We start from the raw sequence: 72,089 nt of genomic DNA, 5'->3' as shown, positions 1-72,089 counted from the left end.
GTCTGGGCTAATGCATGGAATTTTCTCTACTAGATTCTTGCATTGAGAGAGACTCTGGGGCAGCATAACAAAGTTGTTTGAAAATAAAAGCTACCAAGACTTGGCATTTGTAACATTGAAAGACAGTTTACACTTTATGGATAAGTTTCAATATATTAGAAAGGCAAAGGGCAAGTCTCATTAAAGGCCAGACCTTTTTGTGTTTTCCTTTACATTTTTACAGGGCTTTTGAGTGATCTTCAAATTATAAAATAGTAATATTGTAAAACCTGCTTTGCTCTTTCATAAATGAGCTAATTTTAAGAACTGAAACAAGAATACGGCCTTTGAAAAGAAACACAGCATAGCTGTACCTTGCAGATAATGTAATAAAAACCAAACTTACTTTTTTTGGGCAAGGACTACTCCAGAGGGGGCAGATTTTCAAACACACTAAAGGTAGTTAGGTGCCCATTTACTCTAGGAAGTCAGTGGAAACTGGACACCTACCTCCCCTTAACATCATTCACAATCTCCCCCCAGATGTCTAACCGTGTGAGAACACCCAGCTTCCTAGGTTCTTTATATATGTATGTAGCTGGTGCTGTGGCAGGAAGAACCAAAGGTTTCTGGATGCTGGGAAGCGGGACATCTTGGGAGGATTGATACCAACTGTTTGGATCAATGCCCATCTATTAGCAAAATCCTACCCTGGCCTACAGTTCTGATTTAAACCACCTCCTCTGCAATCAGTTTTAACTGCCTCATATTGAGAGCTAAAAAGGAGTCTGCAGAGGCCAGTGAGGGAGAAGAGGCAGCAGTGGAGGAGATCAGAGTCATGCAAGCAGCATGAGGTTATCAGCCTGGATAGAGGAGGGGTAGGTTTCAGAGCTCAGCAGGAGATGCTACAGGAGGGATGGAGAGCTTATGAAGTTTCATTGGGTTGAAAAAAGGAGAAGAAGCTTGAAATCAGTTTATCATCTCCAATTTTGTAAACAGAACGGAGGACAAGCGTTGTTTTCACTGCTCTAAGGCTTAAGCAGTTTGGAGGCAGAGCCCTGGATTATTACTGGCAGACCTATGGGAAAGAATTAGGCCATTAGTCATTTTCTGACTACTGCCGTTTTTCACAGCAGATCTGCACAACTTTATCTAGCACAAGCACTACTGGAATTATATCACAAGGTGGGTGGGGAGGAACCGGTGCTGAATGGCTTTGGACTCACACTTCGGACTGTGTGGTCCTCTGCTATTTCTACTAGGTTCTGATTCAAAACATGTAGGAATAGTGGCTGAAGACTTCCTAAGTGTTTTATTATATTGTGTGGGCATCTAGCTAGCTGGATTTCTACACTAATACGCAACATGCTACAGTTACACAAAGTTAGTCTGACAAAATCTAAAAACAACAGAAGCAGTACACATGAGAAATCCTTAATACCTCTGTCTCAATGCACTGCCAACTTGTCATGGGCATGCACCTGAAACAGGAGGTCAAAATATAATTCTGAGGGGTGTCAGAGGCCGTATCTGAAGGTTGCGTGAAGGGAGGTGCTTATATACCTCATATATCATTTGGCTCCATGGTCCAAACCTGGGATATACAACCATGGCAAATCCATCCCATGCTGAATAGTGTATGTGAAAAACAGTCCAAGCAAAAAAAGAACAATAGTTTCATAGCTTGAAAGGGACCAGGCCAGGCTGGGCCTCCCCTCCCTCATGCAAAGGAGAAGAATTAGTCTTTCAGACTCCTCCAGGAAATCTCATCTCCCACTCTTCTACAGCTAAAGGCCAAGATTTAGTGCTGGGAGTTTCAACAAAATAAACAGATCAGCCCATCTTTTCTCAGGTAGTGCTCTCATGCCATTCTGGTTCTGCTTACATCAGAACGCCAGCACAGCCATTCGGCCTGAGCTCCTCCCTTTTACAGCCCAGCTCCAGGTTTGACAAGCTGCGCAGGTGCAGGGGGCTGAAGCTGATTGTGACCACAGAAGTGACTCTGCGGATCTTGCCCTTGTCCTAAATGTAAGCTTCCCTGATACACTTTAAGCAGCTCGAATGAGGGTTGCTCACTGGCATGGGCTTGTTACAGGCAGCGCACAGCTTGACCGGGGACCAGGACTAAGAGGACAGAGGGCCTGCAGCGCCCCTTACACTGGTGCATAGACGTGTGACCCCAAGAGAGTGCTAGAGCCACCCCCCATGGATACCACTAAGGGAAAAAATCTTTGGCAACCATGCACATGGCGTGCCCACACCTAACATCAGATGGACATGAGCAAGCACTTGAAGAAGAAAACAAAGATAGCTGTAAATGGGAGCCTTTGAAAGGTACTTTTAGACAATATAAAAGCCTTGAGAAAATACTTTTAGAAACTAAAGAAAAGCCTTCAAATTACATTTTTAGAGGCTCAGCTCCATACTACTGATTAAAGTAGAGGGAATACACTGTATAAGAAAATGTGTTTTGAACTTGACAGAAGGCAGAAAGAGTACAATGAGAGAGAGAGAGAGAAAATCAAAGCAGGGGTCCAACTCAAGGTGACAGAAATAACAGGAGAGATCTGGTACAAATAGCTGCATGAGAAATACTGAGGAAATAAAGAAGAAGAATAGAGAAAAGCAGAAAAAAAAGAGAGCACGTCACTGCTGCAATCACATTGAAATGAGTGACTGGGGTGAGAAAAAAAAATGAAAAGGATAATTAAATGTATCCCTGAAGTCTAAGATCTTCATTTCCATGAGCCTAACCAGCACCTAGGTACAAGAGATAGGGCCAAATTCATCCCTGGCGCAAATCCACTGTCTTCAACAGAATTACACTTTCCTTACATTGAGGATGAATTTGTCCTGCAGAATCAAACATCAATTCTTGGATAAGAGGGGTCAGAGTGGGGTTCTCTGTCTCCTGGATCAACAACAAAAAGATTCTGCAGGTCAAATTTTGCTCTCAGGGGCATTTATGCAAACCTTGGAACTGAAGGATACTGCGATTAGGAAGGCATTACAGAAGGCATAATCTAAAGATAGGAGTTTCACAGGGGTAGTGGAGGGCATAATTTGGCATCCAGCCTTTCTAAACCTGCAGATGAATCGAGTTAGATAGATCTCAGGGGGGGGAAAGGAGGGGCAAGTGGAGGAAGGAGCAGGACACATAACACTTGTTACAGTACTTACAAATGGAGCAAGGTTAGCATGAGAATCAGTGAGAGACAATGAATATTAAGCCCTACAATGGCCTTTTAATAGAGGCCCTTCCTAGGCCAGAAAGGCATTTTAGTGATATGTACTAAAGGGAAAAAAAATTAATCCTCTTGTGTGGCTGAAGGTGTTCTGTGCTGCAGTGCTGTGGCATTCTGGCCATAAAACTGACAGATCAACCCAACGTAAGGAGGAGATTCTGGTGGTGCAGAAGTGGCACAGAAGCTTCTACACAGCACTCCTTCACTGTTGCGAGCATAACTGATGTGGATGGAAGAAAGGAGTAGAGGTGGGATAGCGCTACAATGCACCAATTCTTGGCTGCTATTTTAGCTTCTTAAGGACATTACTGGTGGTGCAAATTAGAACTGTCTTCAACTTACTCAATCTTATGCCTGGGGTCTACTCTGCACAGAGCAGCTCCAGGATCATAGGCATGAAAAGATGACCTTTATAAGAACATAAGAATGGCCATATTGCATCAGACCAATAGTCCATCTAGCCCAGTATCCTGTCTTCTGACAGTGGCCAATGCCAGATGCTTCAGGGGGCATGAACAGAACAGGGTAATTTATTGAGTGATCCATCCCCTGTTGTCCACTTCCAGCTTCTGGCAGTCAGAGGTTTAGGGACACCCAGAGTATGGGGTTGCATCCCTGACCATCTTGGCTAGCAACCACTGATGGACCTATCCTCCATGAAGTTACCTAATTCCCTTTTTGAACCCAGTTGTACTTTTAGCCTTCACATCTCCTGGCAACAAGTTCCACAGGTTGACTGTGTGTTGTGTGAAGTACTTTCTTTTGTTTATTGAAAACTTGCTGCATATTCATTTCATCAGGTTTTTGTGCTATGTGAAGGGGCAAATACCACTCCCCTATTCACTTTCTCCACACCACTCATGATTTTATAGACCTCTATCATATCTGCCCTAGTCATCTCGCTTCTAAGCTGAACAGTTCCAGTCTTTTAAATCTCTCCTCATACAGAAGATGTTCCATACCTTTACTCATTTTTGTTGACCTTTTCCAAATCTATTACATCTTTTCTTAGAGGGGATGACCATAACTGCATGCAATATTCAAGTGTGGGCCATAGAATGTGGAGCGGATATTTTCAGTGAACTCTCCATGGTGACTCTGCACAGGGGCATTTTAGCAACCAGCCACTGCCAATTATTGGGATGAATGATCAATTATTCTGTTTGCTGCTTTTAGACATTTTTAGGCCTTTGTAGGAACTCAGCATAACTAGGCAAACAGGGAATGGGGGTAGTAGACAGTAGACATATGAAGTGGGCCTGGTTCTCTCTGAATATGCAGGGTACATGTCTGTGAAAAACAGGAATACTGGTTATATTTTAGAATTGCAGCTATGGGGAAATTATTGCTATAGCTTAAGACTGCTTGTTTAACAATTTTTTTTGAATGACATGTATCTGTAATTCCTGCTTCTGCCCAGCTATTGATTTCTTTCGTCAGCTATGTAACATTGTCTTGATTGACCTGTCTCTATATCTTTTGGGGTATAAGAGTAAGGTAATGAGTTGGAGTCAGGCGGATCACTTTGTGGACACATTTGGAAGGATCTCCAGGCACAGATGGAAGGACTGGCCATCCGGAAATCAGTGATTACCCAAAGACAGCCTCAGACTTGTGGGGATAATTTAAGTTTTGGGGCACTCTTAATACCTATTTTATTTGTATGTGCTTAATAAAACTAATAGACTAATAAGTGGAGACTGTGGTAAAAGCTTCCAATGGAAATTGCTGGAAACTGGAAGTAAAGCTTTACAGTTAAAAGCACTTGGTTTTGATTTGTGTCTGCTCTGGCCAAATAGCAGGCAGATGTACTGCGGTTCCTTTTGTTTATTTCCTGATACCGATTCACATAGATTAAAAGTTACTGGGTTGAGGAACCCTGGGTAACAGATTTGGAGGCCCCCGCGAGGACAGTTGAGAGGCAGGAGACGGTTGACATATGAAGTTTGTTCTTGCAATAGGAATTAGAGGAGGGAAGGGTGGGGAGTTGCTCCCTACTTTTCCTGTGTCGGAGCTCGTGAGTCTGTTGGGGCTCAGGTCATGACCTGCTCGGGTGAAAAGTCATGTTCAAAGAGAATAGAATATCTGGAAAGATGGAGAAGTTAGACATGGTCCTGGGAAACAGCGTAATGGATTTTGTACAGGAATGTGGTGGCAATGGAACCTGGAAGCTTGGTGTCTTCATTGGCTCCAGAGCCTTCCTGAAGCTTCATAAGCCTTGGGAAATTTGGGTCAGTGCAGGGAGATGGGAGGTGCAAATGTTAGGGCTCAGTCAGGATAGCAGAGAGGAATTGTGAATGATTATTATGGTTTTGGATGAAGAAATAGACCAGTTAAAGGATTCCCAGATGCTTTGGCCCCAGAACGCCATTTCTCTTTTAGTTTGTCAGATTTGTTGTTGCTGTCCGTGTACTTTAAATTTGGTTTAGGTTTTCCTTCCTAAGCCCTGGTTTACACTTACCTGGAGATTCGGCAGCAGTCGATTGGAAGTTATGCAAGCTACGCAGAGTAGTTACGCAACTTACTCTGCGTAGCTTGCGTAATTCCCATTGACTGCTGTGCTTCCCTTCTGCGCAGTATCTTCATTGCACAGCACCAATGGGAACCGCGTTCCCATTTACGCAGCGCCACTTGAGGGGGTGGTTTACCAGTGTCGACTTCTGGATCGATTGAGCGGGTCTTCACTGACCGCTCAATCGATCCAGATAGGTCGATCTGATGGTGGCAACTTTGCCGCCGTCAATATAGACATACCCTAAGTCGTTCTGCACAAACCCCCTTCTCTGCCTCCTCTCCACTTCTTCTCCTTTCTATATCCACTTCTTTCCCCCCTTCCCCTTCTGCTTTTCCACACACATACCATCACTGCTGTTTTTTTTTTCTTTTGTGTGCTTTTTGTTTTAAAGGAAGAGAGAAACGGTAAGTTAGCAAAGGAAGGATATTACTGCATAAGGCTCTTTCACTGGGAAAAGGTGTTGCAGACTCATAGTGCCCAGAGCCGATGAAGAGGCAAAGTTGGGTCCCTGTATGCCCTGAGTACTCATGAGGATGGGTAGGGGTGGGAGTCTAAGGTCATTTGGACCAAATTGATAAGATCTACCACAGTAAATAATAGCAAATTACCTGTGCCATCTGCTAGAAAGAATCAGTATGATCACCTCAGAGCAATCAGAAAGGGAACAAAGAAAAGGAACCAGGAGTGACGGGGGCTAGTTAAGGAACCCACCTTTCTTGCTAAATGGGTAGTGTGACAAGGCCTGTGCCCATGGCAAAGAACAATTCTGCAAGAAAAAACAGGATCAGGGTCCAGATAGGCAGTGGCTGTGCAGCCTGCAGGCAACAAATAAAGAGATTGGGAGAAAAAACATGGTGGGAACCCAGAGTAGCAAGAGTAAGTGCAGGTACCAGGGATTCAGATCCCCAGAATAATACTTGGAATGGTAATATCTGAACTGATGTAGGTGTCATTGTGGAAAATAAGTAAATGATTTAAGAAAAAAGGAGCGAGCAGTTAACACCACAGAATATGGAGGGACAGTGTTACGGTAAGACAATTCTTGGATTCTTTGCAGCCAGTCTGAAGGAAAATGGACCCTTTTCCCAAGGTATGGTCTGTAAATAATCAGTTGTAAATAACTGTTGCAGGCAGAAAGACAATCTGATTTAAATAATTTAAATATGGATGATTTAGTTAAAATCATTAACAGAAACTATTTAGAAAGGTGTATTTTCCCATAGAATGTGCAGTGCATGTTGTATGGGGGTAATTTATCTGTTTTGCCTGCAATCAGCAAGGAGATTTGCAAAAAGAAGGGATATTTTAAGAAATAATCTGTTCCCCTCTCCCCACAAAGGGAGCAGAAAAATGTTTAGTTTTTCAGAACTTTAGAAAAAGCTGGTACAACCCAAAATACCATGGATGTACTCTCATGACAAAGATTGTGTTTTGTGTGTTTCATGTTGTTCTTAACATTGTTGTGTATTGTGTTAAAAAAGAAAATACTGTTAGACAGAAAAGAATTAATAGGCATTAATAGGAAAAGATTAGTAGGAAAAAGAAATAAAGGGCAATTGTTAGTTTGACCTTGGCACTATGCAAGTCTGTTGTCACTTTTAAGGACTGGCCACAGAGTGGTGTTATTGAAGCTTGTCTGTTCTGCTGAAACTTCTTGGCTTAAAAACCCATCGTTTTCTTTAGACTAGTTTCTGCCTTTTTGGATATCTAGGCTGTTTCTTGGCATGGGGGATGAGGACCTGTGACTACCACCAGTAGTCAAAGATCAATCAATTGACAAATTAGGCTGTGCCATCATACCATCCATTCCATAAACTTACCAAACTCAGTCTTGAAGCCAGCTAGCTTTTTCGCCTCCAATGCTCCCCTTTGAAGGCTGTTCCAGAACTTCATTCCTCTGATGGTTAGAAACCTTCATCTAATTTCAAGTCTAAACTTCCTGATGGCCAGTTTATATCCATTAGTTCTTATGTCCACATTGATGTTGAACTTAAATAATTCCTCTCTCTGCCTGGTATTTATCCCTCTGATGTATTTAGAGAGAGAACTGGTATCACTCCTCAGCCTTCTTTTGGTTACGCTAAACAAGCCAAGCTCTTTTAGTCTCCTCTCATAAGGCAGGTTTTCCATTCCTCGGAACATTCTAGTAGCCCTTCTCTGTACCTTTTCCAGTTTGAATTACTCTTCCTTAAAAATGGGAGACCACAACTGCACACAGTATTCCACGTGAGGTCTCACTAGTGCCTTGTGTAATGGTACTAACATTTCCCTATCTCTAATGGAAATACCTAGCTTGATGCATCCTAGGACTGCATTAGCTTTTTTCACGGACACATCATATTGGCGGCTCATAGTCATCCTATGATTAACCAACATGCCCAGGTCCTTCTCCTTCTCTGCCACTTCCAACTGATAAGATTGGTCCCAAAACTGATCCGTGACGAACTCCACTATTAACGTCCCTCCTGCCTGACAGTTCACCTTTCAGTATGACCCATTGTAGTCTCTCCTTTAACCAGTTCCTTATCCACCTTTCAATTTTCATATTAATCTCCATCTTTTCACATTTAACTAATAATTCCCCATATGGAACAGTATCAAATGCCTTACTGAAATCTAGGTAAATTAGATCTACTGCATTCTCTTTTGTCTAAGAAATCAGTTATCTTCTCAAAGAAGATCAGATTCCTCTGGCACGATCTACCTTTTGTAAAATCATGTTGTAGTTTGTCCCTTTTACTGTTAGCCTTGATGTCCTTACCTACTTTCTTTTTCAAAATTTTTTCCAAGACCTTGCATAGTACCATGGTCAAACTAACAGGTGTGTAATTACTTGGATTGCTTTTTTCCCCTTTCTTAAAAATAGGAACTATATTAGCAGTTCTCCAGTCATATGGACAACCCCTGAGTTTACAGATTCATTAAAAATCCTTGCTAATGGGCTTGCAATTTCATGTGCTAGTTCCTTTAATATTCTTGGATATTCTTGGATGGAGATTATCCTGCCCCCCCCAATTTAGTCACATTTAACTCTTTGAGTTTGGCGTCTACCTCAGATGTGGTAATTTCTACCTCCATATCCTCATCCCCATTAGCCACCCTACCACTAACCCCAAGCTCATCATTAGCCTCATTAAAAACAGAGGCAAAGTATTTGTTTTGATATTTGGCCTTGCTTAGATTATCCTTAACCTCCACACCATCCTCAGTGTTTAGCAGTCCCACTTCTTCCTTCTTTGTTTTCTTCCTAGTTATATGGTTATAGAACCTTTTATTATTGGTTTTAATTCCCTTTGCATGGTCTAACTCTACTTGGCTTTTGGCCGTTCTCACTTTATCTCTACATGTTGTGACCTCCAAGAGGTAGCTTTCCTTGCTGATCCCTCCTGTCTTCCACTCCTTGTAGGCTTTCCGTTTTCTCTTAATAGCCTGTCTGAGATGCTTGCTCATTTAGCTTGATCTACAACCCTTGCCTATGAATTTTTTCCCCCTTCCTTGGGACGCAGGCTTCAGATAGTGTCTGCAACTTTGAAGTAATTCCAAGCCTCCTCCACCTTTAGATCCCTGAGCTCTTCAATTCAATCAACTTCTCCAACTAATTCCCTTAATTTTTTTAAAGTTAGCCCTTTTGAAATAAAAATTCTAGCCAGATCTATTTTTATTTACCTTTCCATTTAGTTTGAACTGAATTAGCTCATGGTCATTCGAACCAAGGTTGTTCCCGACAACCAATTCTTCTACGAGGTACTCACTACTTACCAATACCAAATCTAAAATAGCATCTCTTCTTGTTATTTCAGCAACTGTTTGGTGAAGGAATCTGTCAGCTGTCACATCCAGGAAAAGTTGGGCCCTACTATTATTAGTAGCACTTGTCCTCCAGTCTATATCTGGGAAGTTTCCCATAATCACACAATTTCCAGTAGTATTTACTTCATTAAAAACATTAGAGTTCTCTATCCTTATCCAAAATAGGATCCCGATGGTCCCCCAGCACTATGCCAGGGGAAACGCTAGTAGCTTTCTTCCCCATCACTTCTAATTTCTTTACAGTCTACCTCACTGATATACAATGCTACTCCACCACTTTTGCCTTTATTTCTGTCTTTCCTGAACAGCACATACCTTTCAATACCTGTACTCTAGTCGTGACTATTATTCCACCATGTTTGTATTATACCTATAATATCTGGTTTCACTTCCTCTACCAGTAGCTCTAGTTCCTCTATTTGGTTACCCAGGCTCCTCGCAACATCTCAGTTTTTGCTGTTTGGATTCACACACATTCCTTACCCAATTTGGCACAGTCATTCTACCGCCAGTATCACCTATTAGACCAGTGTCTATAGTACTCCCTCTTAATGTCCATTCTCCAACCCACTACTGTATCCCTTCTTATCCTTCATTTTCCCCTCTCTTAATGCTAAAATCAGGTGTGGAGATTATCTGTGCATCTCCCAACCATCTCCCCCAAATTCCTAGTTTAAATCTATTAAACCAAGAAGGGGAAATCTTACTTTGGCTCTGAAAACCCCTTCTCTGGTGTTGTGAGTTTGGGACCCTGCCCTTATCTATCACTGGGGTGGAATGAAGGACTGATCCCGGATGACTTAAATTCTATGGGTAAACAAAAATAAATGTGCAACAGGATTCCCAAGGGGAAATAAACCTGGATTAACTGAACACGTTACGGTTTATTTTCATCCTCCAGGATGTTGATACCCTGTGAGGGATAAGGGCACACGTTGTTCTCCACAGAGTTGATGGTCTCGGCCTCTCAGGAACACTGGACAGGACAGCTTTTCCTCTTAAGTCCCTCGTTGTCTCCGGAACAATAAACGGTATACGCTCGCACACGACTGTCACTCAGACAGCCCCAGACTTCGGGGTTGCTGTCCTTATATACAATCTTCCCAGTTAGATCCAACCAATCTGATCACAGGGATTTTCCCGCTCTAGGTGCCTTTGCACACGACCCCAAGCTGTGCACTAGTCCCTACCTCCACAGGTTTCCTGCCTTTCTAGCTGTTACTAGGAAGAACAAAGCTCTTGGCATCCTGCCAGGCATCCTTAGATGTCTGCCCTGAGCTTAAAATGCAAAGTAACTAACCCAAACCATACAATTTTTAAAACTGTTAGCCTACAAATCATTTGTGCCAACCTCCATCCTAGAAGTCTATTTCCTTCCCTACTCAGGTGAAGTCCATCCCAGGAGAACAGTCCTCTGTCCATGAATGCCTCCCAGTGGCCATACATCCCAAAGCCCTCCTTATAGCACCACTGCTTGAGCCATCTATTGATCAAGATAACCCTGTCACATCTTTGTTGCCCTCCTGTAGGACAGGCAGAATCCGATGTAAGATCACTTCAATTTCCTTAATAGTCTTCCCCAGCCTGGCATAGTCGTCATTGATATGTTCTAGTGATAATCTAGCCGTATCATTTGTTCCTACATGAAGGACAATCAATGGATTCTTTCCCACTCCTGTTAGGATCCTCTTCAGCCTCAGGTCCACATCCCAAATCTTAGCACCCGGCACACAGCACATCCTTCTGTTGTCTGGATCAGCTCTGGTTACAAGCCTCTCTGTTCTTCTCAGGAGGGAGTCCCTAATCATGTAGGCCTGCCTTTTCCTGGTGACAGTGCGATTCTCTGGCCTATCCCCTGTTCTTTCTGGCTGCAAGTCCTTTCACTTCTATTCTCTCTTGCAATCTTCTGCAACACATCCTGTATCCTCCTGAGGCTCTTATTTGGTGGTATCTCCATTGGCTCATTCACTTTTTGTATAGGACTAGCTGCTCTTTCCTCCTCTTTTGCCCTCCCACCTTCAGTTACCACCTGCTGTGCCCCTTCTTCATTTTCCAATCCTCCAACTTGTTCCTGATCTCTATTTCTTCTTCACTAGCCCGTCTTTTCCTCTGCCTGGTTCTTGTAGTCATGTTTCCACTAGCCACTTTCCCAACCCAGAAGTCTCCCCTTAGAGTTCTTTAGTCCTGCTTCCATCTGCAAGTACAGGGTTTTCCCTTCAGCCTCTTCATGCCTTTGCTCCATCATCTCCTTGAACCCCCTTCTAAACAATCAGGAGTTTCCACTTGCATCTCCAAGCCTCGAATCTTCTATCAGCTCTATTGGGGGCACTTCATACAAATGAGGCTTTTTTGAGGTACCGCTTCCAGGATCATATACATCTTTCAGCTTCCACATCCAGTCATCTTCATTGTCTCTCCTACAGGTTGAGTCAAAATCACTGCTGACTCTGTATCTCTCATAGCCTTTTCACCTACGTCCTGTCAGTGAGAAAGAACAAAAAAAATCACCAGAACACCTCCCCAAAGAGCACCACAACACTAACAGACCACCACCCACTCCCTTCCCAAACTCCCCATGCAAACTCCCGTTTACAGCTGTTTGCTGGCTCCTGTGCCGCTGCAGCTGTGCCACTGCCTGATTGAGTGGCTGCCTTTATATGTCCCCTAATCAGGTTCAGCTGCTGTCAATACACCACCCAGTACCAGTCCCTGCAAACTGGGGGAGGAAAAAACCAACGAAAACAAAAACACACAACTCCACAAAACTCACTCACTACCCCAAAGGGCCTGAGGCTTGGCTCCTCCCTTCTCCTCCAACAGAACTCCCACTCAAACTCCCCTCTTCACAGCTCTGTTTGCTGGCTCCTGTGCTGCTGCACAGGCCTTGAAGTTCTGAGTCTTGAAGTCCCTAAATGCGCTCTGCACCCCAATGTCAATGCATCCTTGACTAGAGACATCGAGAGCTGGGACCTGGAGAAGACTACTCCCATGCCGATTGAGGGTTGAGCCACCACAGAAGGGCTTGATAACCCGAGGGGGAAGCAAAACTATATTGTCCATTTTGTCTCTGTTGGGATGGTATATTGATGCCAGTCAAGCCTGGAAAGGTCTGAGCCGTAGTCTCCCATGCTGAACCGTGTCTGTGCATGTGGTCATGTGACCAAGCAACTTCAAGCCGCTCCGCACCATCATGGTAAGAAAGCGCTTGAAGACCTCTATGATGGAGCAAATGGTCTGGAAGCAATACTCCGGCAGGAATGCCTTTGTATGAGTGGCATCTAAGAGAGCTCCTATAAACTCTATCCCTCTCTGGGTGGGGGAATAGGGTTGACTTGGGGACATTCTCTAGTAGACCCAATCTGCCAAACATCGACCATATTAGAGTCACACAAGTCTCTACCTGTGCCCTAGAGTGGTCCCTGACAAGCCAGTCATCTAGATACAGGAACACCTGCACCTGTTTCCTCAGGAAAGTGACGATGACCGCCATGCACTTGGTAAACACTCAGGGGGCCACTGACAGGCTAAAGGGAAGTACTGTAATGGTAATGGGTGTGGTTTACCACGAATCTGAGGAATCTTCTGTGGGATGGCATTATTGATATATGAAAGTATGCGTCCTTCAAGCCGAGGATGGCATACCAGTCCCCTGGATCCAAGGAGGGAATGACAGAGGCCAAAAAATACCTTGCAAAATTTCAGTTTCTTCATGAATCTGTTGAGGTTTTTGCAGGTTGAGAATGGGTCTGAGACCTCCTTTGGCCTTTGGGATTAAGAAATATCTGGAGTGGAACCCCATTCCCCATAACTCCTGAGGAACCTCCTCTACTGCTCCTACTCTTAGGAGCACTTGCCCCTCTTGTATAAGAAGTTGCTTGTGAGAGGCATCCCTGAAGAAGGACAGAGACGGGGATGAGAGGGAGGGGAGGAACAGAATTGGAGAGAATATCCCAGTTCTACTGTGCGCAGCACTCAATGGTCTGATGTTATCTGGGCCCACGAATGACAGATATGGGAGACTGTTCAAAAAGCATAGGTAAGGATCTGGGATCTAGTCTAGTGTGTTGCCCTCAGGTGCACCCTCAAAATGGTTGCTTGGAGCTGGAGGACTGCCTTGCCGAATGACTGCCTTAGTTGGGTGGGGGATGAGGTGTCCTACACCTGTTATTCCTGTCCACTTCCTAGAGTAGTCCTGCCTAGGTGGCATAGGGTAAAACTGCGGGGGAGGTTGGGCCTTAAAGTGCTTTCTCTGAGTAGCTGGTGTATGAAGGTCCAAGGACTTCAGTGTTGCCCTTGAATCTTTTAGGTTGTGGAGTCTGGAGTCTGTCTGCTCCAAAAATAACCCCAAGCCTTCAAAAGGCAAGTCCTGTATTGTTTGTTGGGCCTCTGGAGGGAGGCCTGATACCTGTAGCTATAAAATCCTCCTCATGGCAATTGTTCGAGTGGCAGAGTCTGCCGCGTCCAGGGTGGCTTGTAGTGAGGTCCTCGCCACTGCCTTGTCTGCCTCCATGACTGCTGCGAACTTGGATCTGGAATCGGCTGGGAGTAGCTCCTTGAACTTTAATATGGTGTCCCATGAGTTGAAGTTATAGAGGTCACTCGCTGGTTTGCGATCTGAAGCTGGAGCTCCCTCCCCATCCCGATGCAGTAGACCTTTCTGCCGAAGAGTCCAAGTTCTTTGAGTCGTTGGACGTAAGTGATGGGGCTTGCTGCCCCTGCCTCTCTTTCTCGTTTGCAGCTGCTACCACCAGCGACCCCTACTGCAAAGTATTTTCATTCTATCCCCTTAGCTGTAGAGTTTTGGTAGTGGCCTGAATGGTCTTTATGGGAGGTAATGCCACTTCTGAGGGACTTTCCAATGCTAAAATGTCCACCGTGGGTTCCACGAGCTCCATCACCTTTTCTGCTTGGAGCTCTAGGTTCTGAGCCACACTCTGTAACAGCTCCTGGTGGGCCCTGTTGTCCATGGGGGGTGGAGCAGTTGAAGTTCCTGCCACTGCCTCATCGGGGGATGACAATGATGACACTCTGAGCAATGCCAGCCCTCCTGACCCTCAGGATTGTGGGGTTCTCCCTGGGTGGAGATCTCATGCTCAGGGCCGGGGTCATCTCTGCTGCCAATCCCTGTGTAGCCCTTTGTGCCTGCTTCAGTGCCACGTGGTGATAAGTGATCTTCGGGGCAATGGACTGCGGGCCTCTAGGAGAGGACCCCTGAGCTTGGTGGTATGTCCACTGAGTCGAAAAGGGCCATTGTGTGGACACCTGCCACTGTGCTGGCTAATTGTCCATGAGGAGCTTATCCCGCCTCTTGTCTGTATCGGTGCTGCTTCGACCAGTGCTGTCTATGCTGGGAGACATATGACTCTGCCTCTGATTCCGATGATCGCAACTCCAAACGTGGAGACCACGATGTTGCCTGAAAGCGTCGTCGTGGAGAAGGCGACTGATGCCACATCATGGCCAGTTTTGCCTCTAGATGGTACTGCTCTTTGCTGTGGTGTTGGATGTCTTATACTCGGTGCTCTCTCTGGCTTGGCAGGGGACTGCTGTGCCATCACAGCTATCAGGTCTCTGGCCCACTCAAACATGCCTGGGGTGGAAAGGAGATCTAATTCTTCCACCTGGCTCTCCCTTACGGGGGAGTCCACTGGCACTGGACTCAATGTACCCCTTTGTGGGCCCGGAGTCAACGGTGCTGCCTTTTAAGGGGTGGGTGCCGGGTGCCTTCCAGGATGCACATTATTAGCGCTGTCTCTCCCCATTGTTCTCCCCATGGGCTAGTGCCCTCTGTCAGTTTTCTTATGCATCTTGTGCAGCACTGATGAGTAGGAGTGGTGCTGACTGACTTCAGCGCCGGTCAAAGGTGTTGCCGAGTATCTCTAGGTGCAGAGTCCTTCCTTGGCATCGCAGGCTCCCTAATTGAAGCAGGTGCACACTGCACCAAGCTGCTTAGGTGCTGGTGATGAAGAGCTGCCTCCATGAGACGTTTCAGCCTGACCTTCCTTTCTTTCTTGGTCCTAGGATCTCTTGCAAATCCTACAGTGATCTGTCTGGTTGGATTCACACAGGCGCTTCAAGCCTTTGCATAGGCTTATGGCAAGTCCTACATGGTTTGAATCCTTGGGATTTCTGGGTAGGGGGAAAAACTTAATGAGGGGTGGAACCCACCCAAACAGAAGCTTAACTAAAACCTAGCAACTAAATCTAATCTCTGTATAGGTTCAACAATCAAAACCACTAGGGAAAACACTTGGTGAAGCAAGAGAAAAGATATAGAGCTCCAACGACCATCAGGGCGGTAAGAAGGAACTAAAGAGGTGGCATATCAATAGGGCCCTATATATGGCACCATAGAGGCATGACTCCAGGGGGCGCCTGCACCGACCCACCAGTTAGGCTGGGGAAAAACCTTCTTATGACTGTGCACGCAGTGTGCACATACCTACTTGGAATGGACATGAGCAAGCACTTGATGGAGAATCATCACTGTATGGTGAATTTTACTGCAATACCAGGAGATATAACAAGTTTTCCCCACACTATATCAAGCTCTTATTTTTCTGGGGTGTGGTGGTGGAAGGAGGGGAAATAACTATAAGCAATTCAGAAGAAGGAAAAAATACTGTCATCTCTAAGAGGAAACTAAGCCTGCATTTCTCTGAATTATTATTCTGCCTATAGTTTATCTCCCAATACTTTGTGTTAGCTGTTAACCTGTATTCTTTCTTGCTTTTAGAAAGTAAACAAAGATATAATGGTGCTGAAACTAAAAGAAATAGTAGGGTCATTTGGTGATGCATTTTTCCTCTATAATCAGAGTTATAGACAGGCTGGAATTTAACCAGACAAGTAGTCACCTTTGTTCCATTCGGATATGCATCTGCTATTATAGAGGCAATCTAGTTCCATCTGCACTACAGAAAGTAAACCCCTCACACTGCTAAACACTGGATTAATTAGGTTGTCTACCAATTATGAGGGCATTGAGACTTCACGGAAGTTATGGGGGAGAATAAACCTTTATTTGTATCTACTACAGTTATGGTGAAAGGCTTAAAAAATGCTGATGCAAATGATCAGGAGGAGACTGTGATTTCTGCTACCAGTGCCCTATCCTCTATTCTTCAACATTTGTAGGAGCTCAGTGAACAGCACGATTGGAATAAAGGGAGAAGGTGTTTAGAAGCCACCACACTGTTGTGCTGCTCCTTCCAAGTCCACTTCCAGAACAAGAGCTGTGGCTTGCTTGTGCTGACAGTTAATAATAGCAGCAGTGCATATAAAATGACATAGTGCATCATTCAGAAAAGTGCACGACTATCCCAGGGCTAATTAAAGTCTTTATCCGGCCCCAAATTGTCTTCATGACTGATTCATGGAAAGTACATGAGCATTCTGGCCTATGCAGATGCTTCTTGCAATTTCAGTGGGAAACTTCACCTTTACGAGTGGCCACATAAAGGTGTTTTCACCCTTATATGATCACCAAGGTCACCAATTTGGGATTGAGGTCTTCCCAGGCTGACTGATTTCATTCAGTCAGGGATGAAATTTTAATGTCACATAGCTCAGAAATTAAACTAAGCATGAAAGAAGATGAGAAGGATTCTATACCTCCAGATTCACACAATAACTTCTATAGTCTTGGGGATCCCGTAAGGCTAACTTTGTGGCAAAGGTTTCTTTCCTCCTTAGTATCACTGTGAAGTGGGTCATCTTGTCTCTAGAACAGGTCAGCCTGCTGCAAAGATTGATTGGATAGAATCCTAAGAGTTGTAAAAATGTGTCCTGCAAGACTAGAATCCCACTGGCCCAAACCTGTGAGGTTAGAACATCTTAGTTATTTCCTCCCTATTAAAGTTCTCACAGAAAATAAAGATATATGGAGACATGAGTGAAAAATACATGTGTAAATGTTTCACACAACACCATTTCCTAGCTATTACCTGCTAGTCTCTCTCTAGTGCATTATACCATATAATGATACACTGGCTTTGCCAGACTTTTTTACATAGAATATAGCAATATTATTTCCCACAGGACTTGTATGCAAGGGGAAATAGCCTGGAATAGATACTCCACAATAACTCCTCATGTAAACCCTCTCATTCTGCACTAAGAATGCCATTGTGGAATTTAACTCAATCCATTTTTGTGCCAACTGAGAGCACGGAGAGTTACTGAGGAATAGCAATTATATTTTAAAGTCATATATTAGCTTATTTCACAATAGATAAGCCATCAATGTAGCATTTCTTTCTCAAAATGCAACACAATTTGCCAAAGCTTGATCAATCATGGAAATAGGTCTCTTTGTGAAGTGAACTTGTTGTACAGTTACAGTGCACGATAACGATAATGGTGTGACAGATTTCAGTTAATGCTTCTGACCTATTGCTATAACCTGGATATCTAGTAGGCAGCAAGAATGCAGCAAAAAATGAAAAAAAAAAAATCAAACAAGCAAGCAAAAACTCCACACCTAAGCTATATTCATCTTGTTCTAGTTAGGTTTTATTGGTTTGTTAGCTATTTTGGATTTTTACAAAAAGTAACTTAAAATAACAGTGAGATTGAAAAATCAAGCATTCAGAAGTTAGAAATTGCCAGAATTAAGTTTGCCTGTGCAACCTGAATGTGGCTTTCTTGTGTGTATGCATTAGGCTAAAGGGTGGGATTTTCAAAAGCACCTAAGTGAATTAACTGCACAAGTCCAATTGCAAGCATGTGGCAAATAAGGCGTGGGGCCACTCACCAAACGAGGATAAAAAGAAATACTGAATAGCTAACCATTCAGCAAGCACTGTCAAATCTGGGCACTGACTGAGACTGGAAGGTTTTGCGAAAAAAACAGTATGCGATCATTTAACTGACTCATAACATATAGGATACAAAAGAGAGCAGAATTAAGGTTGTAAAAAAGGCTACAGGTAGGGTTTGTTCTGAAATCAGATCCTGTTCTGAAATAGGATTTCCTAAATGACAGTGGTGGCTGGATCAGCACCAAGATCAGGTGGTGGGATATTGTCACCTTTGTACCCTCTTCTCCCTCCAGCTGTGTCAGCCACTGCCTGGGGTCAGCTGAAGACCTGGTCCAATTGTTATGAATTATCTGTTTTATCACACTGCCTAGGAACCCTAGTCATGGGCTAGGACCTCATTATGCTATGGGTTGTACAAACACAGAACAAGACAACTGTCCCTGATAGAAAAAACTTTTATTTTTTCTTTATATCACATCCAACTTAGAATATTAAAAACTGAAGAATTTAACATCTATAATAAGTTATCACTTATAGGTGGGAAATACCTTAGCATTCAGGACCTCTTGGGACTTACAGATTTAGCCAGAAAACCATCCTTTCTCCATTTAAGTTAGAATGAGAGGTTTGAATTCTTTTCCTGAATGCTATAAGCCTCCTGTCTGACTGCAAGCAAGTCAATTACCTCTCTGTAAAATGGTAGTGCTGCATAGAGTCATCAGTGTATGTATATATATGCATTCCTTCACTCAATGAGGTTTCTGCTGACTGCACTTTTATTGCTTAACTAAGTTTGGACCAGGATGAGAGCAAACTGGCTTAGAATGAAAGCCAAGAACTGTTGGTCAATTCAGATGACACTTCCAAAAGCATGCCAGCACCTGTGACTGGGGATGTAGTGCAGCTGTTTTCACCACTTTAAGGCTGTAATACATTTTTTCCTCCTTCTGGGTAAGCAGATAGGAGTGACTTGTACTTCCTTGGTCATCTGCCATGCTTCCACACAGATGTACACCTCACCAAAGTATTCCATTCCTTTATCTCTATGCTGCATTACTTTTACTTAAGGCAGTCCTTGAGAAACCTCAAAAAGCTCCAGCAAACGCAAAACTCAGTGGCCCAGCTTGTAAAGGGGAGGGTTGATTGTACTGTTAAGAAATGTGCTCTCTGTGTGGTACAATATACATTCATCCATTTTCATTCAGCCTCAGGTACAATTCAGGGTGTTAATGACTATTTTTAAAATCTTTCATTGTCTGGAACCTAGTTGTTTAAGAGCTTTCTTTTGTACTATTGCAATGGCCAAGGGTCATTGGGGCATCTCAGCTGTCAGTGCCTAGAACTCAGCTTTCTGAGATCAGCATTTGTACAATCTCAGCTTAAGGAATTTGGAATTTACTGGTCATCAGACCCTAAATTTGCTGAGCATCAGATGAGGTTTTCATATTCTCCTGTATAGAATCTATTTAAAGATAAATAACAATTTAGATCATTGGAGAAATATAAATACATTCAGAAGTACATTTTATGTTAAATTATACCAGCCAATTTTGATATTTTGAATTAAACACTGTTAAGTTTATTTCCCCAAAATTAAATTCATGTGGATCTTTTACTAATCATCAAGTTAATCATTGACCAAAACCACACATTTATAGATAATTAACTTTATTTCTGAATAACTGACAGTCTACTGCCCTAATCCTGCAACCCAATCCACTCAAGTGGACCCTTAAGCCTGGGGAGAGTCTTACTAGAGCCAATGGGGCTGTCAAATAACGGACACAATTGCAGAATTGGGGCGTAGGCCATTATCCTTTCTAGGCACTTGACATTTGGTTTAGTCTGGTGTAAGGATTTCATTACCCACATAAATGCAAATCAAGTCTTTATGGATGTAACTCTTCCACTGGCTTCAGTACAAGTTGCTCAGAGAAGAGGTACAGAATCAGACTAGTTTACATATATAAATATGTAACATCAGTAATCTCATTAATACTGAACACCATATTTCTTCTTCAGCTCTTCAACAGAATTATCCTCCAATCCTGACTGGTTCATGTGATTGAACAATACATGTGCAGCTGTAAGAGGGGATAAAAATTAACATGACTTTCCATTTTTAGATTTTCAGACACACTATTTTTAAATTTGTGGTTTTAAGGTTACAGACAATCTGTTATAGAACATAAATATGTCTTATCTTAAAACTGTCAACACATTTAGTATGACATTTAGTTTCTATAGAAGGAAATCTCAATAGTAATTAGTTAAAACTCAATATTTTGTCTATGAGAAACAGAGAACAAAACAAACCAAAAATCCACAAATGGTAAAAGCCACCATTTTTGTTTTGGTACTTTATATAGAAAGTAGGAGGTCAAAAAACATAATTCCCAACAGGTGAATATTCCTGATGACAAAAACAGATAACAGACAAGACATAAGCTATCTTGTCTTTATGCCATTAAAAACAGAAGGTAAAAAGTTTGTGCCAGATGTCAGACAAAACTGAAATAAAAATAAAGTTGTTTATTCAAATGTATAAGCTATTATGAAGAAAAATATAGTGAAAGTAAGTAGAAACTAATAATTTCAAAACACGAATATGTCTTTTATAAGGAAACTTTGTTCAAAAGGCTCAGATTTGTTTTTTATTATAATGTAAGAGTGGTAGCTGTAGAGAAGTTCAACTATATACAGTAATTTCCTAATACATTTTTTTTAAATGTCCATTTCAGCAATAGTGTTATAGAACACCAAACAGCTTACGTGAACAAAGTTGGTGGTCTCAGTCCAGGTCTGAAGTAGACAAACATTAAATGATAAACACACACCTCAATGGACTGTATGAAAGAAGGATCAAGGTACAAAGAATAAAAATCCTGTGATCTGAGGTGGTCCTTCAGGAACAATGTTGATGCATACTGGCAAAGCAATCTAGAGAAGCTTGCACTGTCTCTGTTTAAATGTGTTCTGTGGCTAAACAGAAGATGTCAATCTCTAGGATTGAGAAACTTAGCACTTCCATGAACACTAATTAAAAATAAAATCAACTGAAAAAATAGATGTCAGAAAACAATTACACCGTATGACTAATGCTCAAAAGAAGATAAGAGACACTCAACAGAATCTGATTTATGTAGCAAGTGTGAAAACAACCAATATTAAAAAATTAAATTTTCTAAAAAGGAGTATTAGGGCAAGATTTTCAAGGTGGGTTACAGCCCTTTGCACCACTCAAGTGGTGCAGAGGGATCATAATGTAGCTGCAAATGCCCTGTAGAGATGTCCTTCAAGTACAGGAACTCTATTTGAATGTATGCACAGGCCCTGAACCTTACATTCCACAGCAGAACCTATAGGGACTAAACAGGTGGGGAACAGAGGTGTGTCAGGGGCAGGGAGGAGCTGCACTATGGCAATTATCCATTGGCAGGGTATATTAATGACTCTCGTCCAATGGCACAAGTTAGAGCTGCCAAGAAGCATCTCTAAGTTGGATCAGAGCTGGGGCCAGCCATGCAATTCAGGGAGCTGTTTCAGCCCACCAACCTTCTCTCCTGTGCTGTGCAGCTTTCTGTGCCAAGACAGAATCAAGCCTTTAGTGTCTTGATATTACAGTGAAGGGTAAAATTCAAAGATGGAAGCACTCAGTATGGCAATTGGTACCTGAGTTTGACTCTACAATATTTTGAAGATTTTCTTTCCAAATCTGATTTAGTGAGAATCAGTTATGACTTCATGCATATTTGTACTATATTGTGCTCAATTACAGCTGCAGTTATTGGGGTTTGTACACAACATTACTACTACTGAATACTGAAAAAGGTAGTTATAACCAGCATGTCTTTTCTGGCTGTTAATTTGAGTTTTAAGGAGCTCTTAAAAACTGAAAGTCTTTGAGCAGCACAATTAAAAAGCTGATTTGATCAAGCATTCATACGTAGTTTAAAAGCAACAAAATGGAATTTCAAGTCATCTGGAATAAATCATTTACATTTCAAAGACATTCAAAATGTTTTTCTAAAAGATGCTCCAGGAATTATTTTGAGTAAGTTCTATGGCCTGATAGATCACAATGGTCCCTTCAGGGCTTAGAATCTATGAAGAATTATTTGTTTCCTGCAGGGTCCTTCAAGCCTCGCAGAGCGCCTCAAGGATTTGTCTCCATTTCTTCCTTTATTTTCCCCACTTACAATAGCTCTAAATAAAACTAATCTCCTAGCCAAGAAGGATATGGTTTTCTGGAACTTGTTAGCTCCACAACTGCATAGGCAAGAACGGTCACTATGAAGTGGTGGAACTTTCCCTTCTCTTAGAGTGGCTGTGTTCACTGCTTTTAGATTGATTCACAAAGCTCCCCCTCCAACCTCTCAAAAAAGGAATCAAACTGGACAGCTTTTCAGGAGCATGTAGTTAAAACAGCCTCTGAAGTAAATATATAAGATTTCAGGTTCTATTTGCATTATTGGTTATAAACTGAATTGATACTGAAGTTCACTGTATCTGGTTGAAATGAGACCTATGCCATGATCCAAATTTGGAAAAAAAAATGATTCAGCATTACTTTGTACTTACTTTTTTTCTCCAAGTCTGACATAAACATGACTGCCATATCAAATCTTTTTAATTCAGATAGCCTCTGGAGAATTTCAAGGATGAGCGATGGCTTCTCTTTCCTAAAAATAACTACATCTGATTAGAAAGAACCCATAGCTACAAGCAGGATTATAGACTTCAGGAAATTCTAACTACAGGAACAGATGAACTCGCAAACAAAGAGTCTGTATGCAAATATTTTTAGTACAAAAGAGCAAGGGTAAAAAAATACAGAAAAAAGGAGGAAAGTTGACAAGGTGTAAACATTAAATCAAGCACTAGTTATTGCAATATATACATCAAATGATATTTTTCTATGTTTCAGTACCCAAAAGGTTGGTGCCTGTGGTGTGTTTCTTATTGAACCTTTCCACAACCACAGCACCTTTCTGAGTTATTATTCTTGGCTCATGGTAATGAAGAGAAAAATCAAATTCCTTCAGTTTCCAACTGAAAATGGAAGCAACAGATAATGCCACTTAAAATATCATCTATGGCTTTCCTAACGAAAAATGGTTACTAATCTTTTGTAACTGTTGTTCTTTGAATTGCTCATGTCCATTCCATGCTAGGTGTGTGCGTGCACCACATGCACCAGTGCTGGTGATTTTTTCTTCAGTGGTATCCGCTGGGTCAACTCTAGCACGCTGTGGAACCATACATTTATACTCCGGTATGAGGGGCATTGGCTGGCCCTGCACCCTCTCAGTTCCTTCTTGGTCATTAACTCCAACAGAGGGGTAGGAGGGTGGGTCATGGAATGGACACAAGCAACACATCTTGAAGAACTCCAGTTGCGAAAGGTAGTAAATGTTTCTTCTTCAAGTGCTTGCTCATGTTCATTCCATGCTAGGTGTCTCACAAGCAGTACCCAAGGAGATGGGCTTGGAGTCCATGGACATGCTGTCTGCAACACTGCTTTTCTGAAACTGGCATCATCGCGGGCCTGTTTGGAGATGGCATAGTGGTAAGTGAAGATATGCACTGATGACCAGGTTGTGGCTCTGCAGATATCCTGGATTGTGACCTGTGCAAGGAATGCTGCTGACAGTGCCTGAGTTGTTGTGGAGTGAATGGTTAAGATGGGCTGACTCAGGTAGCCCTCTCATCATTGCTACGAAGAGTTGCGTGAATTTACGGTAGGGTTCAGTTCTCTCAGTATAAAAGGTGAGGGCATGCCTAACATCCAATGAGTGAAGCCGTCATTCTGCAGAGTTCTTGTAAGGTTTCAGGAAGAATACTGGAAGGAAAATGACCTGGTTATGGAATTTTGACATCACCTTTGGCAGGAAGATCAGGTGTGGGTGAAACGCTTCCGTTTGGGAAGGTAGGTAGCCCTGGTGGAGGGCTTTCTACCACCCAGCAAGATCTGCCCAATCTATTCCAAGCAGGCCTGTTCTTCAGGGTTCAGCCATGCAGCATCCATGCAGTTAGGAGCAGGGCGACAAGGGTGAAGCAACCGGCTGTGAATTTGTGAAACCAGGTCCGGATGGAGTGGGAGCGAGAGTGGAGTTGCCCACTGGAAGATCCAGGAGTGTACCAAACCAATGCTGGCATGGCCACGCTGGGTCTATCAGAATAACTCTTGCTTTGTTCTGTTTGACTTTTAGGAGGACCTTCTGAACCAAGGGGAAAGGTATAAAGTAGCTGGTCTGTCCACAAGAGCAGGAAGGCATTGGAGAGGGATCCTGGGCTTTGCCCTCACAACGAACAAAACCGATGGCATTTCCTGTTCTGCGGGTAGCAAACAAATCTGGCTCCCACCTTTGGGGGATGAATCTGGTTACCTCTAGGTGAGAAGGATATGCTGAGGTGATCTGCCAGAACATTCTGGGCTTCCGAGAGATGTGAGGCCTTGAGAGGAATGGTTTGTTCTGTGCAGAAGTCCCACAGATGGATGGCCTCCTGACACCAGGCTGAAGATCGAGCCCCTTCCTGCTTGTTGATGTAAAACAGGGCCACAGTATTGTCTGTCAGGACTTGCATCACCTTTCTTGAGATCTGGGGAAGGAACACTTGGCATGCTAAGTGTATTGCCCTAGCTCCTTGATGTTTATGCTCAGGGAGAGTTCTTCTTGGGACAGAGACCCTAAATCTTGAGATTGTTAAAGTGGGCTCCCCATCGGAGGTCTTACACATCCGAGATTAAGGCTACCGATGGTTATGGGGCAACAAAGGGCACACTCATCATTATTAATCTTTGATCTTTCCACCAGTACAGAGAGGTGAGGACCAGGGGAGGGACCATGAGTACTGAGTCCAAATGGTATCTGCTCAGGGAGCACACCAATGCTAGCCACATCTGGAGGAGTCTGAGGTGCAGCCTTGTGTACTGAACTACAAAGTACATGATGCCATATGCCCCTGCAGCTTGAGGCAAACCCAAGCTGTCGTGACTGGGTGGACTATGATCTTGGATATCAGGTCTGACATGGTCTGAAATTGGGCCTCCAGCAGGAAGGCTCTGGCTTGAATCGAGTTGAGCACTGCCCCAATACATTTTATTCTCTGGACCAGGACCAGAGTTGACTTCTGCTCAGTGCTCTGAAGGTGGCTCAGACCGTGCTGATGCTGTTCTGTACTTGAGCCTGTGACTGACCTTTGATCAGCCAGTCATCGAGGTACGGGTAAACCTGTACACCTCATCACTTGAAGAAGGTTGCTACAACTGCCATACACTTGGTAAAAAGCAGGGAGGCTGCCAGTAGGACCGAAGAGAAGGGCAATGAATTGGTAGTGACATTGATCCACTATAAACCTGAGAAATCTTCTGCGGCCATGAAAGACAGAAATGTGAAAATATGCGCCCTTTAAGTTGAAGGCGGCATACCAGTCTCCTGGATTCGGGGAGGGAATGATGGAGGCCATGCAGAACCTCAGTTTCTTGAGATATCTGTTGAGGCGACGCAGGTCCAGAATGGGCCGCGATTAGGAAATAATGGGAGTAAAACCCCTTCCCTCTTGAGTCTTGAGGAGCTTCCTCCCCAGGCCCCATATGTAGGAGGGATTGTACCTCCTGGATGAGGAGTTGCTTGTGAGAAGGGTCCCTGAAGAGGGACGGGAATGGAGGGAGGGGTGAATAAAAACTGAAGGGTATATCAGACTGTCGCTGTACCCAGGATCCAATGATCTGATGCTATGAATGACCATGCTGAGCTGAAGAGTGACAGATGGTCCAAAAATAATAGGGGGGTGGATCTGAAACAGTGACTGTTACAGCTCTCTTGGGCACACCTTCAATCTGCTTGAGTCCACCAGAGTAACTCAGAGATCCAGACTGGGAGGCTGGGGTGGACAGGAGTGGCTGGCACCACTTATAACCTCTTCCTCTTCTTTTGTAGGGCTCTTGTCTTCGAGGCACTGAGAACCGAGGAGGCTGCTGGGGCTGAAATTCCTGGAAAGTCTCTGGGACCGAGGACACCATCAGACTGCTGGCACCACAGTGGCTTTCTGGTGTCGGCAGAGAGTCCTGCACTGGACTCAATGCCCTGGGTGGAGTTGACGGTGCCGACATGGGTCTGGTAGCCCAGCTCAGGTCTCGCTGCGATGCCTTCACCCCCTTGTCTTTCTTCTGCACCGGCGGGTGCCCTCTCTTGGTGCGCTGCTTCTTGAGCTTCTTCCTTGGCACCAGACACCCTTGGCACCCTTGCCGGGGGACCACTTTGCACTGATGCTGAAGTACTTGGCACCAAGGCGGAGTGACTTAGCTGTGAGACTGGTCTGAAGGCAGCCTCCATGAGGATAGCCTTTAGCCTGAATTCTTGGTTCTTTTTAGTGTGGGGTCTGAAGTCCCGACAGACTTTGCACTTGTCCTTCACGTGAATTTCACCCAAACACTTTAAACAGTTAGAGTGTGGGCCGCTCATGGGCATAGGTTTGCTACAGGAGACATAAGGCTTGAAGCCTGGGGATTGGGGCATGCCCAGCGCCTGGGGTGAAAAGTCCCTCGAGGATAGGAACTAACTATATACACTAACGCTTCTTTGCAAACTATATACCCTAAACTCAAACTACGAAAGAAGATAAGAGTCCAAAAACCATTGGGAAGAAGCCTTGCAGAACAAGAAGGGTCATTCCAGCAACCATCACGGGCGGTAAGAAAGAACTGAGAGAATGCGGGGCTGGCGGGCCCACTTATACTGGTGCATAAGTGCACGGCTCCAATGGATACCATGGAGGAAAAAATCTCCAGCAACAGCGAACGCACATCTAGCATGAAATGGACAAGAGCAAGCACTAGAAGCACATGCTCACATAAACTATGTCAAGTAAACTGCCTTAGTAGTAAAAAATCCTCTTGATTTGCCACTTTAGATCTCTACAGGTCATGAGCTTTTGATTAGTGTATGCAAATGCAGAGAGTTTCAGGAGGAAAATAAGGAGAGTTATTTTAATAGGAAACTGGCAATCTGATTCTGAGGAGGTGCATAGTGATCAGAATGCATGACTACTGTCATTTTGAGCAATATGGAAAAATCTCAATTTTTCTTTTTTGGACAATGATAGCACATGACCACCTGCCTTCCTCCTTCACTACCAATGACCACAAATTATCTTTTTTCTTTATACCTCACATTTCCCTCCTTTTAAAACTGATTTTAACTTTCTGCTCTCATCAAATTCACTCTCTGTCATGCATGTAGGTAAACACTGGATGAAGGACATGCCTCTTCAGGTGTGGTGATTAACCCTCATAGTTTGTTGTTGTTTGGACAACACTTTTGCTAGGCCTATTCCTGGCCTCTTTAATTTACATTTGCTATGCTGCATAATAAAAAAATCCCATATTTTTAGAGCTCAAATTAATTCAGAGTGGCACATTGTTCATAATGAGCAGAATTAATTTTTTAAGCTCAAGCAGTGCAGCACTGAAATATGTCAGAAATAATTGCAATGTGCTTTTTATTTTTTTAGTATTAAGACTTCCATTCCCATACACATGCTTGCTACTACCAAGTGTTCTGTTATAATTAAAAGGGGGGAAAATTCAAGACACGGAAGTCCTCACAATGAGGATAGCATAAAATAATGGAATTGTTTACATTTCTTAGTTGTTTGCTCTTCTTTGAACAACATTTTGTTGTTTTAAAAATGAATTCTATGCTTATGGAATGTGCTAGCTGTCCAATAGAAACAAGTCACTTCAGATAGGCCACCAAGTAGATAGTGGCCACTACTGACACAATCTTAATTTAAACCAATGGTTTAAGGCAAAAGGCTTTTTATATCATTACCAATTCTTCCCCTAGCTAGTCCTTCTGAAATAGTTTTCAGTACAGAAGAGTTATTTCTTGAGGAACACTTGTTATTTAAACTATTTAGATAACTACATCTTAATAAGCCAGTGTTATATACTAAAGACAATTTGTTCTTTACACCAAACAGAAAAAGCCTCTGTTGGCAGCAAGCAATATAAAACTCTAGGATAATTAATGAGGAAATGAACTTACTCAATGTAAAAGTCTTGCAGAATTTTCAAAATCTGGTTAAATACATCTGGATCTAAGGATTTTTGGAACAGCTTAGGGTAATGTGAAGGCTCTATTTGCTTTGGAAGGAAAAAAAACACTGTTATTTACAGGCATGGAATATAATTCAATTGTGAAAATTGAAAACCAATAATTTTAAGCTCTTCTAGAAGGGTCCATTCCCTTCTACATATTTGTATGGTGCTTACCAACATCACAGGCACTCCTGGAAATAATAAAAAAGCTATAAGACTAGGTTTGGGTCTATTATGCATATAGCTTTCTAAGCTCTGTTGAAAAGATAGCTGCAGTTACAAGAAAATTTATTTTTCTTCTTAGAGCTACTCATTTTATTTTATTTAACTGCACTTTTTTGCAAGATGCACATGATCATTAAATGTTTTTTAAAAAGGTAAAATTAACCCTCAGTAACAGGTAGGGAGGGGGGAATTAAAATTACTTTTTTCCTCCAAAAATATTTAATTAAAATATACATAAAGCACCTCAAACCACTTTAATGTATCTATACAACCTATACAGGGATAAGAATGCTGATAGTCTTCAATGCTACAGCTCCAATTTCGTAAATATACATGTGAGTAACTGGAGTTCAATGTGGATACCCAGATGTGTGTTTACAGAATTTGAGTAAGTTAGAAGGTAGGGATAAAAAAAAAGTGGGCATTAATCATAGACTTATAATGTAAATATGAAATAAAACAAGATCAAGCATAGAATGAAAATTATTTTCACATGGAGTCAAAACTACTTGGTATCATGGATAAGAGGTTTAAATTAAAATAAAAACAATGCACAAGTGGCAGTATCAAGTCATTCTAGACCCTAACTGCCCAATCCACCAACACAAAAGGGGACAATTGCAGTCACATACCACTTCTCTTACCTTTAGGTATATATACATCTTATCTGGGCAGCCTTTCAATTTTCTGAAATCAGATTCAAGCTGGAATGAATTTGCAGGGATTGCAGGGACATCAGATGTAGATGCAGGAAGTAATGTTTTATTTTCTTTTTCTAGATGATTTTTCAGACAGGAAGACTGAGTTGTAGCTGATGACATTTCTTTCATATTGGTAGAAAGTCTAAAAAATATTGGTTTAATTATACATGTTAAAATAAAAATTCTGGCCATTTCATATAGGAGTCTTTTTTGCAGCTGCTGGGTGCCGATCTCTTGCGAATCTGAGCATTAATAAACATCCTCACTTTCATGGTTTTGGTAACATTTTGTATAAAAAGAAATTATTTTCTTCAGACAAAAATATTTTTAAGCTTTGAAATGAAAGCAAACATAAAACCTACTTAATGAAAGCAAACATAAAACCTACTTGGAACTAATTAAATGTTTGTTAAAACATGATTCTACTGGTCCATGTAATTGATTTAGCAGTTCTGTAAAAAAAAAATGTATATGCTACATTTTTACTATATTTCCAGAAATAATTCTGTTTTTAGAGCACAAATGAACTTCGACCATTCCATATAGATCAGTATTACAGAAATCCTTTCCCCCCGCAGCTGCAAGATTAAGAAAATAAGTTTTCTTTGCAATTTCATAATGCAAAACAATAAGCATGTCAAATGTAAAAACATTTTCAACACTGATTACAATGCAGCCATTTGTTCTCCTATAATTTATTTGTCATTTCAATCAGTTTATTTTTAGAGGTTAGAACATGGTTGTAAAAATGTACTTTTGCCCTAAACACGGCAAACTGAATCCATTCAGCTGTTATGGAGAGGAAAAAAAGGAATACATTTTTCCAGACAGTCTCCAAAGTAAGTAAAAATACATAAAAAGGTGAGGAATATCATATTAATATTCTCTGATGGTTCAAAGGGACTGGGAAACTAGTTAAACAGCCAACCAAGGATTCCCAACACCTCAATGTTGGAAGCTATCTGGCACACACCCAGTTCAGGAGTCATCCCAAGAATGATTCCAGTCAATATAACAACCCTATCACAGGCTGGCTGGCTCTTCAAGGGGAGCTGGGCTTTGTCTAGTGTGTGACAGCTCAGCTACCCTTTCCCTCCAACTGAATCTGATCAGCTAGGGAGCAGATGGTCCTGTTTAATTATTAGTCCCAGCTGGAAAGGTGTTATGGGATAACCTCAACGGGTTTCAAAAGCTTGGTTGAAGGAAGTGGGCTGTCTCCTCTAGAAGGCTCTGGAGAAGGGTCACTCCCAGGCAGACAGCCTGGTGGACTGAGGGTTGCAGGAAGAAGACTGACTCCTGTAACTAACCTTGGAAGCAGGGAGGCTCCCAGGGAGGAAAACGCCTTGAGAGTCAGAGGTCTATGCTGAGTGGGAAAGAACTGAGAACTTGGGCCAAGAAGGGTGAAGAACCTTTCTGTTTATGTTGCACTTGGGACTACTGTTTAAGTTTGTTACGAGTACCTTGCTGGGTGGGACAGACAGAGACTACTAGCTGGGAGAAAACTGACACAGGGTGAATAGTGCCACGTTGGGCCACAATGGGGTGCTCTGAAATCTGACCCTGCCACAGGCTCTTACCAGTCAACAGAACTTAGAGCAGGCCTGAAGCTCCTGGCTGCCTCCACAATTTGAGAAGTGGTGAAAAAAATGCTTTAATACCATCGTTGTTGCTTCCCCTTCCCTGATGTGCAGAGCAGAGCTCTAACACTTTTGGGAATTTTAGGGCAAGATTTTCAGCTGACCCTCTATAACTGAGTAAGATGTAGTGCATAGGAAATGTAGCATATTTTATACATCAAGATTACACAACTTCCATCAAATATTTGGAATACCTGAGCAAAACAATCTAAGCTAAAAACAACTTGTCCACCTGCACCTAAAAGGCTCAAATTTGTTTAAAAAAAGAAAAGTCTCTCTCTCTCTCTCTCTGTCACACACACACACACACACACACACACACACACACACACACACACAGTTTCTTTGAACCTGTGTTTCTAAAGTAAACCTTCAAACAAGGTGTGTACAGCTACAGGACTACTTAACAAAAACAATACAGTAGTTATGTTTTCAAATTTTAATTACCACTACATTTAAGCAAGGTTTTTTAGTGCAATATTCAACGCATATAATAATTTGAGGATGAGGATTACATACCCAGCCATGTTTGCTTATCAAATCTGAGAATACCAAAGTTTATTTATACTCACTGAAAAGCTGGTGTATCACTGATTTCTTCTATTTTCAATTGTTTTGCTCTTGGAGTATCAGCTGTAGTTAAGAGGTCATCTTGATTTGGATTCTTTATTGTTTCTACGCTTGTAGAATTACTCCCATTAGTGACTTGAGTAGTAGTGGTAGGCAAATCAATATTCTGCATCTCATCACCAACATCTTCAATGAATATTCTTCTCAAAGGTTTCTAAATAGAACAAAACACCTCAGGTTAGTCGGATACTCTTTACTTTATTCTTTGTAAAGATTACAAATAAAAGACTATTGTTTACAATGGAGCTAGAACCCCAGAGCCACCATGCTAGAGTGCGTGCTGGTGTCCAGTGCAAATATTTTACAATAAAAATATACAGTGCGTTTACATATTTATAACTACTTGTGGCTGCAAAACTCTTTATAAAATTAAAAATATTCCTCTCATTTGACCTTCTTTTCCCTGCTACCATTTTACTTTATTCATCTATCTCAGGGGGCATCCTCACCTCAAAGTCTCCCCATTTTTGGCTTCTGTTTTCCCAATTAAAAAAAATGTCATACTTCTTCTGAGAGGCATTTTTTATCTTCCAATTTAGAATCTATCATACATGATCAGTCCATTAGTCAATCAAATCTTGTATCCTGACTTCAAAAGCAAGATGTAGCAATGTGATATTTGACTAGACTTATTTTGCATGAATAACTACACAAATGGGTCTGTGGTCGCCCAATTTAAAATCAAGCCACACTGACTAAATTACATCCCGAGCCAGTGAATTCCATAGCTTGCCTACACATTGTGACTTTTATTTGTTCCAGTTTTGCTAATAAATTACTTTGATCTCTAACACCTCATATTGCAGTCCCTTCATATGACTTGAGGGTCTTTTTTACCAGCCACCCAAATCAAGGCTGAATTCCAGCTATTGAATGTAACTTTTTGGGAGCAGAGTGTGTTGTGCATATTTGTGCATACAATTATTAGCAATGTGACTCAAGTTAAAACTGCCCCATTAATCCATTATAGGGAAGTACAGAAGAATGCAAGAGATTCTGGGGCAGATTCTGTGTCATGCCTAAAATCTGCTTAGCACAGCAAAGATGCCATCATGGAGCCACTTCTGACTTCCCAGTTCTCAACTCTACCCCAGCTCCACCTTAGGTTAGAACAGCGTGGGTTGCTCTAACAACTATGCTAGCTTGCAACAATCTCCAAAGAACAGTCCTCCAGATAGCCAAAGTGCAGTCCATTATGGACACAAGCCATCTTGCCCTGTGTCAGGAGAGGTGTGGGGCCTCTGCTGTGGAGATACAGAAAGTTTCTGTTCTTTTTGTACTGCTAGAGCAGTGAAAAAGGAGCAGAGTAGGACAGTAAATTTGTATTTGTCTAACCTTAATGGAACCATGAAGGACAAATTAATTTATATTTAGTATCTCCAGTTAGTGTAGTTTTTAAGCTGAAAATTACCACATCAATAATGCTACAGCTGCAATAATCAAGTGTAATTTAAAATTAAAGAAAATATAATCTATTACATTTGTATAAATACAATACCAATTAATTGGATGCAATTAATCCAACACTTATTTTTCGAAGTTAAAGTAAAAGATATTCTTTTCTGCCTAACTTTAGTCTGTTATTCATTTGGTTTATAGCACAATTAATGGAGTCAAGAAATAAACCGGTTTGGAAGTTATTAAATTAAGAAAAAAATTATTTGTTAAACATTAGTGTGCTCTGCATTGTATAAAACACAGTAAATGCTTACTCCCCCCAGGGAATTTACCTTGCAAATGTATGAAAGAGCAAAGAATTAAAATGTGTGAACTGTGCAGGTCTAATGTGTGTAGAAATCTGTACCTGCAAACTGTATTTATTATCTTAGTATATTTTAAAATAAGGCATTTGTAATTCTTACACCAAAAGCCTTCATGCCAAATATCAGTTTTCATTTGCAACACAACAGGTAAGAAAGGAGCTAAATGTTGAACTCCACTATTTCTCCAAACCCCTTTATATTTTCAAAATATTCTCTCCCTGCTTACTTACAGTTGATCTGAGATGTAAGGGTTTATCAATGGGCTGCACCAGGTTTTGTATTTCTGTTTCTTCTGTTGATGGTTCAGGACATTCCTGATAAGTCCACAGCCCTTTCTCAACTAATTCCTTAAAGATAATTTTTCAGATAATTAAAATGTTAAGACTGGTTATGAAACTCATTGCATTTATATATATATATATATATATAATCTAAGCACAGAACTATTCCATTAACAAATTACAATAAAATAGTCAAAAACATACATACGTTCTGTATTTTGGTTAGTTCATTTATTGCTTGTTTATTGCCAGGTTCCAGCTTCAAAACAGTTTCAAAATCTAAGTGAATAAAAACCATGAAAAAATATGTATACATTTCAACGTTGAAGTATTTCTGGCCTTTTTTTTTTTTTTTAATTTAAAGTATCTGTCTTTCCTAAAGGTAACTTTCTCTAAAATTAGTTCACAAACAAACTAAAAATATAAAAATTAACTCCATTTAAATTAGAAAAAATACAACTAAACTATGTCCTAGTAGCTAATAATTCGTAATAAAGATTTTTTTTATAATTAGGTGAGAAAAAGACAATTTAAGTTAAAATAAGATTTATTATGTAACCAGTTACATCTCTATATTTAAGATTGATTGGAATGTTGCACTGAATCTGGAACTAGAAATGCACATTTATGATACCCAAAGAGCCATAACTCTGTCCTGTTGTGATACCATGAGGTGTCAGGGTTGATAAAAAAAACCAGTGCGACTTTAAAAAAAAATTTTTTTTTTTACTTAAACTGGAACTACAAACACCAAGATGTTTTAATCATAATTATGTGATTGTTGTATGGTTACAGTACAGGGAGTTAAGGTTGTTTAGGTGCCTTAATTGTGCATTTTCATATCTTTAACATGTTTGGATTTCTTTTAAATTTAACCTTAACTCTGACTTTCCTAGTTTTATCATGTTTGTTTCATGTTTCACTGCAATCTATGGTGGAATAAAATTATCTGTTCAAATGAATGAAGGGTGTAAGGAGACATAAATATTCAATTTGGTTTGCCAAGGCAAAGAATAAGAGATTTGATAATCATGGTACAGTACCAAAAGTGGTTTACCTAGAAGTCTTGCCCCAATATACTGGAAATGCCAATAGATTGGTTTGTTTATTAGGTGTTTAAAGAATAAGGACAAAATAAATCTACATATGGTACCTAACCCATCACAAACATTTACTTGCATTCAAAGTCTCACCTTGCATAGCTTCAATTAGCTTTCCTAGTGCTGCTCTTGCAGTCCCCCTTCTGGCAAAAGCTTTAGAATAGGAAACATCTAGTAGTAGGGCTTGTGTGCAGTCTTCTTCTGCCTCTTCATATCTTAGCAGAAAAGAAGTTTTAAAAGATTATTATACTAATCATGCAATGAAAACCGTTTTCAATATTAAAATAAATAGTTCTCCAAGGTGTAAACATTTGGACCAAAGGCTTACTATCTGGAGGCCTAAAATTAAGTCCTTAAATCCACATTTAACACAAACAGAAGTAACCTAATTTTCAGAAGTGTTGAGCATCCCCAGGTCACGCTTAAGTCAATGGGAGGCTCAGGAGCTCAGCACACCTTTGAAAGTCAGGCCTCTTTTATTAGGTGAATTAAATATCAATTTAAGAGTTTAACTTTAGGCACTTAGGTTTGAAAATTTTAGCCTTAGTTTTTATGTTACATCTAGTGACAGATCACAGATCTAAATTCCCAGCTTTTGTCAAAGAGTCTTTCATCCTTTCTGAAACTGCTGGCAAATTTATTTTTTGTCACACACAAACAGCATTGAGACAGGTACTTTGAAAAGGCAAGAATAGTTGCACAGAACTTTAAAGAGTAAGAAAAATAGGGCTGGTCAAATTGTGAGCAAATGATTCAAATTTCATTGTCGTTTCAATCTAACCCTATTTTGCTCTTTTTCAAAATGTTTTCATTAAAAATTAATCACAAGATGACACATGCATATATTAAAGGAGACACTGAACAAGTTTTCAGTATAAAATATATTCATTCTAAGAAGAGTGTAGAATGCATGGTAGTAACTGTTTGAATTTAAATGAAACTCTGATGTATCATTTTTTGTTCCCATTTACAAAGAATAGAGAAGCACACACAACACCACTTACTTTTGAATCTTGAGATAGGCCATAGCTCTGTTAGCTGGCAGAAGTGCATTGGCGCCATCTGCTGCTATACCACGTGTATAGCATTCTATTGCTGCTTCATATTTTCCCTCTTTGAAATATCCATTACCCTGCATAAATCGATGGAAAAATTGTACATTAAGGAAGTTCTGACATACATTAGATATACCAGTGAACATTTAAAAAACACTAACAAGGTGAATCACATTAATGCACTTTAAAATTTGCTAGAAATGAGAAATACTTTACTACATTAAAGCAGATATATTTTAGTAGCCTGATGTCTACTTAGTTTTCGTATTTAGAGAGAACACACTGGAAAAAATAGACATGTATTAATTTTTTAACCTTACCACTACTCATATAATTCTTTATAATATTAATTTCTCATAACAGACCAGATAAGCAATGCCAGGTGATATATATTAAGATTGTGATAAAAAGACCAAATGCCAACTTTTGATTAAATTTATTACTAACTCTGTAAGAGAAGTAAATTGATGCAGATTCATTTGGAAAATATGACAACAAAAATACTGATGAAAAATAAGTGATGTAGTGAAACTATACCATTATAAGTTCCAGAGGGGTAGCCGTGTTAGTCTGTATACAGCAAAAACAACGAGAGTCCTGTAGCACTTTAAAGACTAACAAATTTAATTTCTGCAGGCATAAGCGTTCGTGGGCTGTAACCCACTTCATCAGATGTAAGGAGTAGAAATCAGATAGGAGGTATATATATATAGGAGGTATTTACTGGTATTTGGAGGTATTGCTGGAGGTATATAGGAGGCAATTACTGTCTATGTTTCTCTCCTACTCTGCCTTCTTACTGGGAAGGAGAGGACAGCACAGTGGATGAGGAGTCATTGTGGGGGTTTTTCCTAGGTTTTTTTCCAAGGAAGGCATTCACCACCTTCCTTCTGGGAGACCCAGAAAACAGCAGCAAAGAGGCAGAGTGATGATTCTGACGTCTTTAGGGCTCAGGTGTACCCAGCAACAAAAAAAAAAAAAAAAAGAAAGAGCAAAGTTCTATTCCAGAGCCAAATCTGCAGCTGCCTCCTAGTCTATCTATTTTAATGTTTCACCCCACTTCCCTCCACAATCACTCCCCAAATGGCCTGAATAGCCATGTGCTTCCCTTATATTTACTGATTCATCCTCACAACATCCTTATAAGATAGGGAAGTATTAACTCCATTTTACAGATGGGAAACTGAGTCACAGGAAAATTAAATGACTTGTCCAAAGGCAGTCTGTGGCAGACCCAGGGATTGAACCCAGTTCTCCTACATCTCATTCCAGTTCCTCAATTTCAAGATCAAAGCTTTGAAGATTCTCACATGCTGTTTTTCTCTAACTCTTCCATCTGTCCCAGTGATCCCATCTCTTACTGCCTGATCTCCACTCTTACTTCCTCCTCTTTTTCCTCAGGTTCCTTCCCCTCACAAGCATAAGCATGCAATGGTCTCCTTCATCCTAAAAAACTCACTCTTGACCCCAACCTATCATTCCATTTCCCATTAGCTCTCTGCTTCTAAAATCATTGCTTTAAGTTCCTTTCCTTCAACACCATCCTAGTTCTTTCTTCAATCTGCCTTCCATTCTTCCATACAACTATCAAAGTTTCTAAAGAACTCATGAGAGTAGTTGCAGGACTTCTACTCCATCTTCATCCTCCTTGACCATTTGGCTGCTTTTTTAACAGCTGATTATACGATTCATGAAATAGCATTCTTCCTTGCCCTCCTTTAGCGTCTCCTTTGGTGGAAACACCTCATTCCTCCTGCTTCAAAGATCCACTCTTTGCTCATTTTTCTTCTTCCTCTGCATTCTCTGTCTCTGGATTACGCTAAGCATTCACCTATTTCACCTATGCTATTTATGTCAATGAGTGACAAAGTGTACATCTACACTTCTGTCTCCATCCAATCCTGCCACTCAGTCCAGCTCTTTGACATCTCTTCATGGACTTCTCCTATCAACTTAAATTTAACCTGAGCAAAATGAAAATTATCTCCCCTCTCCACTCTGTCACTATCAACATGACCACTATCCTGAGAGTCACACAGGCCCAAAACCAGGGTGCCATCTTCAACTCTGTCCTCTCTCTAGCCCTCATAGAGCCAGGTCATGTCCAAATTTTCTTCCTCCACAATATTTCCAAGATCTGGCTTTTTCTTGTTGTGCACACTACTAGAACCCTCTTCTTGGCCCTTGTCTCCTATCTTCCCTACTGCCATTTTTTCCTTGCTGGGCTTCTCAGAATCCAAAACAGCCTCCCCCTCTCCCCACTTCCAAATGATGCTCTAAAATCTTCTTCCTAGTCCATTCCAATTATGTCATCCTTCCCTCTTTGACTATCTCCACTCAGGGCTGGAGTAAGGCAATCCAGGGCCCATCCACATGGAGGACACCCTACTTATCCCCATCCCTATGCTGTGGCTATGCCCTCATGCCATGGCCAGGCCCACCCAAAACCCCTCCTTGTGGTGGGAAAGGCCTCCTACACAAGAAGCTCTTGCTGGAATGCTGGGGGGGCCCCAACGCTACTACCTTTGTAGACCTTGGTCCCTATGTTCAGGCAGGATAAGTTCTGTCCTGAAGGAATGAGGAATCCGCCCGTTCCAACACCAATTTAGCACATGATGGAGTCATGCTAACAGAGCCCTTATCACACTTCACAGAGTCCCAAGATGAGGTGGTGAAGGTGAAGGCCCTTTCAGTATTAACAGCCCTGTAAGATGAACAGGTAAATCCACAGCTCTTGGAACTACTATTTCAGACTACAGGTAAACTCAGGCAGACATTGCTGCTTCAGTAACACTTGGTTTACATTCACAAGACTTCTGTAAAAACTTTGAGGACTAAAAGTAATTTTTTTTAATCAAAGGTACAATAGAGACATCATCACAGGACTCTAGGAACCATGTTCCTACGATCATGAACATGGTGTCCAGCCCTATCTCCACAAACTCCTTCTGTAAGCATCATCAGATTAAAGCTTTTTGTCCTCACATTTAAGGCCCATCGGTTCTCCATCCCTTTTTATTTATTTGCTCTTGTATATTATTGCATCACCCACTGACCCTTCAATGATCCCAGCCTTAACAACATAATTATGAACTCCTCCCACACTTTCTTCCAAATCACCCCCTCATGCATGGAAGACCTTCCCCAAACTAGTACAGAAAACTACTACTCTGTTCTCCAAGTCCCACATCAAGACCCAGTTAGTCTGCACTGTCAATAAGGAAATGCAAACTTATAATAAGGGCAGGTGACCCCTAGAGATTACTTGTACCTATTTTATTTCTGATCATTAAAAAAGCAAAAACCAAAACAACTGTCAAAAAACAACTGTCAATCACAATAAGCTAATTAGGCACCACATATTCTTGTCAGTGTTACCCACATTCTCCCTCATTCCCTGTTTGTTGAAACCACTTTGCCTCATCTCATCAAGCTTGGTTTACACTGGCAACAGCGGTTGACCAGGAGATGTGCAAGCTACATAACTTAGCTTGCATATCTCCCATCAACGTACTTATGTTCATGTAGTGCAGCGTCTTCACGGTGCTGCGTTGATGGGAGATGCCCTCCCATCGACGTTGCTTTACTCCATTTGGGGAGGTGGATTAATGGAGTCAACCAGAGAGCACTCTCCGATCGACTGAGTGGATCTTCAGAACCACTCAATCGATGCCGCTGCATCTATCCCTGTTGCCGCAGCAGTGAACACATATCCTTAGGCCTTGAGAGCTTCACGTGGGCACATGGTGGTCAGCCTGTGTGTAATACATTGCAGGATCAGGCTCTTAGATTGTAAGGTTTTGGAGCAGGAATACACTTTTACAATGTATTAGAATATTGCCTCACATAATGCTTAATGGCCTCTATCCAATTTGGGGTTTCCTGGTGCTACTGTAATACAAAAGCCACTGAACCATAACAAACAATGGGCACTAGCCAGATAAAATCCCTGCTCACGCCCTTAAACAATACCCGCTTGGTACAGATGAACAAAAGGAATGAATTACAAAATAAAAAAAGATACTATGTATGCTTCTTGTTCACACTTGCACAGTAAAAGTAGAGTATACTATTACTTATCTTGAGTAAATATTTTGCTAATTTTTTTCCCATGGGTAAACGTTATGTAATTTACCAAATCTTTCTCTGCAATAGCCTTCTGCTTGAGCTGCTGCTCTTCAATTTGCTTCTTGTCTTCTTCTGTTAATTGAAGCTTCTTTCCAACTTCTTCTGTTTCTTTCTGTTGTGAATTTTCTTTTGATGTTAGAGCCTGGGATAGATAGCATCAGCAATATTATTCAACTCATATTTCTCTCTCAAACACTCATAGCTTGCCTACATGGTGGCTTGTCCACACTAGGCCGAAGTGTAAATTCTAACATGCCCTAGTAGCTGACTCACTAACTGGCCTGTGTGGACTCCACTGATGTGCACTAAAAGTTCCCTAGTTTCAAACAATACTACATTAATGGGCACTAGGGAACTTTTAATGGGCACCAGCAGGTTTCATACTGGCCAGTTAATGTGCAGTATGCTGGTGCACATTAGAACTTACACCCCTTCTGGTGCGGACAAAGGCATTAACTTTGTTATAACTTAGATGCATATAGTACAATTTCTCACCATTAGAAATAAAAACATTTAAGGGGCTAACTCTTCAAAAAGGTACTAGGGCACTTCATAGTGTTGAAGTGTCTACCTATCACATGCTTCCATCACAGCATCTCTGTGAAGCATACCCTTTGATTTTTGTTAAAATATTCAGCAGAGAGCAATAAAATTCTGATTCTGATGTTCCAGTTTCTGAAGCACAATTGTAGCTTATTCCCAACACTGTCTGTATAATGCCAGCTGGAGCTGGTGTATCACTTTAGAGTTCATTACAATGTTTAAAGGGTAAAGACTGGTTTTAAAAATAACTTTTCCAAATGCTTCCAAAATAAGAGGGATATATTTTTGGATACTGAAAAAATTGTGTTTATCAAGCTCATTATAGTCAACATTCTCTCAAAGTACATTGCTTGCATGGTGGACCTACCACATATTTTTGATCCACATAGATCTCCTACCATGCTTAAACCCATTCACCACGCTTTCCAATTTGTATCACCTACAAAAATTAATCTGAGGCATAAATAGAGCTGCATTCAAGAATGCTGTCACCAGAATTACTCTGTGGCTAACAGAACACGTAAAGTTCTTCCGCTTATGAACAGTGTTACTATGTTACTTGTGCTGGACTGATCACAAACAAAATATAAACAAAAGAACAGACAGGAGAATGAAAAATGTTTGAGAAATCAAAAACAGGTTAGAAATATAACATGGTCACAATATTGGTATCCACAGATTTTTTCAAAGAGATTTATATGGGTTAACCCACTGTAGGCCACTAAGCTACCATTTCATTGATCGATGCTAATTAATTTGCAAAAAGTAGACCAAACTTCCTTAAAATCCTAGAAGAAAATATTGCTATGTACTAGAAGGATAAATATACAATTAACAAAGGGTTTTCTGGCATCATGAATAAAGCAACATATAAAAAAGGTGTTTATCAGACTTAGCAACAATCCACATTTCTTACCTGATCAATTTTCTGGAGTTCATTTTTTGCTTCAAAGTTATTTGGATCCCGTTCTAAAACTTTTTCATAATCTAAACAGTAGACAGAGGGACATCAAAATCCCGTATTTTTATATAACAGTGTTACAGGTGAGAAATTAGAAACTAGTCCATTTAACGTTCACCAGAATCTTAATTAACAGCTTCAAGTCATTTTGTGGTTCTACAAACCAAAATTGGCTAACTGGTGCACTGCACTAAGAATGCAAGATGTCACATAGAGTTTAGTATTCTAAGCCATTTAAAATGCAATTATTTCCTAAACTACCTGTCACTACTCTTCTTATTTAGACTTATATGGTATCCCCTTTCAACTTGCCAGATAAACTCGATCTGGCACCCCATTTGATTTCTTCTTGAAAATGGAAATCAAGAGTCCACTATAAACAAGGATAAAAATAAAAAATCTACAAAAAGAAACTTTAGTGTAGTAAGTATATGAATAGTTTGCATGTACTAAAATGATTGTTTAAAAAAAAATAAAAAAAAGACGAACCTTCCTTGGCCCCCTCAAGATTTTGCAAAGCAAAGCGAGCAGCTCCTCTCCTGGCATAAGCCTTTGTATAATTCTTATTCAGGGCAAGTGCTAAATTGCAGTCAGATTCGGCAACAGAAAACCTATAACAATACTGCAGATTAGTTATTTTGAATACACTTAGATTAAAAAGAAACATAAAATACGGCTCCATTTTAAGCTAACAACAAGCAGGCTGAAAATGCATATTACACAGACCTGTGGATCTTAGCATGATGAATAATATATTTATGGTGACAATTCAAAGCAAAATAAAATTCCAAAGAAAAAATTAGATACAGTTAGCCTTACTTTTTCATTCTAAAGAAAGCAGATGCTCTGTTTGTGGGCAGGACTGGATTGTACGGATCAGCATTCATCCCCTTTGTGTAACATTTTATCGCTTCATCATACTTTCCTTGTTGAAAGTACATATTGCCCTGTGTATTAAAAAAAAAAAAAAAGCTTGTTGTCAGTATGTCACAGTACAGTTTTCCTAAACAAAAATACTTTCTACTCACTTCAGTTCCATCTCTTAAGTCTCTTAATTTTATGGTGCAAAGAGAACAAGCATTTCATACTGCAAAACTCTGAGTTAAACATTCCAGTTTAATGTCTATTTCCAGGCATTGTTTTAACCTAGCATTAGTCTGTAACTTACAAAACATTTCTAAAATGATCCTTACCTTCCTACATTCAATAATTTTTATCATCCCTGTAATAAAAATGGTTTATTTTGTCATATGCTATTATTTTAAGGTCATCCAGCTAGTTAAAAGATTCAGCACACAATTCCCATGCTTGAATTCCCATGATTACTAAAATCTCTTCATAGATTACCAATGAAAATCCAAACAAGTGTCATAACATTTTAGCTTTCCAAGGTTAAAGATATCATGCCATAGTACCTTCTGTATTTACCTTTTATGTTCCAAGTTACTCTGAGGTCAAAATATTGTCCAAGTATTATTTGGAGAAATTTGGAGAATGGATGGGGAAAATAACTTATTATTTATCCTCCACGGTTATGGAAGTAGCTTTCTATCTGTATTCAGAAAGCTCAGTCTGGATTAGATTTTAAATCAACCAAGTTAGATTTTAAAGCACAATTTAAGACAGAATTGACACCACTTCGAATTGAGAAGCACCCCAAGAGCTGTGTATATTTTCTACATTAATCATGTTTTCTGCCAATAATACTCTAATATTAATTTACATAGCATCTTAAAACAAAATCCCCTACAGAAATAACAGTAGTATAGTAAAGAAGCCAATGTACAATCCTGTGAGGAATATTTGTACAACCCATGAGTCAAGATAAGCTATTCCAATCGATAATAAAAGAATAGTGTCCCACAAATAAAAAAAGTGGTCATCAGGTTAACTCATAAATGAGAGATGCTATGTATAAGATAAATTCAGAAGTGATGGAACTCTTGTTTTTTTGGATGGTTGGATCTAGGATAGTTGTCGGTACACAACCTTTAGAAATGAGAATGACATACAGATCACATTTTTTCCACTGTTAACAGCTTGCTGCAGCCTCAGACAAAACTGCCAATTCTACTAGCTACAGAATGGGTCCAGTGATCTCAGCTGCTGTTCAAGACAACAGACTCATACAGGTAAGCTGGAAACTCAGAACTGAGAGATAGTAGATCATAAACTTATATGTAATAAGTGAAATGGAAAGGCCAGGAGACTCACAATAGGATATGAAGATTTTTCAAGTCCAGCTAAGGCTGACAGTGATAAAGAATGGGTATCATTTGAGTTCTGTGCAGTCAAATATAGGGAGTTGGTGTTCCCATTTCAAATCCTGAGGAACAGGAGTCCAATGAAAAAAAACCCAAAACTTCCCATCAGAATTGGCACCCTTCTTTGAAGTCAACAGAAAGACCAAGGACAAGATCCATGGCCAAAGAGATTGAACTACTCTCTCCCTCCTAGATTTAGCTTCTTTAGGTCCAGGGTGAGGAATAGTGGCAAGGTGGTGGAGGAAACGGATACAGAACAGTATTTTCAGGGCTGTGCTGATATTTAAGATAGGGAGGTTCAGTCTCAATAACCTAGCCTTTTTAACAAGCATGAAGTTGACTCAAATGCTATGTGAAGATCAGGAGGGAATCTTCTCACTCAGAAGAGTATGATGAATCAGGGGCCTTTGGCAAAATGAAGACACCATATATCTTAGCTGAAATTGGAGGGGAGAGAGAAAAGAATAGTTACTTAAACTACAGTAACTGTGGTTCTTTGAGGTGTGTGGTCCACCCAAATTCCACTTCTGGTGTGCATGTGTCCCATGTACACAAGATCAGATCCTTTCTGCAGAATCTATTGGGGCCGCACGTGCCTGTGCTTTAAATATCTTGGTGCTGTTTCCTTCCCCGACCCCCACCCAAGAACTTCAAAGGCAGAACGGGCTCAACGATCCCTCAGATGAAACCTGATATTGCTTGTCAGCTTTTTTGGAAGTAGGTGCCATTGATGCTGGGGTCTGCCACAAGTTCACAGCTGGTTCTAACAAACATTCATTAATGGCCATGGCAAGCCTACAAGGCATGAAGGAGTGCAGGATACCTAGTAATCTGTGTGGCTTTTCCTACACTATCGCTACCAGAATTTCTAATGTACCTGCTGTGTGCCTTTAAAGCTCTTAGAAGGTCCTGAAGTCATCTGTCTGGCTAGGAGTAAAAGGAGTGACTGTCTCATCTGGCAAACAGAAGAAATTGCTGTTGGGAATAAGAATGTTTTCCATCTCCAGCTGCTGTTCTTCACTGTCATGGGCTTGTTATCATGGACTGTGAGACTCTATTAACTGAGCCTGCTGAATAGATCTATGGTGTCTTATAGGAGAAGGAGATCTAACTAAAGAGCAGGGAGTAGTGAGAGTAAGGGCAGTACAAGGTGTCCTGGAAGGTTGCAACATTGCATGCTGTAATACCATAGGACTGGAGGGTCATTGGGGTAGAAGTAAAAAAAAAAAAAAAAGTTCTCCTCAAGATTCCTGAGGTCTGTGCCTATAATGGCACTCTCTGGAATCTATCTGACCAATAAGGTTTATACAATGCAGATTGAGGTGTATGTGGAGATATCTTCCTACTATGCTCTGAAGGACACGAAGAAAATGAGTATACTTCCTTTAATGGGGGAGCTCCCTTGTCAAGTGTCCTAGAGGTCCTCCTATAACCCACAACAATTTAACAGACGAGTTCATCGGTACTTCCCACAATTTAACAGGTGAGTTCATCGGTACGATGGCCACATCAGGAGTTGGCAGAGGCAGAAGCACCTCTGCTAGCTGATGCAGATAGCAAAGATGACTCCAGTAGCCTGGTTACCATAAGACTATTTGGTACCTAAAAAGTCAGTGTTGGAAACATCTGCACTGTGGAGGTGAAGTCTAAGTCATAGGCTCTGACGTTATCTGTACTGAATGTGGCTGTTCCAATAGCAGTACTGAGAGAAGTGCAGACCATGGTTTCAGATGGTGCCACAAGTTCCTGGTGACCAACTGTGCCAAGGCATGAGAGAGACCTAGTCTGGGTTGCCAACTGCTTTTTTTGGCTCAGGGGCATAAGATCCTGAGTCATGGTGTGTCTGGTCTGTCTGTCTTTTTTGGTCACCAGGAAGGGTGATCCATGTTTGTACTTGACCCTGGAGCAGCACTGCTTCCATCCACTTTCAGACAACAGCTGGATAGAGGAGTTCGTCTGTCCTGCCAGACTCAGTACTCTTAGATCAAGGAAGTGCCTAGGAGCTCAATGCAGAGCCACAGTTCAACAGGATGCTCATTCATCTAGACTGAGGAAGTAGGACTTTTAGTTTCAGGCTCTGAAGAGGCCCTCATTAGTGCTCTAAATGTAGAGCTTAAAATGGGCCTCCCTGGCTTTGTGCATCCTCTTGGAAAAGGAACAACAGATTGAACACTTATCAGGATTCTGTCTCTCACCAAGGCAGAAGAAACACCAAAACTGCTCATCTTTAAACAACATAGCAACCTCTCAAGAAGGGCAAGTTTTAAACCCCAATGATTTAGTTTCAGCCATAGCAACTACGTACCAGGTACCAGAGTAACTTCAACCCTAATCTATACACAAATCTAATTTTTTTTTAGCCAATGGTGTAACAAAGTAACTATTAACTTACTACCCTAATAAACTATGTTAATTATTCTAACAACTGACAGTTCAGAGAAGAGTATATGGACACTGCAAGAGTTATGTCCACAGTCAGAAAGAACTGGGGGATAGTTGGGCCCATTGCTCCCTTTACATCTTTTCCAGGGGTCGGGGACTGTGTGTGTAGGGTGTGGGCATGGTCCCAATGGATACTGCTGTCCAACAGAATCTGTAATTGAGCACATGCTCACCAGAAGTGGAATCCATGTGGACAATGACTTGAAGCAGCCGCCAATGTTCAAATGTATGAGTCACTTTTTTTTTTTTTTTTTAAAAGGGTCATTTAATGTTGCAATAACCTTTTCTTTCTCAGCAAGAGCTTTTTCTTCATCTATATGAATTCCATCTTCTTCAGAGTCCGATTCTGGAGATAAGGAATCATGGGTACTATCTTCTTTGTCAAGTTCTTCAAGTATTTTGTCCTAAAAACCATATAAAATAAATTCACTTAGTAATGTTCATTACAATCCATGACTCCATAAAAATTATAACTAAATATACAGAGGACAAAATAAACATAGGATTTAAAAAAAATACTTCTCAATTATTTCTCCTACATTCTCTTTGTAGCTTAAAAGAGCATTTATTTAGCATTAACATAATTCTACATTTTATACTTGTGAGACAGAGCTTACAAATGTTGCTGGACAGTATTTAGTTTTGTCTTTATTTAATTAAGGTTGCAATTTTGCTCAGGCATTGGGGTCCACTTGTGCAGATCTCTATACAGCACTGGGGCCTAAAAATGTATGATTTGTAATTTTTGTAAGCTGATTTTGAAATATTGACAAAGGTAACGAAACAACTCCATGACAACATACACCAAAAATAATACAACTAAGTTATTCTACTTGGGTTCTTATAACATGCTCATTGTTACTACAGATCTTTAAACACTGCAAATGATGCTATGGATGGAGCTTAGTGACAACTGTACATGCAGTATAAAATTGAATATATAAATTTGAAAATATACACCATTATTTCTGAGACTAGAACGTAACCATAAGTTTACAAAAATACCTGTTATAGGCGAATGTCCATTCTACACTGGGCATTTTAGATTCCTATTCAGGGTTCTCTACTCAAGAAAGTATTTAAGCACATGTTTTAGTGCTTTCCTGAATCACCTTAATGAATTGTATAGCTCTTTGCAGCAGGGACTGCAGAGCATGTTTGAGATCACTCACTTGTAATCTGTAATCCAAACAGTAACATTTAAATTGACAGTGATAGAGTTAGTCCATATTCATTTTTAAATTTGTAAGTGACATAAGTAGTCATAATTAAATAAAAAGTTTTCACCCTCAGTTTTGATTATGAAATCATGATTTGTTTCACAATATTTCAGCGTACTCACTGCACTTAGTTTTAGCGAATCTCAGTTTATAATTTAGTAGTAGGAAAAGGTTTATTAATATACAAACAAGTTGCTAGAGCCCTGCAAATCTGTGGATATCTGTTTTATATCCGTGGATAAACATGGTCCGCAGATCGGATGCGGAAACAAATTGTGCATCGGGGCAGGGCTTTAAAGATGACCCTCTGCATTTACTATGTCTCATTCGTTATTTGCACAGCCACACTAAACCCATCACACATCAAAGAGGAAGTTCATTTTTACAGGGAAATATTTGTCAGACCACCCTCCACCCCACACACAGTGCCTATTCAACCATTTTAATCACTGACAACATGCTAAGCCTCACATAGATTCTACCCTTTTCTGAAGTGTCAGTAAAAGTTGGATGAGCTTAGTATCTTAATACTTATTCTACTGAGTATTTTATTTTTCAGATCAAAGTTTTAAAAGATCTTAAATTGCAAAATTCCATCATAAGAAAGTTAGTTATTTTTAAAACAACATTTTTATCTCAAAGCTACAGAAACATTAAAAAATTGTAATCAAAATTTAAAAAAAAATTTTAAATAGCCATCTGAACATCATACAGAAGCTGGAGATTTCAACTCCTTGGGTAAAGCTAACTGTGTTGCATTAGTCAGACATATCCAATGAGAAACCTGAGACTAAAATTCATAATAGGCATCCTACTGGTATCCTGAAGGTTTCCATTCCTTTTAAACACCGTTCTGTTTTCACTTCAGGAACCTAGTTAAGAAACACTATGCTAAAAAGACTTCAGCTCCAAAAAGCTTTCACAGGTTAAATTTGCTTGCTTCCAAATAATTAACAGAACGTGTGCAGCCTTTACAGAACAGCTTAATTCAATACATTTCTTGCATTGGTCTGGATGTTTACAATGTCAACAGCAGCAGAAGCACCATGAGCTCATGAACTCAGGTTGTTGCAGGTACTTTAGGAAATTAATTTTCTGAATATATTATTTTATCATCACAAAACTTATTCATACATTACAGTAATAAGCTGAAATGTCAAAATATTTTTTAAAAATATGTGTACTGCCTTTAAGCAATACCTCAATAAAAAGGCACAACAAAGATGTTAAAGATTTTCCTCACATGCTTTTCTCCTCCTCCTGTGAACTACCTCTTGTAGAATGATTTTACATGTAAAATGAAACACTTTAAGAAAAAATGGTTTTAAAAATAAAGACAAAAGTTTATCACAGAAGCTAGAGCAGAGCATAATTACTGTGGAATAGGACATACCTAATGTACTTAAATAAATAATAGTATCCTATTTCACATCTTTTCAAGGACCACTGTAAGCTGTTTGGAGCAGGTGATTGCTTGGCAAGAGCACAACTGCTGGCTAGGATGCTGTACACTTTCCTTCCTCCTCTGCCGTTTCTCAGCCTCTTCAGCAAAGTGATTCTCTACAAAACAAGCTGAGGCTTGATATAGGATGTGACACCATTGCGGTCTATTGCAGCCAGCTTTTCCCAATTCATTGAATCAATGCCTCCCTTCTTAAGATATATTTTCAGGGTATCCTAGTAGAGTTTCCTCAGTCCCCCGTGGATCTTCTTACCATGACTAAGTTGAGAAAAGAGGACTTGCTTTGGAAGACAAGTATCAGCCATCCGCACACAATGACCAGTCCAACAGCAAACTTGATGTTTCATAATCTTCTCAACACTTGTTGATGTTAGCTGCAGAGAGAATGCTGGCATTGGTGCAAGGGTCTTCCCATCCAATAGAGAGAATCTTCCTACGCAGGCGCGGCTGGTACCACTCTAGTTGCTTAAGATGGCTTCTATATGTTACCCATGTCTGACACCCATAAAGAATAGTGGGGATGACCTCTGCATTTTAGAGAAGAATCTTAGTTTCCATCTGCAGATGTGTGTCAATAAAGACACAATTGAGCAACTTTCTGAAGGATGTGCTGGCACAACAGATCCTATGCCCAATGTCCATATCAAGGTTGGATGCCTGGGAGAGGTGGCTACCAAGGTGTAAAGGGAAACACTCAACGTTTTCAGGGGTTCATCGCCAATGACAATTTGTAGTAGAAGGGTGTCAACCTGTGCTGGGGCAAGCTTGTGGAGCACCTTAGTCTTCCCAATGTTGAGGCACAGTCCTAGCGTATGACAGGTACCTAAGAAGAGATCTAGGGAGGATTGCAAGTCAGCCTTGGTGTGTGCAAGGATAGCAGAGTCGTCAGCATACTGAAGGTTGGTAATAAGAGTCCTGGCGGGCCAACCAAGCAGGCCTCTAGGCACTAATGCAATATAATATTAAACAATAGTATTAATTGGGTATGATGCATGAGATAAATGTGTATATAAAAATGAGTATGGCTGGAATAACTTACCACATCAAGCTTTCCCCAGGCTTCATAGTCATAAGATTTTATTTTGTTTTTTTTGTTTTCCTCAGTGGTTTTCTTTGAAGGTACTTTAGCTTTGTTCTTCTTCTTTTTTCTATATGTCTCATTTCGAATTGGTGGTAAATTCTAGGTAGAAAAACAGTTATTTCAGTGTAGTTTTATTTATTAATAACTTAATAGAGAAATAGTTATGAGATTTCTTTTCAGATGCGGTATGATAAAATTTACAATAAAATACTGGGGTGGGGGGTTAAACAAAAGATGATTGAAAACTGCGTGTCAAAGGTGAAGGCAAATTTAAGGTAGTAGAGCTTTTCTTACCATCAACAAATTACTGGCTTTATCTTTTAAAAGAGTCTGTAAACTTTAATACTCATAGTATTTTTGAAAATGCAAATTTTTGTGCATAAACATAAATGAAAATGCATAAGCCATTTCAGTATCACAATTTTAAGGTAAGATAGATTTAGGGAAACCTGAATCTAAAATTAAAATTGAGTCTAACACATTTAAAGGAAACCGTTTGTCAACTAGTACCACAAAAGACTCTGAAGTCCCGTTGACATCAGAGGGCTCCCTGCATAAGAAGGCAAATAGGATTTGGCCCTCTAAAAGTAAACTGATACTTTAGTTTAAAACTGTAAAAGAATTTAACAACCACTAAAATATGTGGAGGTACATGGTTTATTTCTATGCAGAGTAACTTTGTGTGGAATCCTGGCTCCATTGATAAATGGCATAACTCCCATTGACTTCAGTAAGGACAGGAATTCACCCTCTGCACTCATATGATTAATTAATATTTGTATGAAACATGCCACTGACTTTTTAAATGTTTTTTTTTCCCTAGAGGGGAAAAAAGGCATATGGAAATTTACAGAATCAGCACAATGAATTTTCCCAGTCAAATATGCATATTACAGGGTTTATTTTGCTCATCTTTTCTTTTTATCCAAAATATTATACATCTTTATTTATGTCTGAAGTTAAGGTCCAAAAATGAACTGAATCTTGTTTTACATACACAAGGAAGTTCAGCTATGGTAAACACCTTAATGTTTGTATTTTTAATATTGCATTCTAATACTTCCTGTTAGATTTATACTGCCCATAAGGATAACCTATTCATCAGTTTGTGGACAGCATCAGCATGAACATTATTTGAGTGGATCTATTCATAAGAGTAAATCAAAGAGGATTTGACCCAACGTAAATAAATACTTTATGCAGCAGGGTAGCATTGCATGTACTTTCATTATATATGTTGCTGGTAAAAAAAAAAAAAAGTGTTTTAGGAGAGACTGAGCTTCTTTATGGAATATCCTTGAGGAGCAGCAGTAACGTACCCCTAGATCAACTTTAAAATGAAAATCACTTTGGATCTTAATCTGTGCAAAGAAAAACAAAACTAAATGAGAAATTATTAAACAAATACCACCACTTTTTATGAATAGCTGTGTTAATATTGAGATTGGACTCCTGAATTTACCTCTTCTGGGACACCACTCTCTTTCCTCAGTTCAGAATCCATTTGCTTAATATCTTTTTCCCAGCTTTCTAATTCTCTCACAAAATCATGCAGCTCTTCAGCATTTTGCTTCATTTGCAGCTGTAGCTCCAGGGCTTTATTTGGTGAAGTCATTGTTACCTGTTGAATTTGGGGAAAAAATAGTTTTTTATGAGAATCAAAAGCTTTTACTGAAGGAAATTAGTTTCAATAAAATGAGAAGAAAAATCATGTCTGAACTTGACTGAATTATTTTGCATGCATGACTGAATCTTTCCACCAGTATAAGCAAAGACATTGTACGAAAACATAAGGAGGTGAGAAGAGAACAAGTTATTATATCTCTGGAAAATGAAGGAAAGTTGTTACTATTCTGACATACTGAAACATTTCAAAAGAAATACGTCATCTTTTTCATTACTGTGGACAAGGTGTATGGCTTCTTTAAAAAGCAAGCCAAGGAGATATCCAGAACTATGTGATCTTGTATTATAAAGGAAACATCCCTTCAGCAATTTTTCAAAACTTTGCAGTGTTACAATCTTGTGTGAAAAACAAGAAAATTGGCTTTTAAAAGTTAACATGTAACAAAAAATGTGCAGCTATAAAATGTACACAATTCTATATAGATGCTGCCTTGTCTCTGGATAGAGGCAGGAAATCTGATGAATTTAACATTTTTAAGTAGGTTTAAATATGTTCTTTCATTTTAACTAATAGGAATGGGGGAGGCACTTAAAGCTGAGTTTTAAATTAACAGGATTTTGTTTAGTTTACAGAACTATTTGCATTTTAAGTGAAATCCCTCATCTAACCTCTCTGACTTTGCTCCTTCCATAGTCTTTTGTTCTCTCCTCCCGAACCTACAGACATGCAACTTGTAACAAAATGTACCATTCATGTTTAAAATAAACAAGCCAAACTTTTCCCCGATCAATCTTGCTAGCTTATTTCCAGTACGCTTCCCATTCCAGTACACTTCCCATCCTTCGCTAATTTCATTGTCACCGAAATATTGAAGCCTCTAAAAGTATTTTAAATGAAATAATTTTAAATAAATATTTTAGCTATGTAATATTTAATTAGAAAGTTATTGGTATTTTTCATTGGCACAGAAGGTTGAAAGGACACAAGTGCGGACATCTTGAAGTCAGTAAACAATTTAATTAGGCATTAAAAATTAAGTGTAAAATGTTGGCAGGACAAACAGAAGTATTATATCATAGCAGTTCACAACCAATTTTAACATACAAGCTATAGAAGGTGTTCACAGGTAAATCATACATATAATGTGCTTTAGGAAAAATATGTCTCTATAAGAAGTACAAGGGGACATCCAATAAGACAAGAATTTAATTTTATAGGAACACAGAAATTTCTAGAATAAATCAAACCAGTGATTCATCTAGTCCAATGTCCTGTCATTGACAGTGGCCAGTACGAGATGCTTCCAAAAAAGATGAAAGAAATTTTGGTCAATAATGGAATAATAGTCAATAATCTTCCCACAGAGGAAGTGTCTTTCTAACCCCTGTCAGTTAGCCATTGGTTTATACCCTGAAACATGTGGTTTTTAATATTGTTTACCATATCCAATATCACTGGGGATGTTCAATATTTTTGGAATCTTCCTAAATTCCAGGTCTCCGTTGGTAGTGATGCAATACAAATAGTTGATTATTGTTCAACTGCCATGTAAAAAAATATTTATTTTTATCAGTTTTGTTTTCTTTAAAGTTAATTGAATGTCCCCTTTGGTCCTGCTTTGTGACAGAAGGTGAGGAGTATCCAATTCACTGTCTCTGCTACCAGTCACTATTTTGTATATTACTATCACGTCACCTGTTATCTTTTACTTTCTCAGCTAGGTACTACTAAATCTCTTTACTCTCTCCATACCTTAAAAAGTTTTCATAGTCCTAGATTCCTATTTCTGCTACATCTGTTTTGAGACAGGGTGACCAGATTCTAACATTAGACAGCCTTACCTAAAATAAATATATAATATTTTAATTGTCATTAACCCACATTCCTTATATATTGTAACTTTCTGTTTGCTTTTTTTGACCACTGCTGTACATTGAACAGAAGCTTTCTTTCAGCTGTCCTGAATGATGCCCAAGTCATTCTCCTAAATCATTACAATTAATTTAGAACTCATTGGAACATAAGAATTGTTGCATTGGATCTGACCCATGGTCCAATATCCTGTCTCCAAAGTGGCTGGCACCAGATGCTTCAGAGGATCATGCAAGAAATCCAGCAATAAACAGATGTGAGATAACCTGTCCTCCATGAAGGTCTCATCCTAATCTGTAAAAGTTACACATTGTTTTAAACCTTTACGAATTAAGTTTTATATCCCTTCTTATTCTTTTTTGGTAACCATTAACTATAACAACTCTGGATATTCTTGATGTCTATATAAATGTCTTTGAATCCTGCAAATTTCTTGGCCTCAATGACATCCTGTGATACTGAGTGCCATAATCTAGTTGTGTTGTGTGAAAAAAATCTTAGTGTTGAATTTGGCACCCTTCTATAGCACTGAATGTCTCCTTCTTCTTGCTATTCCCTATCCTGTTTCTTATGCTTCATAACATACTATTTGCTTTTTGAATCATAACTGCACAATGAGCAGAGGTCTTCATTGATCTGAGCACACCGACGTTCAGGTCCCTTTCTGGCATTGATCCTGTTAATTAAGTATCCGATAAAGTGTACTAGTATGTATAAGAGTTTGGAGGATAGGGGCATAAGCAGAAAAATTGGAATTCCTTTGCATATTACAGTCTCTCTATTCATACCTCTCCACATGCAGCTGACCATAAGAGATATTAATCAGGGAAGCCTTTAACAAGGGTGAAAAAGGAAAGGGTCCTTTGTGAACAAATTATGATATTTTGCACATTATTCCTCAGGCATGTGCTGAAAAGACATGCTGCTAAATTAATGTACAGGACCTATACAGCTATGTGCACAAAGGAAGTGAGGAGGAGAAAGTGGTTAAAGTGAGCTGGTCATTGGATTGGGAGGCAGGAGACCTAGATTTAATTGACAGCTCTGTCACAGACTTCCTGTGCAATCTTGGGCAAGTCACATAGACCCTGATCCACAAAGGTACTTAGGTACCTAAACTTAAATTTAGGCACTTAAAAAAAACTCCCACTGAACCCCACAAGTGCCTAAACTCAGTTGGTGCCCAAGTTTCCAAGTTCCCTCTGCATCTAAATTTCTCCTCTGGGCATGTACACTGCTGCCTCATTCTAGGCATCTTGATGTCTAATCCCTGAGTAATCCACGAACCAAAGGAAGATGGGCATTCATCTGCCTATCTTGTGGGTAGAACCCAGTCGGGTAGGTGGCCTGGTGGTACCTACCAGATCAGGTCCAATTCAAAATATGCTTGGCTTATAATTTTAGCCCAGTGGTCAGTTGGGATGTAGACAATCTGGGTTCAATTCCTCCCCCCCCTCTTCTGCCTGATTGGGAGGAAAGATTTGAGCAGGGACCTCCAACCTCTCAGGAGGATACTCTAATCACTGAACAATGGAATATTTTGATGTGAGGCACCCTCAATCTCTCCTCCTGCTCCACTTTGGATATATACTTAAACAGTCATTGGAGGAAGGAGACTGGACCTGGGGTCTCCCCCTTCCCAGGTGGGTGCCCTAACTTTCAAGCTACAGTCAGTCCCATTCTCTCTCTCTGTGGCCAATGACTATTTAAGCATTGATCCAACGTAGAGCAGCTTCAGCATAGAAGACTGCTTACCTCCGAGATTTGGTGACAGTCGACTTGCGTAACTCCCATCCACTTCTCTTCTGTGTGCCATCTTCACCGCACTGCGCCAACGGGAAGCACGTTCCCATCGATACATCGCTAAGCCACTTGTGAAGGTGGTCTTAATACGTCAATTACTGAATCAACTGAGCGGGTCTTCACTGACCGCTCAGTCGATTTAGAGAAATTGATCTGACGGCGGTGACTTTGCCGCTGTCAGTGTTGCCGTAGCCTCAGAGAGCCGCACATCAGACTATCTCCTAACTGAGGGGTTAGCGCACTCACCTGCTTACTCCAAGAGATAAGTTCCTGGCTATGGATCACTAGCAGAGATAGGCACCTCCTCACAGCCCAGACTGAGGCACCTTAACCCTGTGAGAGGGGCAACCCTTAGGACACACCAGTCATCCACACCTCCCACTGGCTATTTAAGCAGGCTCCCCCTGCCTAGCATGCGGGGCTGTGTAGATCACAGCACCTAACTCTCCCATGCACCGGACAGGTGTCTAGGCACCTATCTCAGGCTCTGTGGATACCAGTGCTGTTCCTACGAGTTTCTAGGATGCTCGGCGTTGCAACGCCTAAGTGCCTTTGTTGGCCCAGACCTTAATCTCTCCGTGCCTCAGTTTCCCCTCTACAGACCAGGTCAGCAGCCCACCGGTATCCCGAGGTGCCCTGATGAGGAAGGGAGAAGGGGCAAGCCGAGACGGGGCAGGCCAGGGTCCCTCGAGCCTCCAGTGCCCTCAGCCGGTGCGGCCGCTCTCTGGCCCAGGGGGGAGCAAACGGGGCTGCTCGGACTCATCCCCGGCGGGGAGCTCAGCCGCCCGGCCCTTAGACAGGCTGAAACCGCCGCCCCACGGGCCCCACCTGCGCCGGGTACCGCCGCCTCCTCCCGCCGCCACTGGCGCTGCACACCGCGGCCGCCCCTTCCCAGAGCGCACCGCGGCTGGTGCGGGCCCCACTCACCCGCGTTCCCAATGCCCCCAACGGCCGCGACTGGGCCTCGGCCCGGCTGCGCCCCACGCAGCCCCGCCCGGTGCCCGCGGTCGGTCGGTCGGTCACCCCCCGCCCGCTCCTGGGCCTTCCTCTGCCGGCGGTGTCAGGGCTACAGGCACCGCCCCCGGCTCGGTGGCCACGTGACGCGCAGCCGGCCCTGTGATTGGCGGGGCGGCGCTGGCGGTGACCTTTGCTTAGGGGCGGGCGGGAACAGCGGGTCGCTCGCTGCCAGCCGGCTGGGGGCTGAGGCGAAGCGAGCCCGGCCGGCAGGCAGGCCCGCGAGGGGGGCCCGGGGAGCAGGGCTCATGGATCAGAGTCAGCCGCCGCCGGAGGCCGAAGGGGAGGATTTCGGCTACCGGCTCTTTCCGGAGCGGCACCGCGACGAGGCCACGCCGCAGCGCAGCTTCCTGTCCACGAGCCTCTTCACCTTCAACCACAAGTGCCGGCTGATGCTGCGGATCGCCCTGGACACAAGTAGGCACCGGGGGGCGGGGGCGCCCGGGCTCTGGCAGCGCCACCCGCGGCGTTGGCGTGGGGCGGACTCGGGGGCGCGGAGCGTCTCCTGCCGGGGCCGCGGGTTTCCGATCCCTCTCGGTCACACGCCAGCCCCGCTCGGGCAGCTCTGGCGGGGCCCCCCGGCGCTCGGCGGGCGCAGGCAGGTGGGTTTCCGCGCCGTGCACCGAGTCTGCCCGCCCCGCACTCGGCGAGCCCTTGCCTTGTTTCTGTGTCCGCAGCTCTCCTGCTTCCCCCGCTCCGCGGCCTGGCCCCGCCTTTGACCCTCGGCTCTGCGGCTGGGTCGGCCGCCGGCCGCTGAGATGTGTCTCATCGGCTTTAGTCGAGGCGGTGGGGCTTGTGGCGCTGCTGGCGCTAGCCCGAACCGGCCGCCGGGCGAGCAGCGGGGGCTGCGGTGCGCGCCGCCAGACGCCTGTGGATGAAAACGGCTGGGGGGCTGGAGAGGGTGAATTGCGCCCCCTGGTTCTAGGGCTGGGCGGTGGCTTAGCCAGAAATAGGTAGCGCTTCATCCGTGCCACAGCGGCCAAACGCTATGGTGGTTTGGTTACAGGAGCCCCACGTGTATTTCCTTTGGCGATTGAATGTAGGCCCCCAAAGGTGACAGTAATCTGTCACCTACTCCTGCAGCAAAGATCTCTAGTGGCTGTGGCACTGCGGAAAGGCAGCTAGCAACTTTGTGGCAGCTTCATTTCTATTAAAAATGGATGGGTTTCCTAAATGCAGCCTGGAAATAGGAATGCTGTCAGCACCGCCTCTTTGGTTAATTATAACTTCCGTTTAGCTTGCTTTGCCCTAACAGTTTTAAATGTGCTGAGGATGTTTCTGTTAATATGTTCTCAAAATAGAAGCTGGAGGTATTGATTTTGGCAGCCAGTGAACGGGAGGGAGGAGACATTTGGAGCTTCTGGCATCTGTGATTAGATACAGGAATTGGTTTGTGATTAACCAAATGTTTCTGTTAAAGTGATCGCCTCTAAAAAGCCCTGTTAGTGTTCTTGAGCTTTTGTCTTGCTATGTAACGTATCTTGTTCATCTTCCCTATCTGCACTAAGTCTGGTTAAGTAAGTGAAGAAAATAACCTTCCAAAAGTGGCTGCTATGTATTCTTTGTCCCAGAAGGCCTTTTCCTGCAGCTCTACTTTCTCTCCTACAGATTGAGGGCATATACTGATTCTACGCATAGTCTCCATTATTTTACACTGAAGCTGGGTCTATATTATAAGTGCTATACCACTGTAGTGTACACACTTACTACAGTGTTGGAAAGTGGTTTTCTCATTGCTGTAATAAATCCACCGAGAGGCCGTAGCTAGGACGACCTACGTTTTAGGTGTAGGTCTGGCCTGACATTATGCTAAATTCCGTACAGGACTCATCTACGCAAGCATCTGCTATCTAAATAACATCTTGTGTGCCCTACAGTAGATTGAGCATTGTATGACTTTGAATGTCACTTTTCATCAACCTGAACTGGGATAATTGTAAATTGACTTCTGATCCAGTGATTTTCCAAAGAAAGTCACAATGTACTTAGTTTAAAATACAGTGTCAAATTATCACCATATAAATATTAATTGTATAGTGCTCACTTCTTAATTACCTTTTGTGTAATAAATTACTGAACTTTACTTGCTGTACAAAATTTTTGTCTAGAGAAATTGATTGCAACCATGTTTTTCTAGGTCCATATGCTCAACTTCTTCTTGCTGCTATGAAGCATTCTGGCTGGTAGGTCCACCTCTGGCTTGTGTGTTTTAGATTAACTTCTGTAGTAAATGGAATTTTTTAGCAATCATATTTAAAACTTGCCTTTAACTTCATACTTCTTGACCTTTCAGTACTGTTTATAAAGATCGGCACTTTGTGTGTGAAGACTGTGATGGGAGTGTTGGTGGAGGTTTTGATTCTGCAACATCACAGGTGGGCATTGATTTTGAATGTTTTAATACCCACGAAATGAAAAAGAAGATAGAAGAAAATGCATTTATAATCAAAATCAGATTTTTAAATGATGTTGGAAGTTTGAGTTAAATCCTTAAAAGAAAGGTAACTAAAATCTGATAGACCCCTGCTTGTGCTTAGATAATGATGCTTCTTTGTCAAGTGCTTTGAGCTCTGCTAATGAAAAGCACTATGGAAGAGTTATTTTTAATGTATGTAAAATGACGCAAAATATGGAGATATTGGTAATGGTACACAGCAGGCTGAAGTTGTGGTTAATGGAGAAAAATGGTGGGATCCTCAAAGTCCTAAGTGTTGCAGGTGACCTGCCCTGGGTCTTTGAGGGATTGTAGGATAGATATGAAATTAAAGAATTAAGGTTGGCCTTAAATTTAACTAAAGAAATATATATGTTGTAAAGAAAGGCCCTGATTAGCAAGTAGAAGGAAGGCCTGAAAATAATGAGCTATAAGGCCAGAAGGAATGAAGTATGGGAGAATGTCTGGTTCAAAGAATAATTAATAAATTAAATGAAAGTTTCTGAAAAGACTGATAGAGGTGAGTGCAGGTAGTTTTAAATAAAAAAGAGAAACTGTTTTTAAAATGAGCCAACATGGCTTACCAACCCCACATACCAGTGTTACCTCAAAAATTAGGGCCTATGTGAACCCTTATGCAAAGGAAAAACCATTGGCCTACAAGAAGGGGGAGAAGAGATAAGGAGGAAAATCCTTGGGGAGAAAAGAGGTTGTAAATCTTATCTGGATTAAGACTGTAAATAAGGGCTCAGTGTCTCAAATTGTTTTTTAGCTGAAGTCGGTAATTGGCAATGACATCACTTGTTTGTTAAAAGGTATAAAAAGTAAACTCTTAAAAGGTTCATTGCTAATACCTACCTGACCACATTGGAACCAACCAATATAATGGAATACATCCTAGAATACTCAAGGAGCTGACTGAGGAGAAATCTGAGCCATTAATGATTATCTTCAAAAACTTGTGGAAGATTGGAGAGATTCCGGAGGACTGGAAGAGGACCAATATAGTGCCAGTCTATGAAAAGGGAAATAAGGCCAATGTGGAGAATTACAGACAAGTCATCTTGACTCTAGTACTTGGAAAGATAATGGAGCAAATCATCAAGCAATCAATTTGCAAACACCTCAAAGATAGGAAGGTGATAACTAACAGTCAACATGGATTTGTCAAGAACAAATCATGTCAAACCAACCTAATAACTTTCTTTGACAGGGTAACAAGCCTTGTGAAAGGGGGGAAGTGGTAGATGTGGTATATCTTGTCTTTAATATTTTTAGTATTGTCTTTAGTATATTTTTTCTTCATAGATTGTTCTGTGCCAGAACAATATTCACCAACAATCCTATATGAACCGAGTGGTTACACATGAACTGATTCATTCTTTTGATCATTGTCGTGCACATGTTGACTGGTTCAGCAATGTCAAACATTTAGCCTGTTCAGAGGTAAGTCAACATGCTTGTCACACACAAGTAGACTTCTCGATTGAGTCTGAGTATTACTTACTGGTCATTATTAGAGGTGTTTCATGCTGAGCCAAACATTCTGTTCTATCCAAACATAATTCAGTATAACTCCTTTCTGCATCCTTTTTTTTTCTTCTTTTGGTTCAATCTAGAGACTAGATATGTTCAAATTACAAATTGAAATACTTCTAGAAGTTAACAAACGTTAATACATAATACATATTTGTCTGTTTCTGATATGTGACAAAGTGAACATAATCACATTTCAATAGCTACAGAATAAAGTATGTAGATGATAGTACAGTATTAATAAAGTTCCTTTTTCTACAAATAAATTAATATTTTGTATCATTTTCACAGTAGTATATTAGAGTTCAAAAGTAAGGTTAATAACAAAAGTAACTTTCTGTGAAATATTTACTTATTGTTACATTGACTGTAACCCTAATAATCATAAACCTCTGTTCAGGACATCCTAATCCTTTGCTGGAGAGTGGTTACCTCCAGATCATTATTGAGGGGAGAATAGTTGCTTGTGTCTTCTGGAAAACTAAATGGATTATGAAATGAAACTAAGCTACTTACACAGGTTACTAATAGTTCATTTTGGAATATGAACTAGAACTATGTGAAATATATTTCCATGCAAATGTCATCTTTGTCATATTGACAAAGTAGAAAATCTCCTCACTATTACAAAAATTTTATTCCATACCATAATCAAGATAATGCAATTGTATAGCGTTAAATGGCATCTGTGTCATTTTAGTTGTTTAAAACATTTAAGAATACACAAGCCAGATTTCATAAAGGTATATTGTGTTTGCATTTATTTTATCTGAAGAAGATGCTCTTTAAGTGGAAGTCAGCTTTTATTTCTGTAATTTTTCTTGAAAATGAATTTGGTTTAGTGTCTAGTAGCCAGATATACAGTATCAGTAAAGCCACTCTGGAATTCAGAAATATCATTATCTGCCAACCTGCTGTTTGGCACTCTATAAATCTCTAAGAGACAATCAAAGTATCTAAGTGCTGAACATCAAATTAGGATATAAGATTTAACACAAGATTGGACTCATGCTTTTTTTCTGGGAATTGCTTGCTTATACGTTTTGGTTGTATACAATCACAGTGGCCCTTTTTTTCTTTGTTGTGTGTCCAAACAACTTTTGCCCTTCAAACTATTTTTTAAATTCACCAAATACAAATACTAGCTTCCTCTTATGAAACAATTTTTTTTCCCTGCACATGATTTCCAAAAAAAAAAAAAAATTTTTTTTTTAAACTACTAGAGCAGTGTTTCCCATCTCAGAAGGCAGGCCACACTAGGGAGGCCCCAGACTAGCCTAGAGGACGGAAAGAAAATGTGAGGCAGAGAAAAAGAACATCAATGGATGGAGAAATATGCATGAAGCTAAGTCAGTCCTGCTCTTAATTCAGCTACGTTCCTGCTACTGTGGAAAATGCAGCGGGTGGTTGTTTGAAAACCACTTGCCTGCCTTCCTTTCTCATAAAGCAGCCCCGAATGCAAATCGCAGCAGGAACATCTCATAGCGTATTCAAATTCAAGCAGTGGCTCTAAGTTTCTCTTCTCTACTCCTTGGTCATGCATTTCAGCTGCAAAAGCATGTGTGACTTGGTCCCCTGGAGTCACCAGTGGACTTTCCCTCCACAGCAATATGTAGCCTTCTATGGGGGTGGGAGGCAGGAGGAAGGAAGGGGATATTACAAAAAGAAAAAAAATTAAAAGAAGAAAAAAGCAGAAAAGTACAGGATAGAGCAAAATCGGGGGGGGGGGAATAATCATCACTGAACAATGCCCTCGTATAGCTGACACCTGGGGGACAAAACAGAGTTCAGTCTTCCCCAATCCAGCACAATGGGTGGGGGGACTCCACCAGAAAAATGCTGGAAACGACTTAATTACATTAAGACTTACTATAACGCTCTGAGTTTTCCATTTATTTTCTGTGGTCTTTTGTTTTCATGATAGATTCGAGCTGCTAATCTCAGTGGAGACTGCTCACTTGTAAATGAAATGACCCGGTTTAAGTTTGGATTAAAACAGCACCATCAGGTAAAGAAGACTCTGCCTTGTAAATAATAGTGACTTATGTTAAGGAGCAGTAAAGTATGAATATTATCGTAGTTCATCAGCAGTATACCAACTCTTATTAAATTCCTAGCCACAATCTTACCACAGGCAAAAGAGTGGATGACTGGAAATCATTGTAAGCCTTTGTAAAATTTTATATTTCCTGTCCACCCACCCGTACCTTACTTTCCCTTCCTTTCCCAAAAACCCACATTCTCCCCTCTTGCTTCTTAGGCTTCATTCCTTTTCTCTCTGCCACTTGTACTTCCCTTTCCTCAAGTCATCCCTATATCTCTGCTTATCTACATTCCCCACATAATACTGCCCCACATTCCACCCAGCTCACCCCTGTATCTGTGCTCAGGGTTCCCATGTTTTCCAGCTCCTCAAGATGCCCTCTCCTCTTCCCAGAGTCTCCTCCATCCATGGCCCTCTTCACAATATCTCCTTGTACTTGGCTCCTCTCCTACCTTATACCTGTGTTCGAAGGAGGAGGGGAGAGAAGAAACTGCTGCAGGATGGAAGCCTGATTGGTAGTGACTCCTCTTCACCCCCCTGCTTCTGTTTCTCCCAGGCCTTTTCAGAGGAGGGGCATAAGTGGCAGGGATGGAGCTGAGTGGCTGCAGCCTCTCCTGCCTAGCTAGGATACAGCAGCTCTTTCTGGCAGTAGGCTGCAGTGAAACTCCTACTCAGTCCAGTAGCTTAAATGGCAGCTGGCAGGAAAAGAAGAGTTGGCTGAGTGTTGCTGCACAAAGCAGCAACCTGACTGCTCTCTGTCCCTCCTGCTACTCTTGCTCCTTCTTTCTCTCCAGTCAAAAGTTTGGGGGACAAATTATGTTGTTGATCCCCTCCATCCTACCTTGAAAGCTGCCAGGGACATGTTGCTCCTATAAATAAGCCTTGATTCTGTTGTCCCACACTTTGCTTAGCCACTTACACTTGTGCAAAGTTATACCATTCTCATTTGGTAGAATTTTACATTCACTGGCCAATGGTGCAGATTTCTACTGTGTCTCTACTCCTGCCTCTGAAATCCCCTGAGCCATGGAGTCCTGATCATCCAGTGGTTCTGCAAGAGGCTTCTCTGGGGCTGGAAGTTGGGAACATACCATGAATTTCCTGCCTTTCCTTACTACCTTTGCTTTGCATGTTCTCTGCCTATTTTTTTACCAGCTTTTGTTTTTCTCTATTATTCTAATTTGGGTGGGGAGCATCTGGCCCTAAAAACAGATTCCAGAGCTGTGCCATTGAAGATGTAAGTGCACTAAATGAAGGACAAAACTGAAAGGAGAAGAACCTTGAAGATCAAGCTTTAACATATTTTAACACACTTTTATAAGGGTTACTTTTTTTTTTTTTTAAAGAAAAATTCAGATTTTTGGATAGGTAGAACCAATGCATTTTTTAAAAAAGAGCTCAGTTAGAGGTTTATGGTTCTTCCAGCTCCAATTTCTGCTTAATAAATTCATTACAGCAGGTCACTGGTAAGAACAGAACAAGAGTGACCACAAATGTCCTTTGAGTAGGACTTTTTACTGAAGTTTTATTTTTTGTTTACTACCTATAGAAAGACTCAAAAGGATTAAACTAAAACCAGTTTAGAATATAAATTTAGTATAGAGTTAGACATGCAGCCCCTTACTCAGGAAAGGCTCTCCTAGACTTCAGTGGGACTCTTACTTAAGCACAGACTACAAGAGTGAACTTGAATAAATCTATTACTGGCTGATCTAGAGCAGAAATGACTGATGGTGGCTTGGGGATGCTGTGTATCCTTTTCTTTTTAGAGGAAAAGCCTGATATGTAACAGTAGCTACAGAAAGGTGGGGTCAAGGAGAGGAACCACATGAGGGAAGAGAGAGAGATGGCAGAGGAATTGATTCATTTAGATCTCCTGTTTTATCATAGTTGAAAAATGCTAACTGAAATATAGCTGTTCATCTTTGAGCAGATTTTCTCTTGTGTGAATGTCTACGTTGTACAATTCTTTTACATAAGGCCAGAGTTTTAAACTGTATTTTAATTATTGCATTTCTTCTTACTGCATGAAGGTTTAGGTGTGTAATGAAAATAAAATAGTTAATTTTAGATGGGAGAAAAATACATTTAAATGATCAGCAGTTTGTTTTTAACATCTGTCTGTTAGGAACGGTGTCAATCTTCTGTCATACATAACTGTAACCTTAATATTGATGCACGTGTAATAGAAAGCAATATTTGGCTAGATCTGTACAAAATGGTTCTGTAATTCTGACCTTCAGTCCTCAAATTGTAACTACAATTTTTTTCCCCATTTCTCTCAGACCTGTGTACGAGACAGAGCCATTCGCTCCATTTTGGCTGTTAGAAAAGTTAGCAAAGAAACAGCAGAAAAAGCTGTGGATGAAGTTTTTAACTCCTGTTTCAATGATCATGAACCATTTGGAAGAGTCCCACACAATAAATCAGATGCAAAACAAGCTTACAGAGACTTTCAGAACCGGGATCGATATTATGCAAATTTGTAAAGGAGACTGTTAATTGTTAGCAGTGCTGTCACACTTGAAAACATTGCATGTACACCTGGTGGTGGTGGAGAGAGGAAATTCTGGCAAGTAAACTACAATTTTGTATGGAAAGTTTACACAAAAGCCAAGTTTCACTGATGAGTTAGAAGTAAATGAGCAAGAGCAGTAAACCAAATATTTCCTCACCTGTTTGCCAATGTTTCATTTGACATATCAAAGATTTAATCTGCTTGTTTCAATTCATGTGTAAATCTGCTTAGTCCAACTAAGAATTGGTTTCAGAATGTTTCTTTTATCTTTACTGAATAAAGTGCTTTCAGATATTTAGATTTTTACAAATTGTGTTGTGTAGATATGTCTGTATATAATATTGAAAATTGAGCATTCCTTTTTCAAAATGGGTACCTAAAATCAGGATCTCTAATCCACCTATGGGGAACTAAAGATTAGGTGCTTAACTGCCACTTCAGGTGCCTAAGTCCAATATTTAGATCCTCAAATCTCTGCTTAGCTGCTATCTACCCCGGTAGTTGCCTACATTTCCTAAGCACCTACATTTTTGCTGATAGGCAGCTGTGTGCATTCCCAAGTTATGACACTCCACACCTAAGCCCTGGCAGGATTCACAAACTAGGCATTCCTCTGCTTAACTCACCAAAGTGGTGGTAGGGCTCAGAGGCCAACTCAGAGGATGCCTACCAGATTGGGTTCCATACAAAACACAGCTGGTGTAGTAGTGGTGTGATTCTACTAGGCAACAGGGTGCCTCGTTAGATTTTTGTAACAAAGCCTAAATCACATTTGTGGATCTACCCTTTTAGGACTTGTCTTGTATTAGAGCCGGTCTTCCTGATACCAGGAAGGCAGTGTCAGTGTAAGCCGGCACACATGCATATGCTACCCAAGCTGAGGCTGACACTTTGTGTGAACAGTTTTAGGCTGTGTCATTTCAAGTGCTACAGTGGCACCACTGCAGCTATGCTGCTGTAGTGTAGACACCTGCTACAGCAACGAAAGAGGGTTTCCTATCACTGTTTTAAATCCACCCTCTTGAGAGATGGTAGCTAGGTCAACAGAAAAATTATTTCATCAACCTAACACTGCCTATATCAGGGCTTAGGGGAGCTTAATTAAGTCTCTCAGGGGTGTGAATATTTCACTCTTGAGTGATGTAGCCAGATTGACCTAAGTTTTAGGTGTAGACGAGCCTTGAGACTAAGGCTATGTCATCACTGACGGTGGCAAATTTGCCGCCGTCAGATCGACGTCTCTGGATTGACTGAGTGGTCAGTGAAGACCCTCTCAGTCGATCCAGAAATTGATGTATTAAGGCCACCTTCTCAAGTGGCATAGCACTGCGTTGACAGGAACGCAGTTCCTGTCAGAGCAGTGCAGTGAAGTCGGTGCACAGAAGAGAAGCAGAGAAGTCGATGGGAGTTATGCAAGTTTTTTGCCTCGCTTGCGTAACTCCGGTCGACTGCCGACAAATCTCCAAGGTAAGTGAAGACAAGCCCTAGAGCAGTGGTTCTTAACCTGAGGTCCAATCAGCACACAGTTGCAGCCCATGTGCCATCCTCAGAACCATACAGGTAGTATTGGATGTAGCCCATAATGGTAAACAGGTGGAGAACCACTGGACTAGAAGGATTATTTCCACAAACCTTTGTAAAATTCTCTACCTGTCAGAGGTTGTGATGGGTACTCTTATCAATGCTACTGTTAGGGGGCGCAGAGAGCCTCATTTGATAAAATATGCCAATGCTTAGGAAATCATGGTGTGACCATACTTTTTATATGTCACACACATGATCTTCAGATCTGGCTAGATTTTTTAAGTTTCACTGAGATCTTCAGAACAAACCTGAAGAAAATTAATTCAAATTCAGTAATTTTACAATTAGGATGACCTAAAATAAAATAAACAACTGAACTGTGAAGTGCTTAATTTTGAATTAATTTAATTGTAGGTGCTGATTTAGCTGGCTGAACACTGCAAAAAATTATTCCACAGATATCTGTGGTCATGGCATGGGACTAATATTTGGAGATTTGGGCTCTGTTCTCACTTTTGCCCAACTTTCTATGTGACCTTGTGCAAGTTATTTAACATCTACAAAGGTTTTGTTGTGGGAGCAAAGAGAAAACAGGCATATCCTTCTAAGATTATTCATCTGTGAATTAGGGATACAACACTTGCCCGCTTCAAATAAGCGTTGTGAGGCTTATTTCATTAGTATTTGTGAAATGCTTCAACATCTATGCTAGTCCAAAAGCAGTAGGACGATTCCATGGTTAAAATTCTGGCCTGAGACTCAAGATATCAGTGCTCTGTTCTCATTTCTGCCACTAATTCACTATGTTCATTGGCAAGTCAGATAAGCCATTATTTTCAAAAGTGGTCATTAATTTTAGATGGACTTGAAACTTGACCTGCTTCTCAAAGATGCTCAGTACTTGTTGGTCTCGATGTCAATAAGTTGAGGGAGTCACAATACTCTTGGAGGTATTGCAATATATTCAATAATGTTCGTGAGGCACTCAAACACCAGATAAAAGGCTATAAATAAATTATACTATTAAGTGCAGAGTATTATTTTATTATAAATATTCCTCTGTGATAAGGCAACTCAGCATTAAGGTTTTCTCAGATACAGTGAAGTCAAGTTTGAAGAGTGAGTTCTGCAGTTTCATAGTTATGACTATATAAAATCATCAAGTTGAAACTTTTTCATTAATTTTTAGATTCTTTCAAGGCCAGGGAAAAATAGTATGTGAGCATGGAATTAAAGACTGTATCATAATGTATATTCACAAGAGAGGCAAATTAAGATGCCCAGGCAAATTTAATTCTGTCATTTCCTAAATTTTGGGTGCTTGATTTTGTAACTTTAATAATGTTCTTTTAACATAGAGTTTCTGTGTAATTGTGTAGATCGGGGGTCGGCATCCTGTGGCACGTGTGCCAAAGGTGGCATGTGCAATGATTTTGAGTGGCGCGCCTCACCGCTCCTGGCCCCAAACAGGGCTGCATGGCGTCTACTTCCTCCTTTTGGCCCCGTTCCTCTCCCAAGTGGGCCAGGGCACAGCGGTGGGGTGCAGTGCTGGTTGGAGCTGCGCCACTCCCGGCCCCAAGCAGGGCCATGCAGTGGCCGTTCCCCCCTTCTGGCCCCGCACTTCTCCCACGTGGGCCGGGACCCAGCAGTGCCCTGCTGGCTGGATCCACACTGCTCCCGGCCCCAATCAGGGTCACGCGGCAGCCACTCGCCTCTTCTGGCCCCATCCCTCTCCCAAGTGGGCCAGGGCTGAAGCCGTGCTGCTCCCAGCCCCAAGCAGGGCCGCACAGTGGCTGCTCCCATCTTCTCGGTACCCTGGGTGCGCAGGGGCCAAGCAACTTTCCCCCTCTCACTCCTGCTCCCCACCACCCCCACACGGAAGGAGAAGGGGAAGAGCAAGAAATGGGCCCGCAGACACTCCCCTGCCGCTGCCGCCGAACACCCAGTAAGTCACTGGCCAGGGTGCTGGGCCCACAGCATATGGGAGAGGGGCGGGGGAAGACTTAGCATGTCCCTTCCCAAAGGTTGCTGACCCCTGGTTTAGATTTTTAAAGCTAACAGAAAGCCCATCATGTGGTATCATATCGACAGACACATTGTTCATCAGCAGGGATGGAACTTTTAGAGTCATCACACAGCCCTCGGCCACTTGAGCTAATGGAGTAACTGATACCAATAGTACCTTGTCATACTCCATGCAGTAGAGGGGAATGGGACACCATGCCAGTGGGTTTCACAGATATGTACTGATAGCAAAGGAATGGTGGGACTCAGGAATCTTGGCTCTGGAGGGCTGTGTAGTTTACATAGGCACAGCCTCTTCTGCTCATTTCTCCTAAGCTTGACCCCTTCTGCCCTGTTCCCTCCAACCTGTCCCTGTCCTCTCTCTTCCACACCCCTACCTCCTTTTCCCAATCCCATTCTCCTTTCCTTCACACATAAGTTCTCCTGTAGCTGATGGGAGTTGTGCAAGTGTCTTTAAGGATAGTAGATGTTATGTGGTGTGGTTCTGTGTTTTAACAGTGAAATCCAGGGACGTCAGATTATTATAATTTTCAACCAGCACTTTTAATTCTCTCAAGACATCTGTTCCCAGGACCCTTTTTCCTTCCAAATCCATTGACCCAAATTGTCCTTTATTTCTCCTCTTTCCTATCTGATAGAGAGGATGTTTCTGTAAATACAGTTACAGTGCTCATTGAGTCTTCTCTGCTTAATGCAGTATCCCACTTTCTCTTTAAACACACAATACACAACAATGTTAGTAACAAGACAAACAAAACAACACAAAACAAAACACAAAATATAAAACACAAGACACAATATTTGTTGCAACAATAGATCCATGGTGTTGCTCTATTTTTCTGGCACCAGCTTTTCCTAAAGTTCTGAAAGACAAAAAGAACATTTCTTTACCCCCTGGGGGGGCGGGGTGTGTGTGTGGCAGATTATTGCTTAAAATATCACTTCCTTTACAAATCTCTTTGCTGATTGCAGGCAAAACAGAGGACTTAACCCCACATTTTCCCATGGTTTTGTTCTATAGACAGGCCAGGTTTGTAATGTTTTCTACCTTTTAAGGGTTAACCTCTCCTTCTCAATATCAGGACTTGCTTGGAGGGTTGAACTCTGAGCTTTTTGGTTTCAAATAGTTTGTTTGCCACCCAGAATTGTGCATTATCTGCAGCTCCTTTGTGCTAGTTTGTCACCAAAAAAAAAAAAAAAATCCAGAATCTCTCCCCATTCTCCTGGTTCTGGCTGCCTCTCCCACAGCCATGATGTTGGTCCTTAAAAGATATTGAAGTCCACAAAGCATGGCAGTACCCAAAGGGTTAAATGCCAACCAAGCCAATTCATCTTAAACCTACAAAGCAGGACTTTACAAACCAAGAGTGTTGATTTAGGTCCTTAAAACCTTACAGATTTGCACAATGTATTTGCACACTCAAATTCTCTTTTTCCCTTTCACTGCTCTAATTATTTTCACACAAGTATACACAGCTTACATTCCCTTTTACACCTTTGGAGGCAGTTAAGTTCCAATGGACACTCCTTTTTTCCTTTTAGTGATTTTCACTAAATTATCCATATTCAAATGATTTCAGTCAGAATTCTTCACAGACCATTCCAATGGGAAAAAGGGCCTATTTTCCCTTCAGAATGGCTGCAAAAAAACCAAGAATTCTTTTCCTATAACACTTTCCACAACTTTCAACTGTTTAATTTCCTCCAACTCTGTAGTGTTAACTTCTTACTCCCTTTCCTTAAATCACTTGCTTATCTTCCAAAACGACACCTCCATCAGCCCAGATATCACCATGCCAAGTATTGTCCCGGGGATCTGAATCTCTGGTGCCTGCATTTATTCCTCTCCTTGCTCCAGCCACAATGCCTCGCTGGGCTCCCAGTCCCAATCTGCTTTCTCAATCTCTTTCTTTCTTGTTGCTCCGGGGTGGTCATTCTGCCAGGTAGGTGGTGATCCTTTCTGACAGAAGGCACAGGTATTCTGCTCCTATTTACTGTGTTAGGCTCCATGAATTTGGCTCAGACAACATTAGGTTGCCTGCATTCTCAATCAACAGTTTGGGCTCTCACCCCGCTCCGTGGTCTCTGAGCTAACACCCATTCCTGGTGGACTCAGGGCACTAGGAGTCTGCAGCACCTTTTCCCAGTGAAAGAGCCTTACACATCAATATCCTTCCTTTGCTTTTCTCGAAACAGCTTTTCCAGGCAATTGCAAGATATCAGGGGCAAGGTACAAAATCTGTCAAGCTGTTTCCCAATATCAGTTTGAATTGTTCTCCCTTTCCACATGTTACCTTTCCTTTGGACACAGTTCTTCACTCTAGCAGGCATCCAGTCTGAGTTCTGAATCCCAGTAACAGAATGTATCTGTAAATTGACTCGCAAACTGCAACACAAGCACTGGAGGGAGTGACCCCACCCTGCCGTTTTTTACCTCCTATTGAAATGGACAAACTATAAACTGTTTGTATCCTCCGTCTCCTTCCTCTACACTGTCCTCACTGGGGCCTCCAATTCTGTTAGCCGGGGTTTTGCCAACCAAAAGCTTATGGTAACTTTACTTTGTGCGAGGTGGTATCAGGAAATAAGCCAAATGGAGACACGGCCGTCCAGCCGATAGATGGACTGGTAGAAACAGTATAACACAAAAGTGCTCTTACTACAAAGCTATACTTTACGTAGGCTCAAACACAACACAAGAGTGTTCTTACTTGAAAGCTATACTTTTACTGAGGCTCAAGCATTTACACATGTCCGTAACAGGTTAGTAAAACACCTCAACCCTCAGCCCTTAATAATTACCGAAGCCTGGGGTGGCTTTCGAGTGGAAACAGCTACGGCTTTCCAACTGGCCTGATCTTCCAACTGCCATTGGAGAATCCAGAAGCTGTGTCCAAGAAGAGATCCCAAAGAGTCCAAGCCTCTCCCCCCCATTTATCCTTGTTAGTAGACAATAACAGGTCAAGAAAGAGGGAAAAAAAGTTTCAAAGGCTAGACCTAAGGTCGCCAGAGTACTTAATGAACTAGATGTGTTCATACAGAATCTGCATATCTTGAAGCCGGGACAAACATCTCCCAGAGGCATGCATAAATAAGCTTATTGGTCTGTTCGTGAAACACAGATCCCAGCACATCCACCAGAGCATCAGGGTGGGGGTGCAGGGTCAGGCAAAGGTTGAGAAAGAATCTCCCTTCCCCTCCTGGCTTAGTTATGCCAAGGCTGTACAGGCCTACTGAGTTTGGTTGCTCTTAGTAACAAATATGAGAATCAATATTACACTTTTACTTTTACTGGTCTATCAAAATCTCCCCATACACTATCAACACACTACTAGCTGCTAAAATGTCCAGTTTAAAGTTCATATAATTTATAAAGTCCTGGCACATTCTGTGATGCTCTTTAACCTTGTTTTAAACTGTCTATTCTACCATGCAACGTCACTTCCAGCACTGCTGTTATTCAGCAGGCTGGAACAGATGTACAAATCTTCCATTTCTGTAAACTTGTTTCAACAATTGTAGAAACTTTTCTATGTATGGCTGAGCTGGATCTCTGCATTATTGATCAAACATTTGTGATTATTCCACTCTCATTGTGTCCTTATAACATAATATTTTATTTCAATTTATTTATTGCCTCTTTCACCACAGATGTATTTCACCAACTTGATAGCATAAGCATGCTTGCTTGCAAATATTAGCCTTCTTCATTTTATCACTAAACTAAAAGAACTCAGTATAAATGCAACTTGCTTCTTTCCTTAACAGGATTGCCCAAGAGGT

General features: G+C 41.1%; 2 protein-coding genes across 7 annotated transcripts; one reads left to right on the top strand and one right to left on the bottom strand.

Annotated features, from left to right (window-relative positions):
* Positions 1-18,750: 18,750 nt before the first annotated feature.
* Positions 18,751-56,244, bottom strand: RPAP3 (RNA polymerase II associated protein 3). 5 transcript variants are annotated; one of them, XM_067564142.1, is made up of 17 exons: positions 56,139-56,244; positions 51,372-51,530; positions 49,868-50,008; positions 46,428-46,550; positions 42,260-42,387; positions 41,930-42,051; positions 41,396-41,466; positions 39,944-40,078; positions 35,758-35,885; positions 34,847-34,968; positions 33,862-33,932; positions 33,603-33,719; positions 31,552-31,763; positions 29,286-29,484; positions 28,364-28,461; positions 22,893-22,993; positions 18,751-20,395 (listed from the first exon to the last, which is right to left on the bottom strand). In XM_067564142.1, the coding sequence occupies exons 2-17, from the start codon at positions 51,522-51,524 to the stop codon at positions 20,304-20,306; spliced, it is 2,013 nt and encodes a 670-aa protein (XP_067420243.1). In that variant the 5' UTR covers positions 51,525-51,530; positions 56,139-56,244; the 3' UTR covers positions 18,751-20,303. The 5 variants fall into 5 exon arrangements, with proteins under 5 accessions (XP_067420243.1, XP_067420244.1, XP_067420242.1 ...); XM_067564143.1 differs by lacking the exon at positions 56,139-56,244 and adding an exon at positions 55,458-55,656; XM_067564141.1 differs by lacking the exon at positions 56,139-56,244 and adding an exon at positions 55,164-55,235.
* Positions 56,245-56,395: 151 nt separating this feature from the next.
* ATP23 (ATP23 metallopeptidase and ATP synthase assembly factor homolog) lies at positions 56,396-65,067 on the top strand. Of its 2 annotated transcripts, none has more exons than XM_067564147.1 (6): positions 56,396-56,642; positions 58,363-58,408; positions 58,519-58,600; positions 59,968-60,105; positions 62,120-62,203; positions 64,525-65,067. In XM_067564147.1, exons 1-6 carry the CDS (start codon positions 56,474-56,476, stop codon positions 64,726-64,728), a joined length of 723 nt encoding a protein of 240 aa, XP_067420248.1. In that variant the 5' UTR covers positions 56,396-56,473; the 3' UTR covers positions 64,729-65,067. The 2 variants fall into 2 exon arrangements, with proteins under 2 accessions (XP_067420248.1, XP_067420249.1); XM_067564148.1 differs by lacking the exon at positions 56,396-56,642 and adding an exon at positions 56,810-56,827.
* The last annotated feature ends 7,022 nt before the right edge of the window (positions 65,068-72,089 follow it).

This window comes from Emydura macquarii, unplaced genomic scaffold (assembly GCF_026122565.2).
Source record: "Emydura macquarii macquarii isolate MOO-44397 ecotype Brisbane River unplaced genomic scaffold, CSIRO-AGI_Emac_v2 contig_2636, whole genome shotgun sequence".
NCBI lineage: Eukaryota > Metazoa > Chordata > Testudines > Chelidae > Emydura > Emydura macquarii.
This window is presented reverse-complemented; position numbering and strand designations above follow the sequence as displayed.

Excerpts from the sequence above, each read along its gene's own strand:
- RPAP3 (XM_067564141.1), bottom strand. The coding sequence starts at position 55,202 with ATGGGAGTTACGCAAGTCGACTGTCACCAAATCTCGGAG. Across the intron at positions 42,052-42,259 it reads GCTTTCTTTAGAATGAAAAA|GTTTTCTGTTGCCGAATCTG; the intron begins GTAAGGCTAACT and ends GTATTGTTATAG. Across the intron at positions 34,969-35,757 it reads GCCTATCTCAAGATTCAAAA|ATATGAAGAGGCAGAAGAAG; the intron begins GTAAGTGGTGTT and ends TTTTCTGCTAAG.
- ATP23 (XM_067564147.1), top strand. The coding sequence starts at position 56,474 with ATGGATCAGAGTCAGCCGCCGCCGGAGGCCGAAGGGGAGGATTTCGGC. Across the intron at positions 56,643-58,362 it reads GCGGATCGCCCTGGACACAA|GTCCATATGCTCAACTTCTT; the intron begins GTAGGCACCGGG and ends ATGTTTTTCTAG. Across the intron at positions 58,601-59,967 it reads TTGATTCTGCAACATCACAG|ATTGTTCTGTGCCAGAACAA; the intron begins GTGGGCATTGAT and ends TTTTCTTCATAG.